The sequence below is a fragment of the Solanum lycopersicum genome, chromosome 3, assembly GCF_036512215.1.
Source record: "Solanum lycopersicum chromosome 3, SLM_r2.1".
NCBI lineage: Eukaryota > Viridiplantae > Streptophyta > Magnoliopsida > Solanales > Solanaceae > Solanum > Solanum lycopersicum.
In genome coordinates, this window is record NC_090802.1 from 60,795,998 (window position 1) to 60,866,162 (window position 70,165).

The window sequence follows — 70,165 nt, forward strand, 5'->3', positions numbered from 1 at the left end:
ACAACCTTTTTAAAACATAGATATATGCTTCTTCTTTCTTTATTTCTCCAAAAATTTCTTATCAAAAAATTAAAAACTCTTCAAAGATTCTTTAATATTAAAAAATTCTATAGCTGTCACCTACTAATTTTTTCTTGGAGGACAACTCACAAGTCACAACTGTGTCGGTGTTAATTTGAGAATGTAGGTGTTAATTTTTCCAGGTACTATAGAATTTGACTCCTTTTTTATAGTAATTTCTCGGTTCAATTTTATTTATCATATTACGTTTTTTATAGTTGAATTTTATTTATTTTTAAAATTAAATTAGATTATATCAATTCAATATTTAAATATTTAAAAGTTATACGAAAAATATTATAATATTACATTTTTATATCAATATAATAAAAAAATACATCTTCAAATGCTAGTCAATTTTTTTTATAATTTAACTTTTAAAAAAAAATATAATAATTAATAATGAACATAAATAGTATTATTTATCATATCTTGCTTCTAGAAAGTCTACTTGATAATTTTCTAATGTTGAATTAATTAGATCAATTCAATACTTTTATAAGTATAATTTATATATTTAAAAATTATTAAAAAGTATCAGAAATTATCATATGCTTATTAAAAAAGTGATGAAAAATATATTTACATTGATGATCAATAATCACCGTAATATAACGCTCGATAAACAAAATTGATAGTGACAATGAACTTGAGACTGGTACAGTAAGTCAGTAATACTCGTATGATTGCAAAATCTTTTTTATATTTATCTTTTAAAAATAATATATTAACTTATATATAGTTAAAATTTATTTAAATATAGTAATTAAAAATTGCTTAATTGGAGGTTATATATTTTTATTAATAATAAATACAAGACTAGCACTAATGTGTGATTCTATTGGGTTATTATCTTATCTAGTATACTAGAGATTGTATGTTTTCTAGTGAAATCTCAAGTGTATTTATCTATTTTTTTTTAATATTCATACAATATTAATTTAGATGTTAAAGTTGATGTATATAAGTATATTCACATATATAATTTAAATAAAATATAAATTTAAGTAATGTATTGATATCGAAAGTTGACTATTTATGCAAAAAAATATAATAAATTTACTTTTAATATTTATTTAAGCATAATATTAGCTAGCAATGTATATTATTAAAAAAATCATAGTAAATAATAATTTTATATTAAATTATTATACAAGAAAGAAAAGAATATAAATTATTGGTGGATATTTGAAAATAAAAGAAATAATTCGTTTTATGAAATAAGAAGATATAAATAGAAAAAATAAAATAATATAACATTAATGAAAGAGAAAATATAAGGAAAATACATTTTTAGTGTAAAATTTATTATAGTAAATTGAAGTTGATTAAGTATCATTTATTTTTAAAAATAACGTATAAGTAAAAATACAAAAAAGTAATAATGACATTATTTTAGTGTAAATTTCGTGTTGTGGATAGAAGATTCCCTCATCTGAGATAATTACTTTAAGCTAATCATATGATTAGTGCAAATTTTGTGCATTTTTTACGAGGTCTTTAAGCCACTCATATGATTTGTAATCCAAATAATATCTTCATTAAGACAATCATATCAAATTATTAATTCACCAACCTTGAATATGTATCATTTTTACCATATAATATTTTGTAATACAAGAAGGAATATTATAGTGATCGAGATTGATATTTTAGAAGACATTTAAAGTTAATATAATATTTTTTGAAATTTAATTATTCGATAATCTATTTAGTTTGAACTTAAATATTTAATAAAATATCTCAGAAAAATTCAAGATAATCTTACAAAGTCAATATCAAAATATAGTTAATTCAAATTGAAGTGAATTAGATAAGTTAAAGAAATAAAAAGTAATAGTAAATTTAATTATCTACATTTTAATGATAATTACATCTATAAAAAAAGTGCCAAAGAAACAATAAATACATATTCTTTTTAGAATATTTATTTTCTTCCAAGTGTTAATACAGTTCTTAACCCTGGCTGTCTCTATTGGTTGGATTTCATGTCACAGAACTACATAGTTATTTAAACGTCATGAGATTTGTGATACTTGATAAATAAATAATGACTCATGAATTATTTTAAACGTCATGAGATTTGTGATACTTGATAAATAAATAATGACTCATGAATTAAGAGAGGTATTTAATTATGGTATAATATTTGTGATAATGAATAAATAAATAATAACGTATAACATAATTTTCAACTTAACATTAAATTTTACATCAATTCGTGTTATTTTTTTTTTTTGCAAAGTAATAAGTCATAATGAAAATAATTATAATTTAAAAGTACTAAATTATGCTAAAATAAGTATTATAACTATTAGTTACGTGACTAAATATTAAAGAAAATTAAAATTAGATTATGTATTTTAATTGTCTAAACCAATATAAAATCAAAGAACAAATATTCAATATTATCGTCATTCTTAGGGTTAAATTGTTTTTTCTTTTTGTATCGATATTAATTTGATTTTGATTTAATTTTTATTATAATTACCAACGTATGTGGATTATAAGCTTTATGGAAACATTCAAAATTATAAGTTTCAACTTGAAATAATATATTAAAAGATTTAAAACTATGAAAAAGTATAAGAAAAATTTAAAAATTATATCAAAGTAAATATTATTATGTATATAATAAAATTTTAAAATTATATATATAATATCGGATTGGTTTGATCTTGGATTATTCTTTTTTTGTTAAAATCAAACCAATCCAAATATTATCGAGTTTTTTTTCCATATCAAACCAAGTCAAACCAACCACTAGTCAATTTTTTTCTCGATTTGACTTGACTTATAATTTAATTTGATTTTATACACCCATAATCGAAAGGGGAGAAATTCAAGTAATTGTAAAATCCACCTTTCTAGTCAAGTCAGGCCGCAAAGTGAAACAAGAAAATAGTGAGGGCACAAAAATTAGTTAAAAAAGAGAGTTTTTATTAGTTAAAGAGAGGTGTTCTTTTTGTGAAGCTTTAGACTCAACTGAGTTGTTGAGTTATATTCTGTGTTAAGATTTTTGTATTGCGGAGGGCACAAGACAACAAGTACTACTGCTAAACTAGTGAAAAATATTTGTTGCAGTGAGTTTTAATCTCCTTAAAGAGAGTGAGATATTCGCGTCTTAAATTTTTATTTCTTTATTATTATTTTTTTCATCTTATGTTTCTGTAATTTTTCACTAACATGTCATGTGCAAGATGATTTGACATTTTCATCCTAGAGTTGACACAATTTAAATGTTTGTCTTCCTGTACATAAATGTTAAAGGTGATAGCAACAGATTATTACGACAAAAAAACGCGTGACCCCAGCCCCAGAGTCAAAAACTATGAATTACTATATATGGGTTAGTTAGGTAATTTTTTTTTATCTTTTAGTGAATAAGTAGTTTCTAATAATGTTTTAAGTTGAAACATATCACTTCTTTAGAAATGAGGTGAGTTATATTTGAAATTTGTTAATTTTAGTACCAGTTCTTATAGTTATTTAAAAATAATAACTAGTTGTATCTGATTAATGGAGAAATTTATTCACTGCCCTTCCATTACAATGATAAAAAGATGTTGAGTTATCAAACAATCTAAACTTTTTTTAAAATTATGCTACACAACTAAATAGAGCTTAAATATATTTACTTGCAGTGCAAGCTTACCATCACTTTCAATTATTTTTTTTGTGTTTTATTTATTTTCATTTCTTATTCTTTCTCAGTTGCCAAGTCAAATACGCAGGAAATCAAGACTTTTAAGTATTCCCTTCATTTAAAAAAGAATGATTCCATTTTCTTTTTAGTTTGTTTAAAAAAGAATGATCTCTTTCTTTTTTTTAGCAATAATTTAACTTTAACTTTACGTATGACGTGTTTAAGACCATAAGATTAAAGATCATTTTGGTATATTTGACATAACTTTATATTAGAACCATAAGATTAAAAAGTTTTATTTTTTTTCTTAAACTCCATTCTAAATCAAACTAGGCTAATTTTTTTGAAACGGATGGAGTACTATTTATTGGCTTAATGACTAACAAATAATGTGTCTCAACTTTTAGGGCATCCTTAATTGTATTCTCAAAAACTAGCTTTCTTTCTAAAATAATTAATTAATTTCATAGTTGAAAAAGTTGGTTAATCTCTAACAATTATATCCATGTCTTGATACAACATTTTTGTGCTAAAAAAAGTAGTACTAGTTGTAAGAATTGAAAGTACTCATTACTCGACTAATTAAAGTAATTAGGAAGTACAGAATACTTAACCAAATTCAACCTTAATTAATCCATTCATTATAAGAGAATTCCTTTAAAATATTTCACCCTTTATAACCATAAAAGTGATTTCAAAGATCTCTGTAAATTTATCATACATTTTTTATATTTTTTTTTTCAATCATTCTAATTTCCATATTGAAACCTTCATTCTCAAACCTGTTCGTATTTATTATTGGGCTTTTGAACCCAATAGATAGTGAGACAAAATTCCATATATGATTGAATTCAATTTGTTGCCGATAATGGCATAATAACATATTTTTGAAAAAAAAAAAAAGGACCATAGATGGAAGTTCATTTAATTATTATTAAAGTTAGTATCTTTCATTTTCTTTTTAAGTACTTTATTAAATGAGACAAAATTTATATTATTATTTATTTACTTTAATTTGTTGTAGCGACAATTTTGGGGAAAGAACGATTAGATGGGACTTGGGAGTTCATTTAATTATTATTATTAGGAAGCAAAAAAGGATTTTTTTGGTAGAAAAAAAAGAAGAGAAAAACTTGATATAAAAGTCAAGCAAATAAGTGATAAAAGTTAGGTTCTCCATTTTTCATGTACCTTTGACCACCACTTAGTAATTACTCCCTCCTTTCGCAAATATTTGGCACGTAAAAAAAATCTCAAAGATTAATTGTTAAGTTAAATAATTAAAAAATAATTTTTTTTTAAATTTTATTCTTAATAATTATTTCATTTTATTTAATTAAAAATTATAGACTTTTGATGTTTTTACTATAGTAAACTTATATTAATCAAATTACGTTTTATATTAAATTTTTTCAGAAAAATATACATGACTTTACCCAAAAAAATTATGGACGGAGGGAGTAAATTTTAAAAGCTCATCCAATTGAGTGGTTTCGACAATCATATCAAATTACGTGGATTCATATATTTTGATTGATGATTCGTTTCAATCATAGTTACAGTAGTACTTAATAATGGATTGAAACTTTGACAACACAATTATGGATATATCATTATATGACTAAACGTCTTCAATTTCTACACCACAGTTTCATTAAAAAACGAGGCATCTTCCAAGAAAAAATAAATTAAAAATGAGATTAAATTTTATTGCATACTTATCTGGATAGATTTGACCCCATGTGAGATCTAAAAAAAGAGAATACCTAAATTCTAAAAATAGTAATATTGTAATTAATTATAATTTAGTAATTAGTTTTCTTTTACAATTGATAGTATAACATTTCTTGTATAACAGAACAAATACATGTAAATTATTATAGGTTATAGGGAAAATACCCAAGTACCCCCTCAATCTATGCCCGAAATTTCAGAGACACACTTATACTATAGTAAGGTCCTATTACCCTCCTGAACTTATTTTATATGTAATTTTCTACCCCTTTTAGCCTACGTGGCACTAGTTCAAAAAAAAAAGTCAACCATCGTTGGGCCCACAAGATAGTGCCACGTAAGCTAAAAAGGAGTAAAAAATTATTAATAAAATAAGTTCAGGGGGGTAATAGGACCTTAGTATAGTATAAGTGTGTCTCTGAGATTTCGGGCATAGGTTGAGGGGGTATTTGGGCATTATCCCTAGGTTATATAAAACAATACAAATGTTTATATCTCTCTTATGTTTTGAAACTTTTTTCAATATATTTATTTATTACTTCAACTATCGAAATTCAAAATTATACTAAAAGTATTTTCAAATAAAATAAAAATTTCATTTCATTGAATATGTCAGTTAGAGTATTATATTTTTACGATCCAATATTTTGTAACACTGTTAATTACAAAAAATAACATTATAGTGATTGTTACTTTAGATGACATTTAAAGTTAAGCTAATATTTTTTTAAATTTAATTATTAGATAATCTAATTAGTTTGAGCTTAAATGTTTAATAAAACATTAAATTTTAATTATCTACATTTCGATGGTAATTACATCTATGATAAAATTTCAAACATATATGCATAATAATTAGTAAGAGATTAACTCCAAATTATTAAGAAAATTTTAACTAATAGCACCAATAAATACATATTCTTAGGATATTTAATTTCCTCCGAGTGTTAATACGGTTCTTAACCCTGTTTGTCTCTATTAGGTATTTATCTGTTTCATCTTTTTGTTTGCTAAGTGCTTTTGGGATTAGATACGTATCTAAAAAACTAAAAAAATTATTGGTCGAATCCTTAATGAAACAAAATGTAATATTCTACCATATAGTATAAGAGAATATTGTTATGTGGCAAAATGAATTGACTTATTGGTACGTTTCAGTACCTGCCCCATTTTCGGTGCTGAGAAATAGAATATGTCTTGTTGGTTAGATTTCATGTCATAAATCTAAATAGGTATTTGTGATGATGAATAAATAAATAATGACTCATGAATTAAGAGAGGTATTTAAATATCGTATGATAATTATGATAATGAATAAATAAAAGATGACTTGTGAAATAAGAGTGGATTAAATAAATCACCTAAAACATAATGTTCGATGAAATAGCTCCCAGAATTGCAACAAAAGGATCGATTTATCACGAAGGCAAAAATAATGATTAGTGGCAATAAATAGACATATTAATAATAATAAAAATAACGTTTAACGGCAATAAATAGATATATTAGAAAAAAATTTTAAATTTTTTTTCTAAAATTAATTAGTATCATTAGATTTAATGTCGCTAAAAACTTTAAGAACGTATATAAAAAATGTTAACTATCAATAAATATATAATATATATTTATGACAATTGCTATTAATTGTAACTCATTTTTTATGTAGTGTACCATTCGATTAAAGTTAATGATGCTTTCGCATTAACTTCCAACCTCTCCCGTCACTTCCAGGAAATAGAATAAAAAATCGTCTTTAATTTTATTTTGTGGTAAATTTATGTGAAATTCTATATTAAAATATTAAATTAACTTAGTTACTTTTAGATAAGCTTATAAACTAGCATACAAGTGTGATAATTTATTCTCTGTGTTTAATTATATCATTTTGAAGAAGAAGAAAGAGTTGGTATAAAAGTAAAGCAAATAAGAGATAAAAAGTTAGGGTATTCATTTTTCTAAGTACTTTATTTTACTCCCTCTATATATTCATAAGGATACCACCACTTAGTAATTAAATGTTAAAAAGTAATCCAATTAATAATGGTTTCGTTAAGACAATCATATCAAATTATGTGGATTCATGTACTTTGATTGATGATTCTTTTCAATCATAACTAGATTAATGCTTTATAATGAAATTGAAATGTCATTTATTTTCTGCAACATACTTTCATATAGTATTTGTACGTAATTTTTGAGAATAATATGAATTTCAATCCATTCTACTATATTTTTCTTCTTTATTTCTTAAATAACCATCTTAATTAGATTGAAGTCGTTGAACAATATTAATTTTCTCAAAATTAGCTTATTATTATTTTTGGTAGGTTCTCAAAATCAACTTATTATATTTAAAAAGCATAATCTTGAATTGGGTCATCGTCAAAATGCAAGTAATTGAAAAAACCAGTTTTCTAGTCCAAGTCAGGCCGCAAAGTAAGACTTCCCACTTAAAGCATAAGACGTACGTTATAAAATTTTAATTTTTCATTTTATTGTATATTTGAGAGTTGATTTTTAAATATATAACTCAAATTTTTAAATTTGAAGTTAGAACTCAGGCAAACTGAAGCAATATTATGATTTTTTTATTTATTTCTATTATATTTTGTTTGAAAACACTTTTTTTAAAAAAATCTAATTACCCCCGCCAAACATCCAATATCTCTTTTCGTCTTAACGTTCTACTCCTTCCGTTTTAAAAAAAATAATCCTATTTTATTTTTGGTATATTTAAAAAATAATGATCCTTTGCTTATTTGACAATATTTTAACTTTAACTTTCCAACTCCTTTCGTTTTTTCAAAAAAAAAAGACCCTATTTTATTTTTAATCTGTCTCAATAAGAATGACCCTTTCCTTTTTTTGATAATATTTTAACTTTAACTTTCCACGTGACATATTTAAGACCACAAGATTTAAGAGTATTTTGATACACTTGACACAACTTTAATTTAAAACCACAAAATTAAAAAATCTTTTTTCTTTTTTTAAATTCCGTTTCAATTTAAACTAGACCACCCTTTTTGAAATGAAGAAAATATTATTTACGATATTTTTATTATTATGAAAAATTGGACTCTATTCATTTTTCTTTCTATATTTTTTTTAAACCCAAGAAGTATCACAAGGCAAATGTTTAAGAAGTTACATTATAATTATTTTTGGAAAAAAGTCACTGCTTCCTCCTTGAAAGCCTAAGAAAAAGCCTATTCATATGCAGTTGATTCTCGAACGAAGGGAAGAATGACAGCGGTTGTATCCCTGTTGTTAAAGAATGACAAAATTTCTATATTGATAATTAATGAGATAAGTAAACTCCTTATAAGACTTAAACAATTCTTCTCCCTTTCTATATTGCTTCATTTTTAATTTGAAAAATTAATTTACTATAATATGAGAGAATATTGTTACGTGGCTAGATTATAAAGTGGAGCCGCAAAATAACTGACCAATTGGTATCTGTAGGTAACGGTGAGAGAAAATAGAATGTGTGACCATGATTAGATTTCATGTCATAAATTTCAACAGGTAGGCATTTACATTTATGTGAGAGACTTAAGATTCATGATAAACTAAAATTAATAATGTCTCATTAAAGAAATTGCCTAAAACAATTATGAAGATAAAAGATAAAAATTTTAAATCAGACTTTAAGTTGGCTCATACTATTTTAAGTTTCGCCCTAATTTCCATTTACAATTAGTTTTGCTAACTTCGTTTTCCAATGATTAATTAGGACGTCGGTGTAAACACAATGTTCTTCATGAAAATTTGCCAACAATTTAACCATCCGACTAAACGTAATAATGCTCCTTCCCCAGCTTCCAAACCTTTAATTTTTTTTTATGTGTGTGTGTGAGCGTGCACACGTGTTAATGTTATTTTTAAAAAATTATTGAAAGAAATTTATGTGCTTGTACTGTAGAAAGCGGGTGAGTGAGGGTAATGAAAGGACATTGATTCCTTTAACTAGCTAACAAACAACTTCCATTATGTAGAAAAACAGACTATTCATAATGTTCACACTACTTATAACAACGCGTATCTATTATTTTGGATTTGTCTACCTAAGTTTTTATTCCGGTTACACCGTTAAAATTAAACTAAACACACTCCATCCTACCCAATTTTTTTTCATTTAATTTGCTCTTAAAAGAAGGATTGTAATAATTAATAAGCCTTTTATGACATGATTATTCCACTATATTCCAAAGAAAAATGTGGAATTGGCCACCCTACTCTATAGTAACGGCGTTTAAGCCGTTGATACACGAGCGTCTTCTAAGTAAATACATAGGAAAAAGAGAGGTACATACACACACAACAGTACCCGACCTCCCTTTAAAAAAACATAACTTAGTGAAGTGTATGTCTATTTTAGTTCATTTGCCCTACAGAATCATATAGCATTCTTTTTGTTGTTTTTTTTCTATTTATCCGAAGATCATAGTTGATGGCGGTAGACATGTTTGAAGAAGGAAACTCAACCTCACATACTGAAACAACAAATTCTAACACTCCTCCTTTTACCAGGTAACAAATTATTATTTTTCCACATTATAATCGGATCAAAACATTGGTTATAATTTGTTGATGTTATTCATCAAATCCCAAATACGTTGTTGTTGTTGTTGTATGATTTGGTTTTAAAATTTTCATTTTTGGTATGGTAAAATGTGTACTAAAGCAAGAGACCTTTTTTTTTTATTTTTTGGTCAGGAAAAAGAACAACTTTTTTAATTAGTGGTTATATATTTATATCATGACTGACAAGTTGTACATGTGATGCATTTGTTTGCATAGAAATATTGAACCATAGTGTTGACTAAGTCATTTTAATTTCTGGTGTTTTATTGGATCTCCATTGTTTCTTTCTGCAGACTCCTACAGATTTTGGTCGCCTTTCTGCTAGCTTTGTGGTCCGCTTCTCCGGTGAGTTATAAATATTTTCGATTCCTTATTAGTACGGATACAATTTTTTTTTTTATTAATTAGTTTGTGTTAAGAATTTTCATATCGAAAAAGGGATTTATTCTCTTTTTTTTGTCAAACTAGCTTCGGGATTGAGTTAATTCAAAGATCCATTTTTTCTTTCTTTCACCAATTGAAGTTGATGGGATTATGTTAGGTTCATATATATACATTTGCTTAATTAGCATAAATGGATAATATTCCTCGTTTGGAGTTCAAAATTTGTGGTTTAAATTGGCTACAAATATAATTAGCTCGACGTTTCTGTAAATTCTTGGCATGTTTTTCACCTAAAGTTTTCGATCTGTGCTTGCTTGACGAAAATACTTTGATATACTCTCTCCCAATTTATTTAACATATTTTAAATTTTGAGATTTAAATAAGTTTATGACGGTAAATTTTGTATAAATACATAAAAAAAAAAATTATTTCAAAAAAATTGAAAATTTTATATCCAAATTTCTACTAAAACTTAAATATTTTGACTTTTGAAAACAATAGGTGTCTAGTAAATTGAAAATGGGAGTATAATTTTTTTGACTGGAAAAAAATGAATGAACTCTTGAATAATTCCCAGATCTGGTTGGGTTTTAATTAATATAACTGCATATGGTATTTTTTGGTTGGTTTTTATTTATGTCTATTTCAAAGGCCTCTTTTGGTATATGGTTGGAAAGAAATCAATCTTTTCTGGAACACAATATCTATATTTTTGGATATCTAGTAGATTTTTCTTTTGATGGAGAAAAGGGCATCAATTTTATGTAAACTTAAAAGGGAAATTAATTAATCTAATCAATTGTAGATTAACCTCCAAAAAAAAAGAAGGTAAAAACCAAAAGGGGAAAAAAGAAAAGAAGGATGAAACACTGAATGCAAAATCTACTAAAAGCAAAAAGGTGAAATAGACTGACGCCGCTGTCGTCCCGTTGTAAACATTCTTAGGAAAATGCATAATAAGAATATTTTGTTTCCTATGTTCCTTCGTCGATTATTTTATGATAAATTACGATAAGTGAATTGTTGAAATCCCTCAAAATCTAAATTTACAAAATATTATCTTTATTAAAAACTTTATAAATAATTAATAAAATATTTCGGAAAAATTAGTCGAAGTGATTGTTATGGATGTCAATTGGAAATGGTTTTGGCTGATGTGATGGTTGTGGATAGTATAGTTGGTAACAATAATGGTCAATGGTGATGTTTGATATGGAAAACGGCCGCGGCAACAATATTAATAGATAATTGTAGTGGATGATCGCTAATAGGAATGGTTAATGTAATGGAGGTTAGCGATATATATTGATAGTACGTTGATGATGGAGATGATTGTAGATAATGATTTGATGATTGTTATAATGATGATGACTAGGTAGTGATTATGATGATTTTAAATAATGATTAGTGGTTTTTTAACAAATGAATATAATAATCATCAGCAATAACGATAGCAGAGATTAGTGACTAAGAATGACAGTTGTGCATATAAAAATAGTATATGATAATTGATAATAGTGAATCATGGTGACAAAGAATGACAGATGTGCATATAAAAATAGTATATGATAATTGATAATAGTGAATCATGGTGACAAAGAATGACAGATGTGCATATAAAAACAATACATGATAATAGATAATAGTAATCGATGGTGGCAATCATTAGTAGTATAAGTAGATAGAAATCTTATGGCGGAGATAAGAGAATTAATAGTGAAAGTGATTAGAGAAAAGTATCATTTTAATTACTAAATAATATTATCTTTAAACACACCCCTAATGTGTGGCTTGATGTTTGTGCACAAAAGTGGTGAGTGCGGTCAAGTTTCAACATTGTTTGAACTTGATCAACATTGTTGAACATTGAAGATTGGGGTTGAAGACAATCAAAATTGTTGTTGAGAGAAACTTGAAAATGAAGAATCTTGCCAAGGTGGATATTTGTTAAATTTGACAAGATTCAAAAATGGATTAATGAGAAGATATGATAGTTAGGAGGATAATTCTTCACTGGTAAAAAAGTCAAAGATAACACCTTTTATAGGTAATATTTAAGTGAACAATAAATTGGTTTCACAGGGTAAATCTTGATATTTTGACATATTGCGATGTCATTTATGACATCAATAGGAAAAACTCACTCCTATAAATAGGTAGCTCCTAATTCATTTATAATACATCTCTCACTTGTCTTCTCATCTCCTAAGGCATTTGTTCTTCTTTCTCTCTTGTACTATTTCACTTGTACTCTTTTGCAGTGAAATAAATATTGGTTTGTTGTGTCCTAGGAATAGGCAAAAGAAAGCAAAAGTTTGCCGAACCTCGTTAATTCCTGGTGTTCTTTTTGTTGTAGTCTTATTTACTATTTATTAGCTATCTTTAAATATAGTAGTTGTGATTCCATCACTTTCTATATATTCGACTTCCGCAACAATATGTTCTATTATGATATCATGTCTAAAAACGTTAAGTTATTATAAAGAATAAACCTTTGTTAATTACTTTATTATATAACAATTCAATACACAAAAGCTCATTAATTCATCAAAACAAATGCATGTATATCAATAGCTGACTATTCAATCAATATTTTATAGATTCAGGTGGAGGATGAATCTCACAGTGAATTGGAAGAAATTTTGACTGATCAGAACAGGTGAGAAACAAAGAGCTATTAGGAATGATTTTCAGAATCACTATTACCATTTACCAGTACTGCTTTTAATCATGTAGTGATTTTTTTATACAATTTAATGTGATTTACTGCCATGTTATAGCAAATTGCGTATCATTTATTTTAGGTTACTAAACCACACGTGTTATACAGTCAATGCATATAACTTAATCTCAATATAATTTTAAGTAAAACATTGATGGAAGAGAGGAAGATTATAATCACATCACTTGTACAGTAATTTAGTATTAATTGATATAACCGTTTTTCATAAACAACCTCTCTATCTTCAGAAGGCAGGGATAAAGTCTGTGTACTAAGTAACTTAGACCCTCAAAAACTTTCATTGCTTCTTGTAATTTCATGTTGTATCTGAGATTAAACTATATTCAACAAATAAAACAGGATCAATTCCCAGAAGAAACTCGATCCTTGTGAATCGAGATGTTTATGTTTAAAGTTCTCACACGAGATTGTCGCCCCATTGGTATTTACCGGAGAGTGTATTTTTCCCAATGGTACCAAATTGGAATTGGTTGATGCTGCTACAGGACAACAAGTGAGACATGGGCCCCTAGCCTCATCAGCACAAATTGAAATATGTGTACTAAATGATGAAAATTGGACAATTGAAGAACTAAATAGTCATATTATGGTGCAAACAAGAGGGTGTGACCAAAATCCATATCTTAGGTTGGAAGGAGGCGTTGTTTCTGTCAACGAAATTAAATTCAAACATACTCCAAAGCATATGAAGAAGTTGGACGTCGTAAAGCTAGGAGCAAGGGTTGTCGATGAAACTGAAGTGATAGAGGCCGTGACAGGACCCTTTACTGTCAAGGATCAACGTTTAAGTGAGTGTTATATTTCTACTTAATTACCTTTAATAAACTAAATAATGAGTTATGGTTTTCACAGAAAGCAAGAAGCGGTACCCTCCATCACCAACGGATCATGTATGGAGTCTAGAGCACATTTGCAAATACGGTGCTTTCCATAAGCGGTTGACTGAAAGCGGTATCAAAACAGTGGAGGATTTCCTAATTGAACTCCAAAACAATCCTCAGAGGCTACGCCATGTAAGTAGTTTCTAATTCTCTGTTTAAGAACATTCAAAATTGAGTGACTTTCTGGGAGAAGAGTGCATGGTTGAGTGATCATCTAAAATATTATCTCTGTGCAACTTGTGATATTTTGTGGTGGACCTACACGTACTTAATTTCCTGCATCTGGATCTGTTTATGTCAATTTACTGATAGTATTTCTCCAGGTTTCTGCCTTCAGATAGTTAATATAGTTTTTGTGACTGTAGATCCTTGGCAGAAGCATGTCCGAAAATTATTGGAAAAAAGTTACAAAGCATGCTAAGACTTGCAATCTTGATGGAAGGAAGTACTTGTACCATCATCTAGAGACGGAACAAAAATTTACGGTGGCGTTTGATGTTGCTGGTCAGGTGATGTGGTTGGACTCAGGGTGCGGTTTACTTCATTTCAACATGCTTCCTGAAAATCAAAAGGTATATATATCTATCAACTGATTTTCATGTATCTGCTCATCTGTTGGCCCATTTCTAGTTCCCTGCTTCAATTTTGGTTTGACAAACAGGCGTATGCACAAAAGTTAGTGGAAACTGCATTTGCAAACTGGGAAAATGTTGAAAAATCGGACAATGAGATTTCTACTATTGTATCACCCCCTCCGAGGATAGGGGGCATGAGCAGCTGTCACCAAGGAAATTTGGTCACGGTTGACGAATGCCAGTCTTTAGAGTTTCAAAATACTTCAGTTAGTACTATGCTTTCACCAAAATTATTTGCTTACTAACACTAGTGCTACCCTGAAAATCTAATCTGATTTTGCAATGAACTATTTCGCCACGTTTGATTCAGGGAACAACTGAAACTTACCGGAGTGCTGAATGTTCTACTTCTTATGCATTTGTTGACCGGCAATCAGTATCAGATGAGATGTCTGTTGCTATCACTTCTCCTGGCCATTCAGGTTTTGGTCCTTGGGGGTATCAAAATTCCCCCAACGATATCATATCTGCAATTTCAGAATCAGGAGATTGGGAGGAACTTATGCAATATCTCAGTTCTGATGCAATTCAATTTGATGATTTCTTATATAGAGAGCTTGGTCAAACCAACAACTCTGTTGCTGAAACAATTGCAACACAGTTTCATCAACTGCAACATGGTGTGGCGATGGATCTTTTACAAAACCAATTCATGGTTTCAGAAAATGTGCACAATGAAGACAGCACAAATACTAATCAACAATGTCCAATGAACAACGTTTCGATTGTTCCAGAGGCCTCTACGTGCAAAGACAAGTACAAGAAGATTTGGATCAAAATAACTAGCATAGTGAAATGGTTAGCACTGAACAGGTTTGTTAAACTTAAAAAGGTCCGTATGACCAAGAAGCGCAAATCAATTTCCAAATGAGCCACAGCAAAATCAACAACCACTGGCTCTGTCCCATTTAGCTATGGTGGAAACCAATCAACAGTCATCAGAGTTCTGTAACGTCTGATGCTAATTTCAGCTCATCGCTGAAATTAGTGTTTATGTGTGTGATGTTTATGAATTATCTTGTGGTCATGTTTCAACATGAACTATTTGACACGCGCTTTACATTTTCATTACGTTTAATTCATGTCACACCATTTCCTTTTTAAGTCGTTCCGAATATTATTTAATGACACCATCTACATCTACGCTTATTTTTCTAAAAAAATGTTCGACAAAAATATTTTCCTTCTTTCAAACACACTATAACAGTATTATTTTTTTTTTTTTGAAAATAGTTGCCACAACAAGTCCATTATTTTAAGGGAGAAGGGTCAGATATACCCCTTAACTTTCTCATTTAGAGCTGATATACCCCTTGTTATGAAAGTGGTTCATATATACCCCTATTTGTAAACAAATGGCTCACATATACCCTTTTTCTCTAACGGAAATGAAAAAAAATAATTTTAATCTAAATTTTTTTTTATTTTATTTCTAAAAAATATAATCCCATATGAGTAAATTTAATCATCGTCAAACATATTTTTTTGACTTTTTTTTTGTTTCAATGACTAATTTATAATTATTATTTTGATAATCAAATTTATTTATGTTTCACTAATATTCTTGTAAAACTTATTGTAGATGACAAAAAAAAATTTCGAATACGAAATTAAATTACAATACACAGTAAAAAAAATAGTTTAATTTTTTTTTTCTTTAAACTAAGGAATGAAAGAAAAAACAAAATAAGAATAAGAAACTCAAATAATTATAATAAAAGAAGTCAAAAAATAATTTATATACGAAAAAAATTAAAATATACCTTGAACTTTAATAGAAGAATCATATATATCTCTAAATAATTTTTAAAAAAATAATTAGAAGTAATAAATATAAATTTAAAATAAATTTTTTAACTTCCGTTAAATGAAGGGTATATGTGAGCCATTTTATAACGACAGGGGTATATGTGAGCCGTTTATATAACGATAAAGGCATATATGAGCGACTTTTATAACGAGGAATATATCAGCTTCAAATGACAAAGTTAAGGGATATATCAGCTTCAAATGACAAAGTTGAGGGATATATCAGATCCTTTTCCCTTATTTTAATTTGGATCATCTAGAATTTGAGCTTTCCAGCTCGTGTGGTTCTTTACATTTTTCTAATATTTGGTCGTATTGGCCGACTTAGAACACAACTAACTTTTGTCTGCTTTTTCTTTTTTCAAGAAATACTTGTTTCAACTTACCAAGAATTTGCTGAGAATCTCCTAACTATACTATACTCATGCCAGTGCTCATTGCTACGTATAATAAGGTCTCCGATCACTTTTATTTGTCACTTATTTTTAAAATATATTTTTTATTATTTATTTGTCATTTTTATCATATCAAGATTATTTTTCTATGTTTAATCTTTGATATTAGTTCTATTTTCCTTGTCATTTTTCAAGACTCAATATTGTTATATCTTTTACCAATGTGACAAGGTGAATTGCTCAATCCCAATACTGATTCAACCTAATTAGTGGTACAAAATCAAAAATAAATTGGAGTCCTAACTTTTTAATTTATTTGTATTCTTTTTGATATGCAAACTTAATCTTTCACTAAATAAAATGAAAGACACAATACAATTTTTTTTTTGTTGTTGAAAATGATTTATAATAATTCCACTATTAATAAATGATGAATCTTTCAAATTTAAGGGCAGCATGGCAATATATCAGACATAAAAAAGAGCCTAATAGAATTTACAAGTGGATTTGGAAAAAGGGAATCCCTTTTAAAATGGCTTTTACCAATGTGACAACGTATTGATTCAACCTAATTAGTATGGCTTTTACCAATGTGACAACGTATTGATTCAACCTAATCAGTGATCTAAAATCAAAAATAAATTGGAGGCTTAACTTTTAATTTATTTGTATTCTTTTTGATATGCAAACTTAATTTTTTTTCTTCATTGAATTTTTTTTATTTTTTCTATGGTCTTATATGTATATATATGTATATATATATATATATATATATATATATATATATATCAAGATATTTTTTAATTTTATAATCTTAAACATGTTATATAAAAGTTAAATTTAAAAATTGATGATAAATAAAAAAATTCCACTAGTAAATAAAATGAAAGACAATTCGTTTAATTGAAAATGACTTATAATAATTTAACTATTACTAAATGACGAAGCTTTCAAATTTAAGGGCCTAAAATGGATGCCTTATTTTTTAAAGGAATTTAATTACCTGCACAATACCTCTATCTATAATTTCTATTTGGCTTGGGAACTATGTGACATTTAGATAAGATCATAAACTTGTGGTTTATAAGTAGGCAAAAGGATTCGGTGGATGTTTATATTTGTATTATGAAAATTTGTATTTGATTTTTTATTAATTAAATTCTTAAATTCGATAAAAAAAATAATTTTTAAACCCCTTACCATGTATGTGTAGCTCACTTTCTTTTTAATTGAAAAGAAAACATGTCAAATTAAGGTTACTCAAATTAATAATACGTCATAATTATGTATTAATTATTTTAAAAAATTATTATTCCTTTTAAGTAAATTTTTTGTCTCCACTCGTCTTCTGCTCGATTCAGCCGTGAAATTACCAAAATTAGTCGGAGAAAGCTGGAATTTTTATTAAACTAAGTTATTATATAAGTCAATTTATTAAAATAATATATTTTTTTAAGATTTTACAAAATTAATATAAACGTATTTCACAATAACATTTTAGGATGTGTTTCATTTTCTAAAAACAAATAGCGTTAGGTTGATATACGTTACTGTGAGTAATGTTTTACACTTAAAACGTTATTCCTAAAACGTTACTTAATGTTTTAGGACTAAAACGTTAGTGTGAGTAACATATATTAATCTAACTCCGTCAATTTTTAAAAATTAAAATATATCCTAAAACGTTACTATAAAATACGTTTATAATAATTTTATAAAATTTTTTAAAAATATATTATTTTAATAAATTATTTTATATAATGACTTAATTTGGTAAAAACCTCCCGAAAGCAGCCACAACCACCGTTCCACTTGCCGGCAAGACCACAAACACTTTCTTCTTACACTTCTCTCTCTCCCTCTCCGTCGATCACCTTCTACATTTTCCTTCCATTCTTCTCCGACCTCCACAAATCTAAGCTGCCGCACCACAACTCCGGCGGCCAAACCTCTTCACCCGTTGTTACCAGCTCCTCGCCGCTCATCCGCCTCGTTCTTCCCTTCACTGCCTTTCTTTCTCTGCACCATCAATGATCCCCTGCAAAACACCACGGACCGCCTATCATCGCTGTCTCCGTCGAACCAGCAGGAGACACTCCTTGCCGCCTCCGTCCGTCCTATTGATCGTCTAAGGAAAATGAAAGAAAAAAAATGGTGTTCACTTGTTAGCCAATTCAATTATTTTAATGTCATATAAGCATTGTCAATAATCAGAAAAATTTAATATATTAAATATTATTGAATTTAAAGTTCCAATTAATAATAAGTCAAATAGAAGGATTCATCATACGATCATATACAAATATAATGATCAGTGAAGTATGATAGCTTATTCTACATGTTTGATAAACATCTAAACTTCTTATAAGTAAGTTTTTATAAATCCAAAACGATAAATTGGTCCGTCCTAAATTATAATGCTTTTTCCCTTATTACCACTTTTAGTTTAATTATCTATTTATTGTATTGTATTTCTAATTTTTAAAATAGCTTCTAAGAGAATATTCAAAAAGGTAAAATAGTGGAAAGTAACATCTTAATTTTTGTTTTTTAATATCATTTTAAAAAGGTTTTTGTTATTCTCATTCAACAATATGAACTAGATAAAGTAATATTTATCATTAATTGAAGTATTTCAATACAATCACATAATTATTTATCTATAAAATGAAAAATAGTAAAAAAAAATACTATAATTCAAAAACATCTTTACTAATTTGATCCGAAAAAATATTATTAATACGTGACTGAGAAAAGCCCAAAGGAGATATTGAATTGTACGGAAACAATATGTAGAAGAACAACATTGCTTAGTGTGGGATGGTGTGTGTGCTACTGCTCTCAAATTTAATTTAATTTAATTTTCCACAAAGGGTCGGCTTTTGTTTTTAAAAAAACACGGCTGTTTTTGGGACCCATTTTCCTTGGGAAACTCTTTACCCAGAAAAGTCTCACTCTCTCTCTATATATATGCACACTTTGGATTAATTCTCATTCGTAAAAAATTATCTTCTTTACAATTTATTCCTTTTTTCAGTTTTCTAAATATAGCTCAGTTTTCATGAATGACATAATAATGTCTAATTCTGAGGATTTAGGTGCCCACAAAAGTAATTCAGATGATGAGCTGCTTTTCTCTTCACCTACGTAAGTCAACTCTGAATCATTGCTTGATTTTATACTGAATATACTTGCTCCACTTAACCAAAGATTCTGTTTTTTATTTTGATCAGCTTGATGTTTGCTTTTTGACTAGTAATTTATGTTTCTTTACTTGTATTTAGTATGAAGAAAATGTTGGAAGTGATGATGATCCAGACTTTTGACCGTGTTCTAAAACCAACCTTGGGAAAATTGATTCGTAATGTTGCAAGTATACTACTTTACTCAATATTCAAATGTATTGGATCTTTTCTACTTGTTTCGGGTGAATCCCCACACACACACATATATATATATAAATCTTTTGATTAGTTACGTGTTTACTAACGGGCGTTTGAATCGACTCGCGAACATAAAAGTTTAAGTCGAAATCCAATTTTAACTTTTACTAAAAAGGTTTATTCATATTTGTGATAATCCTGACTACAGAGCCCTAACCATATAACAGCTTTGAGTTTTAATTTGATGTAAATGGATTTTGATCCAGTGGAGAATTAATATTGGGAAAACCTGGTGAATTATTCATCTTATGTTAGGCAGGGGGAACTGCTGCTAATCTGTCGTATGAGAATTTTCACGACTTAAAAGCTGAAATTCCGAATTAATAGGGTGGCATGTTGTTTTGGAAAACTTTAGTTTTTCAATTTTCAAAAAAAAAAAAGCTACCTAAAACATGAAACTAGTCTAGTGATCAATATTAACTATCAGTGGTTTAATTGCTTCAGAAAATTTATACTGCAGGGGATTTAGTAGTTAATACGTTGTTGTTCGTATTCCAAAGGTCTTTTTTTGTAATATTTATTATAGCCAGATAGAAGGATGGTTTTGTCCTGAAAAACGATTTTCTTGAGCCGAGGGTCTTGGAAAACAGTCTGTCTAACCATTCTCTCCATACTCCATTTGTGGGACTACACGGGGGTATGTTGTTGTATTCCAACAACTTCTAAGTTTACTTTCTCTGTCCAGGTAAAACATGAACTTGAATTGGCAGAGAAGAAGTTTTTGTTCACAAAGGGGTAAGGATCGTTCTCTGTGTTACTGTATTCCTATTCCCATTTAGTAAGTGATAGTGTCACAATCAATTATTATCGTGAATCTCGTACCTGAGACATCATTGTTCTCCAGAAACCCTGAAAAAGATATTCAAGCTCCTAAACTAAGAATCTTGAAGTTGATGTTCTTGTCGGAAGTATCTGTTCCTGTACTTACCGGAAAGGAAATTAAAGGAGAAGGAGGTAATGCTATTGAATTGGTCTTAGTTGATGATAACACTGGAGAAATTGTTGAATCTGGACCAGAAGCATCAGCTAAAGTGGAAATTGTTGTTCTTAGGGGAGAATTTGGAGATGATGATGGAGGTAATTGGACAGTAGAAGAGTTCGGTAGTAATGTTGTGCGAGAGAGGGAAGGAAAAAAACCTCTTCTAGCAGAAACTGTACATGTGAGACTTAATAAAGGCATTGGTTCTGTAGACAAAATCAAATTTTCACATTCTGCAATCTATATGAAGATGGGGATGTTCAGGTTAGGTGCACGATTTGTTGACACTTTCAATAGCATTCAAGTAAAAGAAGCAAGGACTGAATCTTTCACTGTCAAGGATGGGCGCCAGCAATGTAAGTAGCTTTTCTATTTACACAATAAGGGCAGATAAAGGAGGCTTGCAGGGCTAATATTTGTTTTGTGGTACTTCTTTTTCGATTTCTTAACTTACTTTTCTCTAACTATGCGTGCTGATGAGGCACAATAGGAAGATAAACCTGAGCAATTAAACCATTACATGATCTAACATTTTAGAATAGCTACTGATTACTGCTGGTTCTATCTGTGCAGATCATGAGAAGCATGATCCACCATCTCTATCCGATGGGGTACACCGGTTAAAAAACATAGGTAGAGGCAGTAAGAATCGCCTCTGTGATGTAAATGTCCGCACTGTAGAGGACTTTCTGATTTTGCTCCTAAAAGACTGTGAGCGACTCAAATGTGTAATTCACTATGCCCTTTACCTTCTTAAGTTTCACTACATAGTGCTTGCTACCAGTATAAACATGCTTATTTGAACTGCATGCTAAAACTTAACCCTAAAAACTTACTAACTCATGGATTCATGCTGTCAATTTTAACCTTGTATTGGAACTTAGCATTAAAACAAATAGTGTAAAACTGAATTAACCATCATACAGTGCATGTTTCACCTTTATTACAATCTAAAGCTAATGACATATTTTGTTGATTTTCAGGTACTTAATCTAAAGCCAAAGATGTTGGAGGAGACAATTAGCCATGCTCGGAGATGCATAACTAATGAACGGACATACTCGTATATTGATTTACAAGAAAAAGAAGGGGTGGTTTTTAACATTGTTGGAGAGGTGCAGGGACTTATTCTAGGGGGTCAATATCTACCTATGCATCTATTATCTGATAGTGAAAAGGCATGATTTTTTTTAGACCAAAACTTTTGCTGTTCTCTCTTTTCTTTCGTTGCTTGTTTCTCATATTTGTTGCTATTTTCGTCCTATTTGTGTTTGAAATTGACAGACTAATGCTCAGAGGCTGCTCGTATCTGCATGTGAAAATTGGGATCATGTAGTAACAGTTGATAATGAGACATTTTTTATGCAATATCCTTCTCAACTATTGCCAACCATGAACCCTTCGAATTCTCCTAGCCGAGAGGTTCCTAGCACCAGTAATAATGTAGAGAATCTTAGAACAAGTGATGGACACTGTTCTACCTCTTTTCAGCGCAATGTTTCATCCGTCATTCCTGCCAGAGTTGCAAGTGGAATCAGTCAGAACGATCCTGATTCTGTCAGTATCAGTAACCAGGAGTTCTCTAACTCCCCAATATATAGTCCTTTAGTCCAACATTTTTGGATTGATCAATGCAACTACCAGTTAGAAGACATATATTTTGGATTTGATACTCATCAACCACATGATGCTTCTGCCTCTACGGTAAATGTGCATAACCGGTGGAAAATGTTGCTTAAAATCTTTAGACAGTCCTCAATGAGAAGAAGAGCTGCAGCATTAACGGATATTCAGCCTCTGAAGAAGCAGAGAGTCTTTTGATTCTATTGCTTTTTACTGTCAGTAATCAGTTCAATAGCAGGTGCATAGTTCCCTAGTGATGTTGCTGCTTGCCAAAAATATTATTAACTTTGAAGGATGAGTTTTGACTACTCTGGTTATGTTATGCAGTTGAAACTTGAAAGGATAGATCTCAGAGTTCCTCATTACAAACAAAGGCAGCATAACCTTCCACTGCAGATTCTAGTTACTTGTAGTTCTGGTGCTGTAGTAGCTGGGATTCAACATTTGAGAAGGCATCTTGAAAGTCTAATATAGTTATATGTTAGAATGTCGATAATATAGGTATATGTTCTGAAGTGTTTAGATTCATTTTACATCTTGGTTAAAATATTAGAATATCATTGATCATCATCTCATGATTTCGAGTCCCAATAGTTAGGAGCATCTTTGTTTCATGAAATATTAACTCCTGAGTATATAAGTAGGTGTAGCCAATATGAAAGGGGGTTGAAATAATACTTGGTGAGGCAAGATTATATGTTCATATTACACCTCCTATATCTTCTTCGTTATCAGGTTCTAAACTCTGTGTATTTTGGAATTCATTTCATATAAGTTTCTTTCTGTCTCATCGATTCTGATATCCTCAAGTACTACCACTCTTAATACATAGTACTACTCTGCCTTCTCTAATTAATTTTTCCTTTTGTTGACTGAATTAACTGACTAAAAAAAATCATACCTGTTTGGGCGGGTCATGATTTCATGGGCTGATGTTGCCACCTCTGGCCTTGACAGGGTAGAAAGTTATTGATCGCGGTTAGTATTCTCATCAGCAATGATTTGATGAACTCACGAGCCTGATTATTTAATGAGCTTCCATTTATAACCAGTTTGACATGTCTTAAGTTTGAGCATTACCAAAAAAACACCAAGCTAAATGAAGAAGCAGCTTTTGATGATCAAATTTAGATTCTGAAACATGGAACTCCGCATTATTAGTGATAGATTTTACCCTTAATGCCATGACTAACACTGGTGAGATGAATTACATCTGGCATTCACCTGTCAGCAGAACATAGGACATGACATTACACGACAAGGTATGCAGGATTTTCAAAACAACAGAGAGAATCCTTTTGTGTTAAATCCCGTTTATTGAATCAGTTTAGAGAAACAAAATGTATCTTATTACACTGTTGATTCTGTATACTCAAGTATATGCTATATTCTTGCAATCCGAAACAACTGCTCTGTATATAATTCTATAGTAATTGCTAAAAAGACTAAAGCAACTGTAAGGTCTTCCGGATTTTTACACCATATCAGCCTCAGCAAGAGCGTAGAAGTAGATCTGACTCCATTAATGAACACCTGCTGGTTCAGGAACTCCTACATTTTGCAAGCCTTGCTGTCCTTACACATTTCCTCCTTTATGCAAAGAAACAACAAAGGTAAGATTTTAGTTGTCTGTAGACTATCCTATGTATCAAACACGAAAACAAATGCTCCACGTTATGCTTTATGCGTTGAAGGATCTATATCAGGTATGGAAAAGAACATAAACTCAGTAGGAAATGTTATATTACACATTTCCATGTGTCATGCATGAGATTCAAAAATCTACTGGAACTTTCTTCAACACTAACAGGTGAAAGAAACTGAATGTATCTAATAGGTTCAAATACTACTCACGGATCTGAAGCTAGTATAAATACGACAGCCTGCACATCAATTGAAATGCTGAGAAAGGTACTCGTGTGATAAATACATTGACTGGCAGGGACAACGACAGGTCTTTCGTGATGATTATGCATATACACTACCCTTCAAAAAGGTATGAACAATGACAGCTACAAAACTTAGCTTAAAGGGGACATTATAGAGCTCACCTTCTTCCTTCGTGCCTTCAGAACTTCTTCTAAAGATGGTCGACCTGTAACAAGAAATACAGCTTCAGGAAATTGTTTTTAAGGCTATAAGCCATTAGATATATTGGATGGCTTTCTGAAGTGCAGCATGATGACATGCTTGATAAGATGGAATGTAAACTGCTTAAAGAAACTGAAACAAAATACTACTGTACATTGTGATATACTTAAATAGATGTCTATAATTTGTGTATGCATGTGAACTAGATAGGGAATTAAGAGTTCAACATGAGCTAGATCCATCTGCTCGTTGTCTCCAACGCTTTTTTACACAGGTTATTTGGAAGATAAAATGAGATGGGATTTAACCTGTTACTTGAAGACGATATTTTGCCCAAACTCCATACACAGCATCAGCAATAGTTGCAATCTGCAAATCACAAGCTTTCATGAGAACATGTCAACTAGTGTGACACAACTATATATCATATCAAGAATTGAAGAGGACTTACAGGTTCATATTTTGTAATTGCATACACCCATCCTAAACCAACTGCTTCATACAGCCGTCTAAACGCCTAAACCAGTAACAAAAGAGAAGAAAAAAATTGTGAAATTTCAAATATGAAGGAGAAAATTACAAGTATCAAATACTATGGCACACCTCAACATCTGTAACCACAGTTCCATCTGATAGTATAGCATGTATTCTTCCCATAACCTAAAAAAAATGGTGACATACACACTAGAGTTATTGCTTCGTGAAAAGTGAGAAAATAGAAGCGAGCTCGAGCAATTCAAATTAGGTACTATTTAGATAATTAAAATGGATGTATTTAATTAATAAATGATTTAACTTACGCTAGATACAAAGCAATTAAGGATCATACCGTCTCATAATCTAGGCCTTCATTCTCGTCTGGGCGGTATTCATCTGAACTTATGTCAAGAAATTTAATTGTTCCATAACTTTTATTCCTCTCTCTTAGCATGTCAACCTGAAAAAAAAAATCGTCTTCATAATAAAGCAGCATCGACCAGTGAGGACTGTTCAAGTGGTTGAACACCTCCACCATCAACAAGTAGATTGAGGGTTCAAGTCACACTAGAGGTAAGTGGAATACTATTGATCATCCATTACAATAATTACTTGAAAGAAAAACTGTACACAAAACAAAAACAGGGAGAAAACTGACAAATTGATATGATTCTATATACTATTCGAGAGTCAATTTGACTAATGTTGAAGTTAAATGAGATTATATGTTTGCAATATTCTAAAATCAAAATTTTTGTTTACTTTGCAATTTTTCTCAACCTTTACATAGTTAGAATCTCGAAAAACAAAAGTGTCACAGGAGGGAGAGAGAGAGGGAATCTATATACCTCACGCATGCAGAGGGGACACTCTCCATCGTAAAGCATCTTAATTTTCCAGTTTTCAGGAGATTTCTCTTCATTAATATCCTTGTTGGGTGCCACAGTTGTTCCACTAATTGCCCTAATTGAATACCTTGGTCCTGAAATTAACCAAAGTTTCACCATAATGATCATGTAAAGAATTAAGCAAAGAGAAATCGACTAATGAAAACTTTTTTACCATGTTGATTGAGCAGATTAGGGTTTGGATTGGGAAGAAATTTAGAATAGGGGGATTTTGTAGTGATATAAGGAGGAAGTGAGAAGAGAGATATATTGGCTCGTCTAAAAACAGGAGACGATGCTGCTCTGAATGCCATTTGCATATTTTGGCAATGAAGAAAAAAGTGACGGAGGAGAATGGAACAGAGTCTGTCGTCTGTTTTTGTTCATGTTAACGGCCACACCTACGTGGCACTTCCATCTTCACTAAAATCATTTTTGTTTTTCATCAACATTTTTAATTAATGTATTTTTGTATAATGTAATTTCTTAATTAATAATATTATACAGGATCAATGATGTTTGATTGGTCATCTTCTGTTAATATAAGTGATTACGCTCACTCTCTGCCCATCGATTAATCAAATTCAAAAGAAAAAATGTTTGGGCTCAGATCCATTAAGGGCTTCAATCCGGTACGATGAAAAAGGCCAATACATACATATGGCTCCTCACTTTACTTGGTTTCCAATTAAGGCCAATGATGTTGAAAAAAAAAAATGGCCTTGAATTTTTTATTCTGATTCATCACTTGAGCAAAACTTATAAGGTCAAAACTAAAAACTATTGTTCACGTGGCAAAATATGTTAGAACTTGAAGGTGTTTTTACTGATGTTATGACCCATCACTTGTATAAAAATTAGTGGAAATGATCTAGAGTCTTGGAGAAAGTTTTAAAATAACTTTATAACATTTCCTGGAAAGCTTTAGAGTTATAGAAAATTCTAGAAGAGAGACTAATTTGTAAAAATATGTAGAGACTTGTACATTGAAAAATTATTTACACTGTACCAACTGAGTGTGTAGTATAAATAGAGGGATATTTATTTTGTAAATAAACTAAGCAAAGTGCAAACAATCGTCAAGCTATACAAACGTTTATTGTTAAAACTGTGACTAAGTTGTTGAGTGTAAACAAAACAAAAAATTCATACAAAATTGTAAAAGAATCATAAGTAGGTTATCGACTGTAAACAAAACAAAAAATTTAGAATTAGTCACATATAATGTCACTTATATAATGCACATATGAAGGCTTAGTCTATGGGGGCGATCCAATTCAATCCATTATTGGAATAGGATTTGGATAAAAAAATTTAAATCCATTTAAAATCGGGGTTATAAGCCTAACCCATATAGGCTCTTAGCCCTTGAGGCCTGATCGTGGTCGAATTGGAGTCGTCCCATAGACCAAATTATTTAATTTTAATTAAAATAAACATTAAAAAAATAAAAATGAAAAACTAGAAAACCTAAATGTAGCCTCTCACTATACAACTGTAGAAGTAGAATACGTTTTATTGTTATCTCCTTTCTACTAAGAGAACAATTTTTACATGTAACAATTATCTCTTTTAATATTTATCTATGTATAACTAGTTATTTGCTCAATATAAATTAATATTTAAATATGAGTTTTCTGTAATGTTTTTAGCTTTTATTAATTAATACTAGTTCTGAAAATGTGCCTTGTACGTTTAACCTCTGTTTCTGTTATAATTTATATAAGTCCAAGATATAAAATTGCTTGACATTGTCTGACGTACTTTTATATTTTTTTGTGCATATAAAATAAACTTTTTTTGGTGTTTACTTTTTGCCTAGAACTTAAATATCAACAATTTTTTTGGTGAGTGATGAGTAATTTGTAAGGCTAGAACTAAGCCCCAAACTGAAATTTCTTGGGATATAATTAAATACTCCAACAATCATTAAAAATAAAAAAAAAATGAATGAAGGACACAAACTAATAAGAAAAATAGTGACCAATAAAAGAATATTATAAGAACTATTAGATTATGTGTTTCTCCAATAACCATGAAGATAAAAAATGAACGAAGGCACAAATCAATAAGAACAATAGTGACCAATAAAAAATACTCGTGACAGAAGAACTAAAGATGATGAAAACAAAGTTTGGTGGATTAATATTTTTTGTCCAATTTATAAAAGGAGAAATTAAGTACATGAAAGGTTTGTACATGAATGTGTTTAATGGTAGAAGCTAAAAAGTTTTAACAATCAAATTCATTAGGAAATGGAAAATGATAAGTTGGAACATCTAATCATGTATTTGGTCTAGTTTAATTGTCATTATTTATTTAATTTTAAAAATTAGTAAATAACTTTTTAATTTAAAAAATTGGTGAAGGGTATTTTCGTAATCTAACTTTAAACTTAAAATATTCCCCCTTATAATAACATATATGATTATTATAGATATTGTTTTAATAAGTGTTTGTGGAGTTTTTCTAAGGAGCTTACTTAATGAATTTTTTTATTATTTAATTTTGAATATAAGACTTAGTAGTAAACACTTTTTATGTGATATGTGAGAGATTCTTTTATGGCTAGAACAGCTAATTAGTTTCTTGATTCATTCAACAAAATACTTTAGTGAGAAATGTCCTTTAGTTTACTAGTTTGTTTTTCAGATATTATTTAATATTTACTTACGAGATTACTATTATTATTTTTTTAAATATTCATTGATAGATTTTATTTAGAATTATTAAAATAATATTGTTGTTTGATTTGACTAAAAGAAAGGGTTGGTCTGCTCCAGTTCTTGACCCTTCTAGGTTTAGATCGAGTTAATCATTTGATAGCCCTTTGAAATAGAGGCTCAGTTCGCCTCAGCCCATTAAATACTTCGGGCTGCAAGGCTTGGGCAGGAAAGGATTGAACTGATTCGTTTTGACAGCTCTAAATGCAGATGATGCGATAATCTTTTCATAAAAGAATAATTGAAAATGAAATGTTTTTTTTTTTCATTTATGATTGGCTTTAACTTTTCCAAAAATCTCACTTATAAAGTAGCATTCACATCTGTGCCTTTTGAATTATTCCCCATTATCAAAACTGATATGAATTATTGCATAGATAAATTGTTTATTGAAACTACCCTCTAGTATACATAGAATGATTTTAGTATATTATTATGTACAATTTCGAGTTCTTATGCTTACTTATTTCGGTTAATTTTTGTTTATAAAAAATGACTTTTGAATTTTATTGATATACTTCCATAAGTTCATTTTCTATATAGGGAAAGTACACTACAAGCTAATATAGAGTAGTTAATTATGTTATAGCTTAACATAATTATAAAAAATGGTTATAGTTAAAGAAAATAGTTATATAGGGGGTTCATATTTTGTATCAAAATATGTAAATCTAGCTAAAGAGGTCTATTAGATTTTACATCTTCACTATTTATGAAATTTTCTCGATATAATGTTCTTTTAATTATATTTTATTTATTAAGATGAAAATTTAAAATAGTACAAGAATGCACCCTTGTGTTGTGTCCCACGTTTAAACACATAAGTATTTAAATGGATTAATCCACATTACCTAACCTCGATGGATACTTTAATTAGGTATATTACATTATTGAAATGATGAAAGCATAATCGTACGTACTCCCACTTGGTGTATATATGCCCTATATTAACTTTAATTAATTTTAAATTTATGAGTTTATATTAAATACAAACAATTATAACAATTTTTTTTGGCTTATGGTTCTAGATTCCTTTCCGTGAATCACTATATAATTTTCATTTTACCTTATTTATTTATTTATTTATTTGATTTATCAATATCTGATTCTATTAATTAGATAGTTGTTTTAATTGTCCGTCTACAATTTGAAGATTCCTTTTTATATATTTTTAACTTAAACATAAATTATGTACTAAAAGTTACATATTGGGTTGAGTTAAATTGATCATTTGACAAACTTTAAGATTATGTTATCATGGCTCCATTCTTCTTAGGATAATTATTCTATATTTCATATAGTTATTTTAAAGGTGGAATCAATTCAAAATAGATACTCCTTCCGTCAAAAAATGTTTGTCATGTTACGTTTATCGAAAATCAATTTGACTAATTTTTAAAGGTAAATTAAATTACATTAATTTGATACTTTTAACCAAAAAAATAGATATTTTAAAACTATATGAAAAGTACTATAAATTACAATTTTTTCATATTAATATGATGAATATTCTATATTTCATATAGTTATTTTAAAGGTGGAATCAATTCAAAATAGTATTCCCTCCGTCCAGAAATGTTTGTCATGTTGTGCTTATCAAAAGTCAATTTGACTGATTTTTAAAGATAAATTAAATTACATTAATTCGATACTTTTAAATAAAAAAATTAGATATTCTAAAATTATATGAAAAGTACTATAAAATACAATTTTTCATATTAATATGATGAAAAAATGCACCTTAAAATGTTAGTCAAAGTTTTATAATTTGACTTTAAAAATAGAAACCATGACAAACATTACCGAACTGAGGGAAGGGAGTATTAGATCAGAGAATAATTAGTTGTCCCAATGTGGTGTCTTCTTGTTATTTCTTTAATTGACAAGGAAGAAAATATATATAATTAAACATAAGTAATGAGAAAAATGTAGAAAGGAGAAAAAGAAAAATAAATAAAGAGAAAGTCTCATTCATTGGCCGGGATATCCCATAAAACAATCATTAATTCAACGACTCCTCGCTTTATGTGATGAATGAAACAAAAATATGAATATCAAAAAACAAAAAAGTAAAGTCTATGCAATAAAAAGAAAGTAAAAGTGGGATTATTTTTTTTTGCAGAATATGATTGAGAATGAGCTGTATTTCTCTACTTGCATTTCTGTCTTGTCCAATTTAATAAAATTAACAGGAAAAAAAATATTAAAGAGATATAAAACTAGTATGAAAACTTCCATTTTCTCTTTGAATTATTTCTAAATATTTGCAGTAACGTAATTAAGATGATCTATGAATCGAATTTAAATCATAAATAGAAAGTAATTAAACAATTTTGATTTTCACATGATGTGTCAAATAGTTGGACGGTTTGACCCGCTGCAATATATCATACGTTAACAGAAAGGCTTGTCCTTCAAAGAGAGACAAACTTTAAGGTACAACGGTTCCATTGGCAGCTGGCAAAATGTCTACTTCCAAATTCATGTATACACTTTTTAATCTAAACAAAAGGAGGAGAAAAATTTTCATGTAAGGCGTTAGGCTAGTGCCAATGGGTACGTAAACGAGGACAGATCACATGGTTTTGTACTGGTCAGTTTTGAGCGGATCCTCTTTACGATGAAAAGGATGAACTTCAAGAGACTGATTCGGAATTCTTGCAGAGTGGAACCATGCAGTACCAGACACGAGATAAGCTTATTTGTATTATATAAGATTAAAACATCCGTATGCATAATATTTATAATGGCTGAGTCATATATATATATCGAGCTATACTAGGTTAAGTGTGTTCAATTTAATATCAAAGACGATGAAATCAGTTTTAAATTTTGCAATGAAATCAATTTTAAATTAAAAAAAAAAAACGTGTGATTACACAAACACTAATAAATCAATAAAGTATGACGTGGTATGTCTCACTCACTATAAAAATTTTGACAGCGAGTAGTAAATGCAGCGATACAGTTAACTGTAAACTTTAGTTAGGGGTGAGAAAGGCAGAATCCCCCTATAAACGATAGACGCGTGTTTGGTCAAATTCCCTACAAATTAGCAAACATGAATTTTAATTAGCATTAATTAGAGCCCACAATGTGGACAGCCAATATTTGAAAAGGCTTGTCCGCTGCTACTACTTCAACACGCCCGCACTTCTTCTCTGACCTCTAAATTACCCAAATTTTCAACTTCAAAGACTTAATTAGAGACTGTTTGCATCTGTTTATTCTTTATTGAATCGATCGATCGATCTATCTGCAGAAAAAGAAAAAGGAATGGCAACTTTTGGAGGGACAACACAGAAGTGTAAGGCCTGTGAGAAAACTGTCTACTTGGTGGATCAACTTAAGGCTGACAGCAGAGTCTATCACAAGGCTTGTTTCAGATGCAATCATTGCAAGGGTACTCTTAAGGTCATAATACTTCATTTCTAAATCCTCTTTTATATGGACTAATTCACATCATCTGTGATCAACTTTAATTTTATTTTGGTTTTGTTAAAAAGTGAATGTTTATGCTTGTTTATAATCGTTCATATACTATGGTTCATTTTACATAGTTTTAACTTATATATATGCACCCACGGGCAGAGTGACGTGGTTACTGGGTACAACGATTCATATGGAAACCTACATGAGGTTAAGATTATAATTTTTTAGGTATAAATAGTAGATGTTGAATACGCTCGACTTCTTTATTTATGGATTTATTTTGAAGTGCTCTGGTGAAAAATTTGATTCGGCCACCAATGATAGCGTAATGATACTGATTCTTCTATTAGTTAAAACTTGAATAGGAAGATCTATTTTATTTTTGAAAAGATAGTATAAAGGGTGAACCAAGATTTCTTCAATTCTGAATTTTGATTAGTTCTTCGATTGCCCAAGTACTTGCATTTTTCTGGATCTATTGAAACGAAAACTCAGACACTTAATGTACAAACTTTGGCCTTCACTCTCTGGTTGAGCAGTTAAAACAGCCTGTTCAGCTTGTTATCTTCTAATTTAGAAATCATGCACTCAAATCAACAGCTAATTTGCAAGCTGTTGCAGAATCACCCTTGGTTTTTGTTGAAATTTGTAGCTGTGCCTATCCGTAATGGTCCATTCTACCCGAAGAATGGTATTGGTAGGCTCATCTTCGTCCAGTTTGGCTGGACCATAACCTATTTATATCACTTACAACGTCATGTAGTTTAGGTTGACTAATTGTACGATGTCAGCTACATTTTCATGTATCTTTATCATCATTTCCGTGCCTTTTTTTGTCCATCCATAAAACAGATAGGTTGATTTTAAAATCCTCGTCATTTTTCAACTTCTGCAGCTAGGTAACTACAATTCCTATGAAGGAGTCTTATACTGCAGACCTCACTTTGATCAACTATTTAAAATGACTGGAAGCCTGAACAAGAGTTTTGAAGGTTACTAGAGCTACCAAGCTGGATATTTCTTATAAGTCATTTTTGCTTCACTTATTCCTTTGAAGCTTGTTTTCACTTGTTCGATATATTGTTTGCAGGGGGTCCAAGAACAGTCAAGGAAAGATCTCTTGATAAGGTACTCCATATTTGATTGATTTCTAATGTCAAGATCATCGATGATCCCTTGAGCATATACCATTCTGTTCTTTTTACCTGTTGATCTCACTTGTATTGTATTATCAATTTCCCCAGGCACAAGCAAACAACAAAGTTTCAGCTTTGTTTGGTGGAACTCAAGATAAATGTGTTGCGTGCAAGAAAACCGTCTACCCCCTGGAAAAGGTAGTGACATATTCTTTTCTATGTAGTAGTAATTAGTGGAAAACAATGAAGGTCTACGTAGATACTTAAATGGTTTACTGCTATTTCACAGGTAGCTGTTGATGGCACTTCGTACCACAGGCCTTGTTTCAAATGTAGCCACGGGGGTTGTGTAATCAGTCCATCGAATTATGTGGCACATGATCATAAACTCTATTGTAGGCACCATCATACGCAACTCTTCAAGCAACGAGGTAACTTCAGCCACATGGAAGATCATGAGAAGATTAAAGGGGTGATTGAAAATGGAAAAGCATGAGTTCCTTCCATAAAAGCTTTCATTTTCGTGTGAGTTTGCAATACAACATCGAGAGTCGGCTTTCTGGCCTGAATCAGGTGCAGAGGTCAAACATATATATATATATACAAGAGGGGTTATTTTCAATGCCTGTATGTGATGTTTTCATGAGAGAGTCAACAAAGTTTTACTTCATTTTTCTTTTTATCTTGGTGTGTGTTTTACTTGATAAATCAAATAGTTTTGCCTAAAGTTTGTGCAATGTGATTGCTCTTGTGGTTGTCTGGAAGTTGGAGTGATTTTTTTATCACTTCCCTTGGCTCATAAAATAAGAAAATTCAATTTTTTCAGTTCCCTTTATTGCATTTTCTTTCAACTACTTGTGCTCAGTTGCTAATCCACGTTATGCTCATTAAAAGGTAACAGAGAAAAAAGGCATAGCCATTGAACTCTGTTTTACACTTCTCTGTATTAGCCATGATACTATAAGTGTTGAGCCATGGATGGGGGACTCGTAAAGTTTAAATTTAAAAAGAGTAATGTATACCTACAGCAAAATCAATCTATATTTTAGTAACTCGCTCAACCTGTTCGATTTTTAAAGATACATTATAACTTATTTGTCGACCTGACCAAAAATTGAAATCTGAAATATCCTATCAAACTATCTGGTAATAATATTTCATCCCCATTTAGGTCAAAATGTAACTCAAACCTATACATAACTCAATTTTGGAGATTTTGTAAATTTGAAGAAAAAAAGAAAACACTTGGTGCAGAGATCTGAATATATAGAGCGGAGACTCCCAATTGATCACCAGTTTCTTTTGTGAAACTTCAAATGCGTTTTCTTTCATGGCGTAAAGCCAAACACTTGACTGTTATTAAGCCCAAATGTCGAATCTGTTATTCTTCAACAGCCACTTTTGCCGCCGTCTTTCAAGACAAAATTCACATTACTCGAAAAGAATTGTGTAAATTGCTACATCAACGCCCACCTAAATCTCAACTGAAGCAAATACATGCCCAAATACTCACACAAGAACTCTCATCAACTGCTTCTATAGTTAATTCTCTGATTCACTGTTATCTGCATATCAAGGAAGTTACCTCAGCAAGATTTCTGTTTCTTCACCATCCTCTGTCTTCACCCCCGATTCTAATATGGAATCTGATGATAAGAGTATACTGCAAACTCCAAAATTCTTCAGAAAGTTTCAGTCTTTTTCGCCAACTCTTGAATTTAGACCACCCCATTCGGGTTTTACCGGACGAGTACACGTTCACTTTTATTGTTACGTCATGTGCCCATCAAAAATCATTTGTACATGGAAAAATTGTTCATGGGTTGGTGGTGAGAAATGGGCTTGAATCAAACTTATATGTGGGCAATTCGTTGATTAATATGTATTCGGTTTTCAAGATTACAGATGATGCATACAAAGTGTTTGATAGAATAGCCGATAGAGATGTGTTCTCTTGGACTAGTTTGATATGTGGGTATGCAAATAATGGTGAGATGTATCAGGCTTGTGAAATCTTTTATAAGATGCCAGTGCGAAATGATGTTTCTTGGGCTGTTATCATATCGGGTTTTGCTGGAAACGGAAGGTATATGGAGGTACTTCTCTATTTGAATGAAATGTTAGGCTCCGTTGAGGATAAGGTAAGGCCTAATGAGGCTGTTCTTGTTTGTGCTCTGTCTGCTTGTGCTAATCTTGGGGCCTTAGAACAGGGAAATTGGATTCACGCTTATATTAAGAGGAATGAAATTCGTGACAGTTCAAATATGTCTACTGCTCTCATTGACATGTATGCAAAATGTGGTAGAATAGACATTGCAAGATTGATTTTCAATAGAATTCCAAGACCTGATGTACACAATTTCACAAGTATGATATCAGGGTTATCATATCACGGGCTTGGTGATCATGCCTTAACCGTGTTTAACAGGATGTTAGATGCAAATGTTAATCCAAATGAAGTGACTATTATAGGGATGCTTAATGCCTGTAGCCATTCAGGTCTGGTGGAAGAGGGTTCTTCAATCTTCTATAACATGGAGAACTTATGGGGCATTAAACCTCAGATTGAGCACTATGGTTGTTATGTTGATTTACTTGGCCGTGCTGGATACATGGAAAAGGCACTTGGAGTTGTAAAGAACATGCACATAAAACCTGATATAGTCATATGGAGGGCTTTGCTCAGTGCCTGTAGAATCCATCGTAATATTTTCCTTGGTAACAGCATTATAAATTTTATACAAAAGCTTAACTCTGATGGACCCAGTGGAAGTGAGGTACTTCTTTCTAATATGTATGCATCTCTAGGCAACTGGGAGAAAGTTTCTGAGGTGAGGAATGCAATGGGTCAGAGAAAGACCCAATCAGACATTGGATGTAGTTGGATTGAGGTGAGTGGTGTTGTTCATGAGTTTCGCGTTGCTGATAAGCTACGCCCACAGATTTTGGAAGTCTTAATTAAATTAAAGAATTTTGGATAATGCTTTCCTAGAATGCATTATTGCTAACAGTTAACACCATGCATACATTCGAGAGAATGAGGAAGCAGCAGTTTTTCTTGGTGAAAAGCTAGAGTTTAGCGTTTGGTTCCATGAATCTGTTTCTGAGACTTAAATTGGCATACCTTGTTGCAACTGTCAATCATAATTGAAGTCCATTTCTAAAATTTATGACTGAGAGGTCCATCTTTTATTGGCTGCTTCTGATTTTTATACTTTTAGAAGAAGAATTTTTATGATGACTACTCATAGTAGTCAGTTCCGGGAAATAGCACTCAAACCTGTAAATAATGTTGAGCATTGTTTGTAGCAGATTGTGATCTGTAAGGCTGTTCTGCTTTTAGGTTTTAACTTTACAGAATAGATTTAAAGTCTGAGGTTCCTAATCTTGTTAATCTCAAGTGTCAGCTTCCTTTCGTTTTTCTGTTAATGATTTGGAATCTACTATACCAGCCAACGGAAGAATTTGCTTTTGATATGAGGTCTCATGCTTAAGGTGCAGCAGAAAGTTAACCTCTATAGAGATGATGGATTTTTCAATTGTATGAGTTTACCGGTATATCAGATTGAACGAGGGATGGAAGGATGTTCTGGTATTCAAATTATACACAGAACTACACAACAGTGGAAGTAGAGAGGGCTGGAGCTCCTACAAATCAATTATAGTGGGAAGCCTAACGAGTGACAATGGTTCACAGTCCGACTGTTTTATGAGTCCCCTGAACAGTTGAACTTAATCTCATGTCTTCTGTGTCATTTTCTGCATTCCTCTTCAGATATGCTTTTGCTTCTTTCCAGGAATCCATGGATGTATCGAGTTCATTCTCCTTGTAAGTAATCAATGAAAATGTGTGCACTTTATTTGTTTTATGCTCTCTCTCTCTCTCTCTGTCTTGATGTTTCTTGCAGACTCATTTCATCTTTTGTATCACACTTTAATCATTTGTGGCATAAGTTCTTGATATATTTTTGTTGATTTTCTGCATCCATCTCAAATAACCTTATTTAATCTGCAGTACTTGTCCCATTCTAGACCATCTCAAAAGCCAACTATAAATTTTCTGGTCTGTCATGACGTTGATCAGATGTTCTCAAGGTGTATTCATCACAAATTTTCAGGCATGATATAAGAAATTTCTGAGTGATGTTTTAAATTAGAATGTCTTGTTTATATCGAGACCACAACGTTGAAGCTCTTTCTTTTGTGGTCTCTGGTCTCTAAATTCCAGTAAATGATTTCCTATAAAGTATCTAGGGGTCAAGGGCATGTGGCTGCCTAGTCGCAACATTTGCTACCTTACATATTGAGATATTGCTCCCTTTGTTTTAAAGTAAATGTCTTAATTGGATTTCAAGAGGACAATTGGACAAAAATTACAGATAATTGTTAGGGACTTGCATTGGTTTACCAAAATTAATGGACCTTCACCTTTCATAACATTACCATCATTCTCTGGTACCACTGAAATGATAGGTGGAAAAGTTACATACGTAGAAGATGCAAAATAGTCGTACTTGCTGCTTAGTAATTACTATGAGTTCTCTTCATATCTTAGATTAGAAAATTGCAAATGAAATGAAGGTCCTACTAATAGATATGATCTCCACATTTTTTTTTTGTTAGGACCACAGGTACATCAATGCCGCTATCTGGATTCGATTTGCCCAAGTTCCTGTGGTCTAGAACCAGTGGCAGAGCTGGCTAAATTTCTCTCCAAATGGTACCACTCTTACCTTTTTACTTTATCACAACAGCTGAAAGTAAAGACGTTGAAGAAAAAGCGGAAAAGAGAAGTGTTTGAACCAATATTGAATCAAAACGATGATATATTTGGACTACCATTTCACAAGAGCCAATTTTGAAAAGCTATCTTTTGTTTTCTCCAATAAGTAGTGTAGGGAATAGGGTGATAGCTGGGAAATGTTAAAGAAATTAAAGAAGGATCTAAAATGGCTTTGTGGGGAAACTAGAAGAAAGGGATTACATTATGCACATGTAGGCTTATTCCAGTGCAACAAAAGAAGACTGAAATGATTGCTTTAAGTCAAAAATGAACAAAGCATTATTACTAGAATATATTTTTTAAAAATTTGCTCATCAGTTGCTGTCCCATTTCATTATACCTGTCACAAAGAATGCTAGCTACTTTAGTATACTATTATACACTTTATAGATACCCCGCAGGCCGTAAGCCATATAATGATTAAGCAAATTACTTTCCCCACTTGAATTAGCATCTGAGAATAGTTTTTTCTTTGCACAGTGGGGTTTATAGAATGTAGCTTATTCAATAAAAACAGGACCATTATATCATGTTAGTTGGGCGTGCGAACAAAAGTTTCATACGACAAAAAGACAAGTTACATATAATGAGATGTTGATATATTTTTGATGATGCAAAACAGATAATATCACATTATGTTAAAGAGTATTTTTTAACTTGTTTAAACCATATTAAAGGTGGCAAATTTGATTATGGTTTTATGCTACCTAATGGGGTTTCTTTTCTTAGTGGAACCTAAAATAATCTTAGTGATGCCTGCCTGTGGAATATTAAGTAAAAGAATTGTTGTTTTTTTGAAATTATTGCTGCTATTATTTGTTAAGATAGTGATTAGTATATTAAGTTTGTGGAACAGGGCGTCATCATGGGAAAATAGGTTGCCCTTATCGTTTTGTATAATGTGCCAAATAATACGTGAAAGTATCATAACAACTAAAGGAATTTTTGAAATTTCTTCCTAGATCTCTGCGAGATGAAATAATTCTTTTGTATTTTTTAAATAATTTTTTCATATGAGATCATACTGAATATACCATATATTATTATTATTGTCGTCTTGTAGGCCATTCTGAAACCATTTAAGTAGTAATTGAGGAACTTGATATGATAGAGAATTGAAAAATTTTCTACAATTACAAAATAAAAAGTCCCAAATTTGGCAATAACCTTCCATTTTTTAGAATTTTTTTTTAACTTATATCCACTGATAATTAATATGATGAAAAATTTAAACCATCGGTGCAATTTTAACTTTCTTAGAATGTCGTTTGTCTTACTTAATTTTAAAGTTACTAGTAATTTCATTTATCATAGATATAATAATTACGAGCAATTACCTATCAAGTGATCTGAAAGTATAAAAAAGTTGCACAATTTGAAAGAAGATAGTTGATTTAATTAAAGTTCTACTCCCTACTAGTAGTGTAAATATTTGAAAGCTTACACGAAGTTATTGATATTATTAACCCAACTTTGTTATAGGTAAATTTTTAAAATATTACAAGCATGATATTATCGGGTGACTGAGAGATCTGATTCAATCTAGCAATTGAAGGCCACCCATAGGATAATTGCGAAGATATTTCATATCGGTCAGCTTTTGAGATTGAATTAGACCTAAGATAAAAGTATAGGACTCATCCCGATTTTCATTTTAATGTTGGACTTCCATATTAAATTATTAACGCATCAAATGTTGAAGAGTCGGTGAAAGGATAAATAATATGATTTAAACCATCCGTACCTTTTTAACGAGTTTTATTTCTTTAACAATAATTCAACTCCTAGGTTCGTTATCAATCTACTACATGATTTATCCCATGAAGACTTATAAGAAGCATTCTTAGTAGGGAACCCACCCACCAAGGTCTATAAATTTGATTAGCCTACGTAGGAATGATTAGATAGGTATAGCATTTTATGGGGTAATGTGTTTGTTTTTTGATGAATAATTCATAGTAATAATATACTATGACGTTTGACTAGAACAAGGCCCCATTCATTTGGCAAATGAAAAAGCATTCATAAGGATATATGATTTATATAGATGAAGCTCAGCATATCCTACCAAATAATAATGCACGCATGCATATATCATATAGTATACTTTTTGCTTGCTGTCTTTTTTGTTTCCTTTTGTGTGTTTTCTTCATACCTTCACTCTCAATTACTTAATATCTTTACTCTTTACCTTTTTCCATTTGCTCTATTCTTTCTCTCTCATTTGTGTGTTCACTTTTTGCTACAAAAGTTGGATTTTATTAAAAGCATTGCGCACTCATGAATTATATCACTAGTATACCCCCTCCCTCTCCTCATGATTTTTAATTCCTAGGAGCAACTATTTATACTTCTATGATTGTTGGGTAAAATTTTGGATTACCCTTTTTTTTATGTTTTATTTGGGGCAAGGAGGAGAAAATGTACTCAACTTGAGTTGAAAGTAGTTCACCCAACCAAAAAAAAAAAGAAGAGAGGCAAAATGAAAAGATAGCCCTTATAATGCTCCTAGCAAGTGTAGTATGAAATAGAATGGGTAAAACTTGTCATTTATACTATTAACAACAAACAACAACGTACTCTTGTGTAAATTGTAATTCATACATACGATATAAAAATGAATAGAAAATACACACAATTTATTATTTGTACTGTACAAATAGAAGGATTGTTTTTGATAAATCAAATAAAACGGAATGAAAACGCTAACATGATATGGGTGTCCAAATTCTTGAAGATAACTCCAACTGTACCTTTGGAACTTTTGACTATGATGAGTGAAAAAATTACATTACTATGTGAGATCAAAAGCTTAACTTATAAGATTGCTCAAATTTCAACTAGTACAAAAAATCAATTAAATAATATCCACAATCATAAGTACTCATGTATAGTCTATAAAGGTTGAAACTTCCATAAAAATCAAAAACTTCAAAATTGAGAGGACAACAAAAATAGCTATTCAAAAGGAACAGTACAACTAGTTACCTATTGAATTCACTTTCAAACGTCTTAAATTACTAGTTCCATCTTTTTAGTATTATTATTCACACAGCTAAAATTTTAAAAATAAAGAAGCGAATTTGATTAAATTGTATGACTGATTTAGTCGAACGCAGATAATATGGAGTAATTCATTTAACGTTGGAAGTCCATTAGACTCCAAATTATTTAATTGAAACAAAATTTGTTGCTCCGATCCTTGCAAAGCCCACAATGATTTTCAATTAAAGAAGGCCTTCCCAAATGATTACAAAAGTTGAGGGATGATGTGAGTTTTTTTGTCTTTTTTTTTTGTTTTACTTCCTCATATTTGCTGTACATGTCATTAATTAACTCTAATTTGATGAGGAAAAACTACCCAATCTGTTGTTTGTTTTCCTGGTGGAGGTGATTTTGTCCTTCAATTACTCCACAATCTCAAAACACAAATCAAAATAGTAGAATCAAATTTATTTATCTCAGCTTGTAGCTTCAGATATGCTGTGAAGTTTGGGATGCCATGTTCTTGGTTTTGCACCAGTTGAACTCCTATGCTTTTCTTGTTTCACCTGGAAAAAAAGAAATTACATTCACATAATTAAATAATGAACAAATTTGTATCAACACTCTCTATGCAACAATAGTATAATTCCTCGAATTTTTTTTGTTCTCTGTATTTTTGAAAGTCAGAAAAAAAAAAAACAAAGCCGAACTTTTCATTATTATTTTATCTTCTTCTTTCATCATTTCTTCTCATCTTCAGAATCAGGTGAAATTGAAAGTTTGGTTTGAAAAAAAAATAATCACCTGTTTGGAGTTATCAAAATCAGATCTTCTAATAACTCCATTATTAGAGTGTGAATTCGTTGATTTCTCCCTACTCCTGTCACCGGATTCTAATTGCTGCTGCTTCATCTTCGAATATTTCTTAGCCCATAATCCTTTCATCACCTCTGCATAATTATAAAACTCAGTAATTAACTACACTAAATTAGTTCGTTCCTCCTCAATTAACCAGAAATTCGAAGATATAGCACTAACCTTGAGTAGTAATTAATCTGTAAACATGACCCAGAACAAGCGTATCCGTCGGTTTGAGAAGCTTAATACGCGTTATACGAACTGGCATAGTATTAGTTCCACTAGTATTACTCGTCGCGCTGTCCGTTTTTTTGGCGGTGGAAGCGGTGGCGGAAGAAGGATTAGTGGGCGGACACAAGGTGGTGGTGGTAAGAAGAAGAGCAACATAATGACCTGGATTCATCTTCATGATTTCATTAGCAGTAACAGGCCAATAGAGTTTATCAACTCTACCGCTTGGGTGTTGTATAAGCAAAGTGGCATTATCAATGGCTTGGCAGTTGCCCATTCTCTCTCAATTTACTGAAAGCCCTTTTTTTTTCCTCTAAAAAAGTATTTTTGTGGAGAAGAAGAAGTAGCAGTGAAGGGAGATAACGAAGCACAACAGGGGTCTCTTTATAGCCACACTCACCCACTAACTGACCCCACCCACCACTCCCATATATGTAATGTAACGTATATTCTTGTAAATAAAATTAAAGTAATTTCAAGTTTATTTGAAAATTAAATTAATTTTAACTAATAATCAATAAATTAGAATTTATCCCGTAACTGATTCAAACGTATTTAATAAGTGAAGTAATGAAAATCATGTTTACTAAAGAGTAGTGACGGTGAATGTATTGTGTGTGGCCGACTTTTTAGACGGTGAGTCAAAGTTAAGCTAAGTAGATAGTTCAAAAATAAATTTGATAATTCGTTTAATTTAATTTTAATAAGAATTTAATTAATTAATTTCGAACTGCTTAATTTAATAATGAAAGATACGTTTTACGAAGATTTTAAGGACCAGCTGTTTTGCACCCAGTAGAGTTGTGATTAAAGGAAGTGATGTGAATAATGAGAAAGTGTTGCTCTTTTGCTGTCTCTTAATAATATTCGATAGTTGATTTAAATTTAACGAATATTTTCTGTGTTTATCACAATTTTAATTAGTCACGATAGAGAGATGAAAATAAACAAAAAAGGATAGGATATGAAGGTTTTGCTATTTTATCACGTAAACACAATGCTTTACGTCATTCTACTGCTAAAGTTTTTTACCACTATGCTTCGATTTACTGCTTTATTTTATCAACTCAGCTGACGCGCCAACTTCCACCTGCTTCCTTCAAATTGAACACCAAATATATTCTTATCCAAAATAGCCGGTAACAACAGGATACTACTATTCCTCCCCTACACTTCTCTTCACGTGACACTGTTTTTTATATTTTAAATTTTTATTCTATTTGAAACAACTAATAAAATCAATAATTTATTATATATTATATAAATAGCATAATTTAATTTATAAATATAAAGTGAATTTAAAAGTTAAAGATTATGAATATCGTATTGCTTTTAAAATAAGCATATTCATTAAATTAATAAAATATTTAAATTTTATTTCTTACTTCATAAATATTAGCTTGAGACTTCGATTTAATTATACGTCTTATTAATGTATATTTGGCGTTTAGAAAAAGATTTCAACAATATCACTCGAGGTATATTTATATTTTAAAATACACTTATCAATGATATAATTATTTATATTTATTAATTCTTCACACTCTTTTTAAAATAATATTCTTTCTTAATGTATAAAAATGAATCAAGTGAAAATATAATTTGTTTTATAAATTAAAGCGATTAAAATATACTTAAGAAGAAAAAATGGAATATATATATTTGACCTTGGGGATTGAAGTGCACGCAATAAGTACAAAGGTGGGTAAATAAAGAAAGAGAAATGAGAAAATTGATGGAGACGATAGGGGATGTTTGGCATGACTCACCAAACAAAACAAAAACTAAAAACGTGAAATTTCAAGTGAAAATAATAGGAAGAGTTATCTCATGATAACAACAATCCACACAAGAAGCATGCACCACATCCAAACAACCCTCATAAGTGCTTGTCGCGTGTGAATCCTATACATAACATATTTTTTTATTAAAAAATAATAATAATTTTTTCTTGTAGTAAGGGTAAAGTGAATTAAAAAATAATTTCGTCTAATCTCTCTTTTTTTTTATATATATCTTTGCTCGTGCAAATATGAACACTGTTTTTGGTCGTAATCAACTTTTTTTTTTTTCACTCAGCAACCTTTGTTATCTTTTCTGACCCAATTCCATTTTTGCTTCCCTTAAAAGAAGCATACAATAATATAAAACTCTTTTTTTCCTTTTGCCCATCTTATTTATATCGAGGATATATTGAAAATAATATCTCTATTTTTACGAGATAAAAGTAAGACACTAAATATTAATGAAAGCTATATATAATTGATGAGTACTGTTAGACACTAAATATTAATGAAAGCTATATATAATTGATGAATACTGTTAATTAATTGATATTTATCGTATTTTTCTTTTTTATATTTCGATAATTTTTTAATAAAGATTCTAACTCCTCCGCGTTGAATATATATTTGTTGGTTGCTCATGTCTTTCTTTAATAAAAGGTTTCTCAAATAAGTTTAATTCAGCTTCTATCATTTTCTCTATCTAAGAATGTATGAAATTGATATCATACCAACAAACCAAGACTTCATATCTAACAATCAATTTTGAGTCAACAATCAAAATTTTGTTCTTCTAAAAAAAATAATATTTTATGGATTAGGCTAACGTGCATTCTTATTTCACCAAGAAGTAGAATTTTACATGTAAACTGTATATACCGTAACAGAAAACATAAACCTTAAATTATAGAGATAATTATCATGTCGCTTCAACTTGGTTCCATATCATATAATATAAATTTCATCAATTGATGTCGATGGAGACAAATTCTGAAAACCATTTTATCATCTAAGATATAATATTTATTTTATTTTCTTAGCTGTCATCCTAAAAACTCGTCAGAATTCAACAAAAAATGAACCTTAAGACTTGTGGAAATGTGAGAATGAAGAAAGCATGCTGAAATTGGAATTCATTGGCCTGATCCACCTAGATTAAAGGTTACGTTTTGACCAAAATAGTTACTCATTTTGTCTCAATTTATGTGACACTTTTCGAGTCAGATGATATATAATTTAAGTTTGATCGAGAATTTATCTTTGGAATTTTCAAATTTTTAATATCTATAAAAGATAGAGTTATTTAAATCTCAAAATTCAAAAAATATGAAATATAAATTGAGACGAAGGAAATAGTGACACTGTGGTCAACCAGTTCTATCATGTTTTAGTCAATGACATTCAACGAAAGACAGATTGGAGCTTATCTCAAATATGAAGTGGCGCTTGTGAAAGTTATAAACAATCAATTGTTTAAATGATAGTGGAGCAACTTTCTTTTTTTTTACAAAAATGAATTATATCTAAGTACTTGAAATAGTAATACATGGGCTTCTTTAATTTGTAATCATCACTCATGCGCTAGTTTTCTTCATGCTTGTGATTCAACGAGTTTATTAATTCATTGCTTGTTGCAAATTATTAATGATAAAATAGACTTTCTTTTGACTATTGACAAGGAGGATGATAACAAGTTTTGAGTATTCATGCATGCATGGCTGCAATCGATCCACATATATCTATCGTCCTTGTGAATGTCCCATTCGAAACAAAAGATCAATCAATTAGTCGACCATATAGTTATTATATACGTGTGTAGTGAATTCAGAATTTTTAGTCGATAAATTTAGCTTTTTATATATCCATTTTTTATAAAATATGGAGTAAATATTTGAGAGGCCCCACGCTGAAAAGCAGTGATAGGTTGGCTATGGATGGTTGGTTCGAGGTTGGTTTAATTAAGAAGTATTAATTAGGGAGAGGTGATAAGATAATACGATACAGTTCACCAAGGAGATCATATTGAAGGATTTGGATATAGAGGTAGTTATCTAGATAGTTAAGTGTTATCTTACTTTTCGTCAGGTTAGGCTTGGTGACAACACTCCGTATATATTTTTTCCTTCGTAAAACAGGTTAGGCTCGGTAATAGTTTGACACTCCATACTTTTTTTTCCCATCACATAGGACAAATAATATTAGCAATTTTGCATACTTTTTTTACCGTATGCTATGTGATAGCTTTTTATGTTCTTTTATATGTGTTTGAGATGTTTCTAAAACAATCGCTCTACCTACACGAGGTAGGAATAAGATTTGTGTACACTTTATACTATCTAGTGGATATATGTCGCTGTATTTCTCGAATGATTGTAAAAAGTGATGGAGTCTATTATGGTATTTTACCAAGCTAACAACAAACAAGTAACAACCCCTCCATTTGTGATGATGAAAAAAAATTAAAGTAAAATAGTTTTTTCTCCGTTTCAAAAAGATTGAACCTATTTTTGTTTTTAGTCTGTTTAAAAAAGAATGACCCTTTTTTTTTTGCAACACTTTAACTTTAACTTTCCACGTGACATGTTTAAAACCACAAGATTAAAAGGACATATTGGTACATGTGACATAACTTCAGTTTAGAAACACAAGATTAAAAAGTGTTCTTTTTTCTTGAACTTTATTCCAAGTCAAACTAGATCTTTTTTTTTAAAAAACGGACAGAGTATATGATTGGTGGTTGGAAAATGGAAAGAAACAAGAAGGTACATATGAAGTGTCAATAACCCAAGAAAGGGAGAACAAAGAATATCAAATCCTCTCTATGTCTTCACATCAGACGAATGACAATTCATGGTGCTCCTTTTATTTGTTTCTTACTCTCCAATATATATATCATGATTTGATCACACTATCTCTTATTATATATTTAATCTCCTAATTAGTAAATATATATATATATATATATATATATGTTCTTCCACTTTTAGAGCCTGTTTGGCTCAGCTTAAAAGCTGGTCAAACTGACTTAAAAACTGGTTTTTGACTTATTTAGCTGTTTGGCAATACTAAAAATAACTTATTTTAAGTTTTAAAAAAAAATTATTTTAAGCCAAAAGTTATAAACTGAGGTAGAGGTATTTTTTTGTTTCCAGCTTATAAGCTGTTTTAAGTTGACCACATTTTTACCTTTTTGCCCTTAATATATTTATACAATCTTCAAATTACCCACATAATCCTGACATCTCTTTCTTTTATTTTTCTCTTTTCACGTATGCATGATAGACAATTACTATTACTAATGAATGAAAATAAAATAAATCTTAAATCTTTCAAGTGATCTATTCAAATTATATATTATTAAAATGTAAAATAAGTTGCACATATAACTTAAATAAAAATTTATATTCCTCTTATAAATAATTTGTGATAATAAAGAAATATGTGAATGATAGACAATTATTATTACCTATGGATGAAACTAAAATAAAATCTTAAATCGTTCTTTAATCTATTCAAATTATATATCTTTAAAATCTATAATAAGTTTATATTCCTCTTATAAATAATTTGTGATGAGAAAGAAATATGTGAATGATAGCAAAATATAATTATTTATGGCTGTAAAATATAAATTAATTAACTTTTATTATGTTAACAGCTTCTAAGGGTATTTCAGACATTTTGATTTAAAAAACTGTTTATCAACACTTATTTGCCGAACACATCAATAACTTTTTTTTAACTTCAACATTTTTATCCAAACGTATAACTGTTTATTTTAAAAATAAGTTTCAGCACTTTCAAAAGTACTTTTTTAAAGCTGATTTTATTAAGCTCATCTAAACGGCCCCTAACGTATCCAGTGGAAAAAAATATAATAAAGTGATCTTTTCTGATGTATTTTTTATTTATTTATTGAAATGGTACAATAGAAAGTAACAAAGCTTTTTAACAAGGTAGCATTTGTCTGCATATTGACCTTGTAGAATAAAGCTCATCTCTATGTAAAAAGTCTGCCTGTAATACAAGGATGGCAGTTCTAATGTACATTCAAGCATCGATCAAGATTTTGCACCAGACTTGTAATATTTGGTGATTGGCAAGCATTTTTTGGTTGGCGTTATTACCGGGGGCGGAGCCACGTAGGTTTTAGGGTGTCCGATTAGACATCTTTCGTCGAAAAAAAATGTTATATATACACGTATAATTTTAATTTAATATTGATATATATAAAAGTTGGACCCCCAGAAATGACTAAGTGAGACGTAGTGGAGTTGGCAATAGCTGTCACATCCCTATACTTAGCCCGGGTTAGATTTCCTGCAGAGTGTTTCATTTTTCTTTAATTATTTTTGACTTTTTGAATTTAATTAATTAAAAAAATATGTATAATTTTGGTATAAACATTTAGTAGTGTGTTGGTTGATTGTTTCATGAACCCTTCTAGAGACCCAAGGTCTGTGGATTTTTTTCAATTAAAATTAAATTATTTTCTTAAATTTTAATACCTTTTCTTTGTAGAATAAGATTTCCTTAAAAAAAATTTAAAAAATTCTTATGGAATAAAGTTCTTATGGAATACCAGACGCAATAATCCAAATTATATCACCATATTATTAAAAATAGAATCTCAATAATTTTCTTTTTTTTCTTCTTTTTGTTCTTTTATTTTATAAGAAAATATCAACATAATATTTTAGTTTCAAGTTTCAATGGACATGAGAAATTATTATAATAGAGTACGAAAAAAAATTGACTTTTCTAAATATTGCTTAACTTTGATTATTTATTTTGGTAGTTTAAATTATCGTTTTATTTTTTAAAAATACTATTACAAACTTGGACATCCTTAATGAAATTGCTGGCTACGCCACTGATTATTACGTGGAGATGACACTTGTTCTATTCCCTAAACCATTGGTTCTTCATCCTTGATACCATCGTGTATATATATATACACACACGAGTAACTAAGTAATGCCACCATAGTATATACATACATACATACTTAGAGTTGTTTCTTTTTCCGTTTTTATATTGTAAAAAGCCCACCAAAATAATACTCGTACTAGAAAACAAACATATATTTTTTTGTATATTAGTATATCATACATATAACATATACAGTAATGTACTATATCTATCTAGCTACCAACTTCAAACATTTTTGGCCGGGTCACCAAACATAGTAAAAGCCACAATTATTATACCGTAGGTTTTATGAAAATAATAAAGTTACTGTATATTTATACTCATATAGCAACTTTATTAAAATCTCTAAAAATAAAAGCGTCCGTATGAAAATCAGGTTTGACTTGACTTGGACCAAACCATGATTAGGGCTGATACAAGTGGGCTTGGCCTACTGTATATTCAACCATCAAATATAAAATACTATTATTTATTTATTTATTCACCGACTCAACTAATACAAATTGAGACAAAAACTTTATTTTGATACATAAGATTCGTGAAATTTAAAATGATCGAATTTATTTGTGGACAAGTTCAAAAGAAACAAAGACTATTATTTGATGTGTGACACTCCAATTGAAGCACAGAGAATGTCCTTACAAACTTTAATTGTGACGGCAACACATATCTTCCAAGATGCAGAAAATATTCAATATTTGACTCTTGAAAGGTTTTATTTTCTCTGCTACAATAAATGCATAATTTATTAAAATTTTGAAAATTCAGACCTGAAAATAGGCATAAATCACATAAAATTGGTTCTGACCCAATTAACATCTTGTGGGCCGAAGATTATATGATTTTTATATATACTAAAAAAAAATCACATCGAATAGTATAAGATTTGATACAATGACATCTTTATTACAACAAAGTTATTAAATTACATTTTTTTTCCAACGAAATTATTGTTACTAAAATATTTTGTAATTACAAAATTAGTCTAGTTTGCCAAATTAAGTATCATAGAAAGTCATTAACCAAAAGGTCGATCGACTTTGTCTAAGTATCACATAAAATGTGTCTTTATTTCCTCAATGAAGTTCTATGATATTTAGGCAAACTTGAGTCTTTTTATTTACATTTTTAGTAATTTTTGTGAATTAAGTCGAGTGATTTTTTTGCTATAAAATTAAAACTCCTTTTGGTGATATTCTACTCTTTCAATTCCTATTTATATATTGTTCTTACTACAAATAAATGTTTCTTAATATTTGTCATTTCATAAAACTAATGCATAAATGACATTATTCTACCTGTTTTACCTTTAAGATTTATTAGCTATGAATATATGCATTTGACCACATAGAAAACTAAATAAATTATTCATGTTTATTGATTAAATGAATTAATCAAAATAAATTAATTCATGTACATTGATCGAAAACTTGTCTTTAAAAGAACACTTAACAGGGTTCAAATTACAATAATAACCTTATCTAATTTCTTAAGAGAAGCAGAATCTATAACAACAACAACTAAATAGGATGATACAAAGGTATATTTTTATTGTAAGAGAAGCCCCTTTTAACAACAAAAAATGAACTGTTTTTTCTTTTATTTGATACACTTTTTTTTTTCAGTCATCCGAAAGAAAATGTCACCTTTCTATATTTTACAAAGAGTTTATCTTACAAAAATTTCATTAACCCTTGATTAATGAGATAATTTATAGTCATACATGGAGGAAGGTATGTTCTTATTGTTGTACATATATTTATACTTCGTTTAAGACAAGAAATTTGAAAAGTCCACCTTTCGCTCTTAAATTTAATATCTAATCAAATATCGTTACAAAGAAAAAACTAGTGGATGACAAATAATTTGATATGTTTTTCAAGTACTAGTAGTGGGTAAGAAGAGCACTAATATTTATGGGCCCAGTATTAGTACCTTTGCATTTTTGACATTCTAGGCAGGACCAATTCTGCGTTCCCATCAAAACAGCTTGAAGCACTACAATAGCTCCAGCAAATTTAATTAAATTGTTCTTTCATCTTTCTTAATTGATTCTGATTGTCATTAGTAATTCATTAGTAAGTGTATAAGTTTCTTAAGATGCAGTTAGCCATTGTCAACAACGTTGTTTTTTCAAAACATGATCAATCTCTAATTCTGATTCAAATTAGTTCTGACTAAAAATCTTACGTGGTTTCAAACACAAAATTCGAAACCAATTCTCTCTAGTCTTTGTTGTGTTCCATACCAACTTAACAAAATGGGCTAGTATTTTTTATATACTTGGCAGCATTAGTGAATATCATAACCTTAAGTTGGTGGTAAGTGGTCAACGTTCAACATCACTACGTTGGCTGAATCTATGGCATCCCTAAACTTAAGGGATTTGCTAAAAATAATTAATTAGTTTGGTCAAGTGGTTGGCGGAGCCGGGATTTTTAGGGTTTCAAAACTTCAAATAGGAAAGAAGTAAACACACGAGGATATTTAGTGTTAGTCATATATACATAAAATAAAAAAATTCTATCATTATATATATTGTTTGATTTTCCTTCGAATTCCCTTTACTCCCACGTGACTCTGGACCGTGGTATATTTTTCTATAAGAAAATGGGGTATATATTTTTGACTATGAAAATTGTAATGCTTGGACTTTTATCCTATGTTCAGTCATGAGCAATGGCCTATCTTTGACATTTTGTCCATAAAATTACGAACTCCCATTATTTCGAGTAGGTTTGAGCTTGAACTCCAAAAATCACATCAATATGAATTACAGAACCTATCTTCCAGTTTGCGCGTAAGAATATGCTAAATGTATTGTCTAATGATATCAACTAACCAAAATCAATGAATGGCGAAGCCAAAAATTCGACGACGAGTGTGTAAATTTTCTGTATTTGCTTTGTGTTGTGTGAGATTATCTGCTAGTTTAGCCACAATCTTCCGCATCAGTAATACTATCACAAAATCAGCTCGATACTACTCATATCGAACAGGCTTATTGCTACTGAAATCACCATACAATTTGAAAGAAGCAAAGCTTATTCTATTACTATTCATAGTACATATAACCTTGGATTTACAAGAAAGACAACAATTAACAAATGTCAAGACTAATTAATTATACCTTTGGGAAGTAGCCAGTAAATATAAAAGCAAATTGGTGGCACTGCATTAATGCGCACCAATACACAGCTCTTGAAGGGCTAGTGATGATATGGCATGTGAGTATATGACCCTTCTATCTCCATGATAAAGGACGGGGCGATCACACGGATGGGAAATACTTGTTGAGATTGAATGGGAGGGAATAGAATTCCTCACTTCTCGTGTCCGTCTTGAAAGACTTGAACTTGTCCCACCATGGCTTGCCTCTGTCTTTCCTTACCTGACCATCCCTTTTGTGCATTGTGTTGTCCAAGAAATAAGCCAGGATACCCGCAACAAAAGCTTCCGATGAGAATGGCACGTTAACCATATCGTTGAACTGAAGAATGACAAAGCATGTAACTTTTCTCAGCAAGCTCTTTTACATGACTAGAACTGAAAAAAAAAGAAAATAATTGGAGATGATAATCATATTCAGGAGCTAATGTCAATTTGCCATACCCATCGTCCACTCGTGTGAACAGGTCCATAACCCTCAATAACTGTGTGTTCATTGAAGTACTGCGGAATTGACAAACCCAGAAAGATGGAGAAGCCTAGTATGAACTTGCTACGGAAACTGTTCAGATTGCAAAACTGAAGGAAGCTTAAGCCACCTACGCCTGCAAAGGACAAAGGACATAAGAACTTACAAATTCACCAATAACATGGATCAGAGATTGTTGGATGCCTTGGTTCAATAAACTTACCCACATAAGCGAATAAAATGCAATACAAAGCACCTACAATCGATGTTGGTATTGACGCAAAGACTGCTCCAAATTTTCCTGAACACAATCGTGTAGTCAAGACAACCACAGGGTAACAATAAGGGGAGAGGGTAGTGGATTATCAACTCTATCAATGGGTCCGTCGTTCTCAAGGGAATGTTTAAGCAGGTGATTTACCAAGAATTGAAAAGAAAATCATAAATCCAGCAGCTATCTGAACTACTCTTCTGCTACCAACACGCGTCAGTGCTAAAAGCCCCACATTTTCACTGCATGTTGGTAAAGAAAGTTCATTTCAGTCAACATTCTAACAAGAGTTTATCACTCAACAGAAGAATTTGTCTGGACATACACAGATACAGAAGATCCATTCCCAGTGCCAAACAAGCCAGACAGCAAAATGCCAATTCCCTGAGATTCAAACGAAAGAAGACTTGTAACTTGATGAGATGGGTTGGGCAATCCTCCCATAATGTTAAATGCCAATTGCAAGTACAGGCCCATGTTAACTAGATGAGATTATTCATGATTCCTGTCTGTGTTATGCTAAAGAATGGGGAGGGAAGGGTATGATCTAGGAGAATGCCTTTTTACCTGCCAGCCTACACCTCTGCTGAGTACAGATGGTGGCAATGGAGTAGCACTTGCATATCTCGTAGTTGCAATAAAGGCACCAGTGGACTGAAAAACAAAAGCAACTATCAGAAGGGTGTTGCTTTCAGGCTTGTCTAACCCAAGTATCTGTTTCTTTATAAGAATTATCAATCAAAAGAAGTGCTCAAAGAAACAACAGAACTAAAAAAGAAGCAAAACGGGCAAAAACATAGCAGGGAAGCCATAAAAGAAAAGAACAGACAAAGGTTGAGATGCAACTCTTAGATATCTGCCCCGAAAATAAGGGGCTCATATATAGTATTTATTGAGCCTATACTATGCAGTCAGCAACATTGTCTAACAAGCAAAACATCCGATAAGATAGCGTAAAGCATTCACAATTTCAACAAATTTCTACGTCAAGCAGGTAAAAAAATAGAACCTCAACAAGAGCAACAAATGCAGCCATCATCATAGCAAATGCTTCACCAGCATCAAATGAAGGTGCACCCCATTGAAAGGGGTATGGAACTCTAATCCTGCGAACAAAACCCAGCAAAACGAGAAGATGATATCATCAATATTTACACATTATAAGTTGCTTATAGTTGAGCGACACTTGAATGCACCAATCAAGTACTCTCTGAACTACAGAAGCACTTGGAATAAAATGTAAATAAGTTAATTGAAAGCTTGAAGCAGAAAAATAGCACCTCATGTATTACAAGAACAATACCACCGTTGAAGAAGTGCAGGTAGAGAAAACAGTAAACTATTTATGCTTTAAGTAGTACAACAATGAAAACTAACAGCTGATTTCAAAAGACGATGTATGCACTCCTAAGCATGAAAATCAGGTAGGTGAGTTTCAAACACCCACCTTATTTACACACAAATTAAAAATTAACTAGGGCTTAATCACAAGCTAACCAGGGTACTTATTAACTGCATAGTTTCCTAAATTGCAATTTCAATGTTGTATCTTCCAATTATGCTCAAAGTAAAAATAAATAGCAATAAATGGGGCACAAGCACTTTCCAGTTGTGACTACCATGGTGAAGAGTGACATAAGGGTGTCACTTTGCACATCATGTAATGATGTACCAGTCACATTTTATCTTCTCAAGTGTTACTGCTGATGGAATCTAATATGTGTGATTAACGTTGAATCAACACAACAAGAATGCAGAACATCAGTATGTAGGCCAATTAAAACCTAGGAGTTAGAAGCTGATTATGAATTTATCTCATGTATTCAATATTGAAGTGTTATTATTCCGAAGTTTCTGGTCGCCACATACGTTACAAAACTACTTACAAAACTACCCTCTTCTCCCAACATGGAATGCCTATTTCAATTCATGAATAAAAGCTCATAGAACTCGTTTATGCATTAAATGAGCGAAGTGTGAGATCCGTCTCAAGCTTTACAAACCTATGCTCACATCAGCATAATGTCTTGCGCAAGCACACTCGGATACATGTGGTGTTCTTCCCATCACTACCCAATCTGTTGTTCACCATCCTAGATGCCAGCCATTAATCATATCTTCCAATTTTTATCTACATACAGTGGCCATAATCACCACGAACCCAAACACTCAGAACTACAATAGGAATATGATGATTTCAACTTCTTCGTATATCTAAGTTTTGATATTTTCATTCATTATTTTAAGATTCAGCTTCGATATAGACAGAGATTGACAAAATCTTTATTGATCTCGTCGACAGAACCCATATATGATTCCTGCCTTTGTTATGCAAGAAGAATCCAATACACCATGGGGCCCTAATGCAGAAGCAAGTGATGAGGGATGAGGAAGAGAAAAGCACTCACCATGGGGCACCATCAATGAGCCCAGCACGATCAGTTCTGCAGCTTGCTTGGGTAATTGGTGCAGCTCCATTGTAAGCCCCACCCACAGTAAGTAAGTGGGCGTAAATCCATACAATTGCAACGGTGAAAAGAACAGCAAAACGATCAAATATATGCTTCCCCGGGCGTATCAGATGAGCCAAATACTGTAATGACAACCAAAAATCACATTAATATATGCTACAATTCAAAGCAACATAAAGTAATAGGGATATATTTCTTGATAAAGAATCTCACTTGAGAGAAAATGACCAAAAGGACCAGCTCTGGCAACCCAATTTCAACACATTTGGCAACCTAAAAATATATAAGATATAATCAGCATTTTGGCATTATATAGCAACAAACAAGTAGACGTTCAAGAGGAAAAAAGGTGCATCTACATCATTACTTACCCCTGGAAAACCAAACTCATAGAGCCCAAAGCCGACAAGAGCAACTAAAGGAACAGCTGAAAGTGGGCTCAGAAACCTAAAAAATCAAAAGAATAAAATGCCAATTAGAAATAGTTTCACTGCAAGTACACAAAATGATGACACAATCGACATGATGCAGTGAACCACCAAAAGTAACCTTTTGAGCAACTACTTGCTCTCCAATCCCAAAAAAGAAATATAACAGGATTGGAAAAGAGTGCTTGATTAAATTGTAGGAACTAGATCGGAAGTCTAGCATAGGGAATAACATCTCCCAGACAGATATTGACATAATAGGAAGTAGATGAGATGTCTGTCTAGACATAGGGAATAACATTAACCAGTCATACATTGATAGTAGCAACAACATACCCAGTGTAATCCCGCAAGTGGGGTCAGGGAAAACATTGACACTAAATGGCAGAATATAAATCTTATCATACTAACAAACCTCACAACATTGCGCCAGAGACCACTGAAACCTAAGACAATCTGAATCGTCGAAGCAACAATAAGTGCACCCTGGGTGGCCCTCATTATCTTCTTAAATCGCTGACAAAAAAAATAGAAAATGTAACATAGTATTAGGACAGACAGAATATCATCAAGATGAAGTGGATGAGTCCAAGTTATGCCTAAAGATCTACTACAGAAATTAAAAGAGTGCTCTAATATGAATTATTTCAAGGAAAAATTGACTACTAGTTTCCAGAGCTACTGCGGGTTTTTGTGCATTAGTGATTTTGGCACTCAAGTTGTTAGCTTAAAGAGAATAAAACAGCTAAACTTTTGTTCCATGAATTGACTGTGATACTTACGAGAGAACTGCATCACAAAACCAAAATGCCAATTATTTATACTAATCATTCAATTGATTAAAATACATTATTTAAACAACAAAGTGCAAAATAGGCATCTGAATACACTAACCGACTCAGGGTCTGGGTCACTCCATCGCCCCGAAAGGATAATCGAAATTGTAGGTGCAACAAAGGTATAAGACGCTCCGATCACAGCTGGTAGTCTAGTTCCGAAGTAAGATTGCAACAAGGTGTTCAGCCCAGCAACAAATAGCACTGTCTGAATAACTTTCGCTTTCTCCTCCTGCATAGGGGAAGACAATCTTCTGTTTAATATTGTCGCATCACTTTTAAACAAAAAAAAATAGATCATAATACGCAGTATAACAGCTTCCAGTGTCAGTAGAGCTCACATTTCCTCCTCCCATCTGGGGAACGAGAGCTGTAGTAATGATAACTGCGGTACCGAGCATAACCAGATAATGCTGAAATCCAAGAAGGATTGCCTCAGCTGCATTCAAAAATTAGACAAATTCAGCATAGTCCACAGGTCCACATTACGGAAAATAATCAACATCATATGAAAAAGATATAAAGAAGTATTAGATGAATTTGTTCAAGATCAGCAGCACAAAAAAAGAGAATTATTTTACTAAGTAGATATTGCTACTAACTGAGTCACCTAGACAATAGTTTGTGCTTAATATTTCAAGTGTGACCAAAAAAGGATAGCATAAAAAAATACAAATGACACACAAAAAATGGAAGAACTTTCAAACATAAGGAATATAAAAGAAATGCCATAATTATATATAAATGTAGTATGAGGCTAAATGGGAAAAATAATCATATACTTTTAACAACTAGAATTAAAAAAGGTGTGCACAGAAGCTGCTGCTTATGTAACCAGCTACTAGATCCCAATTTGCTAGCATAACATCTCAACTTCACGAATTCGACACGGTAAAACAATTGGGCCGTGAATTTGTCAGCAAGGAAAAAAACAGAATATTCAAAAGAGAAAATTCAAAACTTGAAACAAAAGCAACTAATGTAATTTATGCTCAATACAGCAACACATATTTTACATAAAGAAGCAATTCACTGAGAAATAGTAAAGCCTGTGGGACAACACCACACATCACATTATGAATCAATTCAATGAGAAATAGTAAAACCCGTGGTACAAAAGAACAGAGTTCATAAAAACCAGGCCCCATATGCTCCAAGTAAGAGAAGAGATACGATTATTCTACAATGCCAAAAAAAGGGATGGAACGAAGCAATCTAACAAAATTTAGAACAAATCTTAGTAGCTCAGCTGATTGGCTACCTGAAACTTTCACCTGAGTGTTCTATTTCCTACCTTGTAATCCCCTCCCCTATCCCGAATTTTGAAAGCAAAAAAACAAAAAAAGAAAAACAGAATTGAGACTTACGCCATGGAGGAGGACTAGTAATGCAGTAAGAAACATTAGGAAGCTGATCTTTTGGTGGATGTGGCACTGGTTCATCAGACTTTGCTGCCATAACTTTCTCTCTCCACTACTTTTCTTTCTCTCTCTAAGTTGAACACCTCGCTAAATTAGCGGTGCAAACTGCAAAACCCCAAATCTGCACAATGACACATAAATCTCTCAAAAACCAATAAATAAAGTTAAACAAAAAAAGAAAAGTACTGAAGCTTTTTGATTACCTAGAAAGCAAGATTACAGAAAAGACTAAATTTTTCGAGTACCCAAGAAGCTCAATCACTCATACATGAACCCACACACAAAAGTGACAAGATTGGAACAACACAACACCCACCCACATGTATGTACCACACACCCAACACCCCTTCACTCTTATTTTTTAAAAAAAAAAATGCAAAGCAAATGAAACTGTAACAGAATGTTTTGACAGTATAAGAAAACAAGAAAGTATAAAAAAGAACTACCTTTGTTGTATATAACAAGTTCTTGAAGCAAACCTGAAGTAGGTATCGTGCATTAAGGTTCTTGATTAATCACAGACCCCACTTCAATTAATCATTTTCAACGAAGAAAAAAGGGACCAACTTTAAGAAGATTTTGTATTTGTTGCTTTTGTGATTGTCCAAAACAGGAAGAAGAGAAAGTCAGTATATAGGAATGTGTGAGAAAAAAGGTAAAAGATATAATAAAAAGACAGAAAAATAGACCCCAACTTCTGTTTTTCTCCTTTATCTCTCTGTTTCAAAAATTAGAAAAAAATGAATAAATTCGAAGAATCTCTCAATCAGAAGTCAGAACACATTTATTAATATTTGCCACAATCAAATTTGGCATATACTTTTTAAAAGAAACTGAAGTATTTATCGTCTCTATTAATTTGGTATTTAATATTTAAGGCAAGTAAAAATAAATTCAAGGAGTATTTGTTTATTTTTTTCTTGTTGATTGGTCAACAAACATGCGCTCCAAGGGATTGACACCTCAAATAAAGAATTACAGGAGTAAAAATATTAAAATTATATTTTTTATATAATACAGAGTAAAGAATTTTATGACAGAGGAATTTTTGTTTACTAATTTTAATATTTTTTTAATTAAACAAGCATTATCATTTTACCACTGTCCCCCTTCTTTGTCGGTTGATTTTCTGTCAGCAAAAATTATATACTATATAGTAAATACAACATAACTCTTAATTTATCTTATCCTTGTTTTATCTTTTCAGTTTTTTTACGATTATACATATGTAATAGTAAATTATCTTCTTCTTTTTTTCCCTTCAACATCTAATGTGAAAGGTTTGTTAGAATGTCCATATTCATTTCTTTTTCATTGATCGTAAATTTATTTTTAAAGTTTTAGATAAATATCAACGATATCTAAAAGAAAGAATAATTAAGTGAGTTTCATTATTTTGAAAAAAACTAAATATTATTAAATTAGAGTAGAAATAAATAGATATTTTTGCTTTTATAAAAATAATTTTACTGAAGTAAGAACTAGACGTATAAAATGTAATTTGGTTCAATTTTTAACTCATTCGAATATAATAAGAGAGAGAAATAATAATGAAATTGTCCTTAAATATACTGCTGGCTTAAGCTCAACAAACTGAATTATTGAAAAATAAATAAGTTTTGATTAATATATGATTGATGAACTTGTATTTTTTTTTATATATATATAAAAAAGAAAAGTTGGAAGAATATTAGGTTTGCACAAAAAGAAGAGACAAAATAGAAAGGCAAACAAATGACACCGACACATTCTCCCTATTTTCTTTCTAACTTGCATCATCTATCCGAATTTTATTCATATTTTAATGAATTATCTACCATAATACCTCATTTTATGTATTCAATTTTAATTTCTCTTCCATAAAGTATAAAATAGTGCTACAATTATTTCTTGTTTTATAACTAGAAATAGTAACTAACAACCCTCCAAAAATAGTCCAACAAATTACCAAATTTCCATTCTGGTTTTGACAGTCAATATATTTCTGCCAGTTCAAGTACTACTTTTTTTTTCCCTTTGAAAATATGGTACTTGAAATTCATTTATCTTACTATTTTAAATTTGAGGCTGTGCAGCTAACGGAATACTAGATACTAGACATTTTAATAAAATTAATAATGCGCAGTATTTATTCTTCTGGATTTGGTAGGATAATTTATTATTAGCGACTTAGGTGTAGTTATTATTCATTATTATGAGTAAAAGAAAGAAGCACTTTAACATAAAAAATAAATTTAAAAAAAAGGTAGTGTGCTTCTCAAAAGTCAGAATAAGAAGGTGCAAGGACAAATATGTGCATAGGTTATGTAAATTATAATCAAGTGACATGGACTCTTTAAAGCATCAGAAAATTCTAATTTAGTTAGATATATTGTTATTTATTAGCATACAGAACTTGTAATTAATATTTATCCAACAGAAATATTTGGTGAGAGATTTTATAAATACATTTCCCTGAGTAGGTATATATGGCATTATTTTTTTGGCTTCCTAGTAACATAGATATTGATAATATATAATAACGTGTGTATAATGTCTAATTATTTATTAGAAATATATATATTTCATTTATCTATATTATTATTACGATCTAACATTTGTTTTACTCTTGATTAGTTCAAATCTTTCGTAAATACTCTCAAATTTAGATATAAGTTTCATTTTGGTATTTTAGTTCTTTTGATAAAAATCAATTATTTAAAATAATCTGTATTTGCGGCAAATTTAAAATTAAAAATTTCTTAATGTTCCATTGAACGAAACAGAACCTTTACTTTGAATATTACTCTCAACTAACCATACTCCTACTATATTATATTCGATTTCACAATGGTTATGGTATTTTAAGATTCTGACAAGTGCCTACGACAAAATATAAACATCAAAATATAATTAATTAATTTCTATTAAATAGCTGTCATGTTATAATAATTGCTTTATTACTCACTTGTTTCATGTGCACTGAAATACGTTGTGGGTGGTTTTGAATTGTAGAAAAAAAGCAGTGCACAAAATGTTCGTTTTAAAATATTATACAAAATATTATCTTTTTAAAATATTGAACAAGTATGTGCGTGGTATACTTTTTGAAGTATACAATTCACATATATAATGAAAGAAAATTAACTATTTTTAATGTTACATACCATTAAGTTATTATATATGTAAATTGTATAACTCAGAAGTACGTAATTGTTGTAGTCTAATTTTTTATAAGAAAGAAACTTGTAGATGAATACGAGCGAAAATATTTTTATTTTGCCTGAATAATTATGAAAAAAGTCTTTTGCTTGTGTGTGTTTGGTTAAATGAGATTTTCAATCTTTTTGATTTTCTATTACTGCTGTTTTATGATATTTCTATATGTGTATCTTTGACTTTTTTTAAAAATCCTAGTTTATGTGAAAAAATTTCTCATGATGAAAGTTAAATCACCTACTTAATTTCTTTGTTTGAAAGTGGATTTGTGAAAAAGGTAAAAAAAAAAAAAAAGAAGGTGAATCTTTCGGCGGAATTGAGAATAATTAGTTAGGAAACAGTAAAATTTAAAGGAGCTTTATTTAATTGATTTTTTCGAATAAGTTATTTTTAGGTAGTAATTCCAAGATGTCAATTTCTAAAGTTAATGAATGATAGTACTGCTTTTCTCACATCCACTTGCTTCTTTTACAAAAAAAAATCAAAAAAAAATATATATAAATGGGGGTTTTGTTAATTTCATTTGCTAAACTATTCATTTTAACAAAATCACTTCTTAGTATAACTTCATGAAATTTCCTAAATATTCACCTATTAGATAAACCAGGTCAATTGGTGACTTGTTGTTTTCTCGTTTGGACGACGATGTAATTTAATACCATATAGCTTGTGTAAGATAATATATAATTGAACCTAATAGAAGAATAAATCCCTTTGTACTAAAGGGTAATCCCAACCTCCAAACTCCTACCTATAACCTTAATTTAGTGTTGAGATTATACAAACAACAAGGTGATAATTACCCAACAACTATTAGTACTTGAATAAGATCAAGCAATTGATCAATCATCGATGAACTAAAATATTGTACAAGATTTTTTTCAATCTTTATTAGTTTTTTTCACTATAGTTAATTGATAATCTTTTCCGGAAAGAAAAAAAAAGGGGGGTAGGGGGGAGGGGAGGGAGAGTGGAGATGAAAAAATAACGAAGGTAATTATAAGGTAGAGAATCAAATTCTCACAAATTAATCGTGGTATAACTTATTACATAATCAATAACCAAATACGAAATAAGATTGTACATGATTCTTATTCCACGACTAAGTCATATGTTTATCCATATACCAAATAGTCCCTGATTGTTCTATGCTTGTTTGAGCACTATTTTTTTGGTAATTTACTCACCTAAACATTATTGAGACGCATGTGATGTCCTAATTAAAAGGTCAAGGGTCACCATCAATGTATTTGCTGACTATATAACACTCTTATTATTAATCAAAAACATAGCAAAAGCATGACAGCCAGTTTTCCACTGAAAATCGATTAGGACTTCTTCAGAAAGCTCCAAAATCTCTTGAAAGATAGTACTATACCAAATAATTCTCCCTTATAGCTCCTTTTTTTTCAATAGCTAAGAAGTACTGTTTCAATGGTCCCTAACATGAGTAATTAGTTAGAAATTGTATATTCTAGATTGGCTATTAGAACCTTTATGAATCTTCAACCAAACTCATAATGGGGCTATTTATATTTTGTCCTCCTAATAAAGGTTTCTTTTTGAAACTTTTTTCCCACCTTTTATGATATGTCAAGATCACATATCATTTTGGGAGCGCAAAAAGTTGCTACCTAAAAGAAACAAATCCAATTAGTCATGATAATATATGGCACCCTACAGCAATATTTAATTCATGAACTTTATATATATAATATAACAATAAGTATAATACTAATGAAGTATTGACACCTAGCAAATAGTTTTTAGTTTCACAAAAATTATGTGTTTATAATTTATAATCATATCACGTGTAGATCATATCATTTAATGGGGTCAAGGATCCACTTTCTAGTAATGAAATTGATATATATTACACTAAAGAAGGAAAAGATATGGACCGTATGTTTTAGTATTAAGTTCATCCATATATCCCCAGAAGCACAAGTTGCAGCATATACAAAACAAGAAAGAACTTGGGAGAATCTTGATCAAGCATCAGGCTCTTTATTAAATATCGTGATATAGTTAATAAAACAATGTATAAAGGAATAAAAGAATTGATTCATCCCAAAAAGACCCTGAAATCATGAGCTTATTAATTAATACATATATAAGGTAATGATTTATCAGTAGTTCTGACTGCTGTATAGATAAGCTAAATCTATTTGTTCAGTAAGGGGCAGGATGAGAATAAAAGGACTAAAGGGGACACAGGGACGTGGGTGTTGCTTTTCATGATTTAACAAGATAACCTCCCTCTCACAGGGACCACATCCCTCTTGCAAATCCTCTGCCTTTTTATCATGTTTCTCATCTCATGCATGATTTATGAAGGAGGAAACTTCATTTGTTGTGTTCTTTTTTGTTTTATGAATGTAGATTGTCATTGTACTCATAATTGTTCATTTGTATATAACAAATAATTCTAAGTAGAAGACAATGTCCATCCACTTCTACGGCACCCTGATAAATTCGTTATACAATAAGTACTGGAAGGGTCCCCAAGTTTGAGGTCGAGTGAGTGGGGGTCCTCCATCCCATATCTCTTTGATCATTTTCTTTAGCCTTCGTAAATGTACAAGTTAGGACAACAAGTATATATAGTAAAAGGTGTATTAAATTATTGGATGGTGGGCTATCTTTTTCATGCAAGGGAGTTTTATAATGCTGAGATGGGAGGAACTATTACGTCTGTGGGAGAAACTAGAAAGTAATATGTCCCATCAATTATTTAGCGATTCCTATGTACACTTCAAGAAAAACCAACAACATGTATCAAGGAATTATTTTGTTTGCTTAATGCTAGGGCCTAGCCCCTAGGATCTCAGGCTTGCTTTGCCACAACGATGGGCCTGCCCAGTCCAGCCCAAATGTTTCTCAAGGAAGAAAGGACCTCTTCTACCAATCAATTTGGGGAGCTCAACTGCTTTTTTCCCATTTTCTTTGTCCCTCTTTTGGAATAACAAAACAAAGAGTAAAGAAAATATGTAGAACTTGGTGATGCACAAAAAGTAGAATTACTAAGGCAGTGCTTTGTATGTGGCCAATGAAACGGAAGACTTTTTTAATTTTATTTTGGTGACAGATATAGGATTATACTAGCAGATGCCACTGCTCTTTTTAGTTTATGAGTGACAAAACAGGAAAATATCTGAATTGTTCTTCGAAAAGAACGTATATGATACTCTGCAAAACCTAACTTTAGTGGTGCATGCTCAATCTTCCCTCATTAAACATTTTGAAAATAAGTCTATTTCTTCCAGCAATTCCCTTTTCTCACTTTGAAATCTTGAAGACTCCATACCACTAGATGGCTGAGTCGTTACGAGGCTAATGAGAAACTGACAAACTTTACCTACATAATCTGAAGCAGCTGCTACGTTCCATGTCTTCTCCTCTGCCCCAGCATGTTGAAGTTTGTCTGTGTAGATACATTTTCTGCATTCCTGCAGGCAAACACAATAATAACGGAATTCCATTATTTCATTTTGGCAGTGTTCTCTTCTTCTTTTTTTCTAAAAGCAAGCTTCATGACACCAGATCACAATAGGAACCAATGATCTTTCAAAGATAAAGTATCTATTACCTGGAATACTTGATTTAGAGCAGCAATTTGTTCATCATTCAGAAAACCATAATTAAGTAACTTCCTTAAGAGGAACACCAATTCAGCGCTCAAATTAGAATTTGTAATGTTTCTAGTAATGGCAAATATGCAAGATTCATCGAAGATTGAAGTCATCCATTGGAGAACTTTCTTTCTTCTCAGCAGTTCAACTGCAATATGAATTGCAGGCTTGTGATGGATCATGAAAGATTTTGAAGCCAAAGATGGAGCTGCCAAGGATATCACTAATTCTTCTACTATAAACCGACACCAGTTGTTCCTTTGTATAGCTGATACTTCTGTTTCCACATCTTGCCACCCAATGAGCATAGACAAACAGAGGGAACAGTTCATTGCTACAGACATGTCACTTGAAAATAGTTGGCCTTCTAAAACAGCCATTATAGACGTCAAATAATTAGTTCTGAATTCTAATGTGTCTGATTTTCTACTTTTCTCGTCTTCTATTCCACTGAATAACTCCAGAAGGTATTGCGAGCTAAGTAACTTAATAGGAATAGATCCAAAATGCAATAACTTGCACAAATCGTGGCACTGTATACTAATATAAGACCAGGGTTGCGGTATGTTGGTAGGATCCAGCAGATATTGGAAGTCCATAATCCCCGGTAAAATGGCATGCGCACTAGCAAAATAAGCTATTAGATTCAAAATAAAAAACAAAATAAAAGAAAGCATAGAACCTATGTTAAAGGAACTGATACCTTCTCAAAGAGAAGAAAAGAAGTGAAAGCACAAAAACAAGAGCTTCTACAGATCTTGCTCCTTCGTTTTGTTCAAGAAGTGAAGGTCCTTTGGAACAGGCATTGGCGATAGTGGTATTAACCAATGATAGCATATGAGTACTAAGGATTATGGTTTTCGAAGCTTCAACCATCACTTGATTCACTGAGTGATGCAAAACCATAGAAAGAATGCCAATTGATATAAGAGTTCCCGGTGTCCATCCATCTGCAGCTACTGAGGGGATCAGGTAGTCGATAATCTGCAATCAAGGAAAAGTCTATTTACTACAGAGGAACTGTGAGCAAACAGTATTTAGAAGAGTCAGTACTATACTTTCACCACAATTGCAACCCAGGATTCATCATCAGAGAGGGATTCAGAGTGTACTGCTTGAAGAATGTAGGATACTAGTTCGGAGATTGACATGAAAGTATCTGGGGATAAAGAATGACCAAACTTATAGTAAAGGTTCTTAATTGCAGTAGCTATCCCGTGCAAGCAGAATTGATCTGAAGTACTTGGTGAGATTTCTATTATACGTTTTATGGTATTCACCAGTGAAACAACGTCATACTCGGAATATTGTTCTCCAGCCTCTCCCAATAGAAACACCATGAGCGTACCTACAAAGTTATCCCCCAAAGCTACAAGTTCTGTCATAACATACACATCTATCTTCTGATTGGCTTCACCATGGATATTTATCTGGTTTATGTTGGAGCAATGGCATCTGCAAAATTTCAAAATCTGGGCAGACAGCACGTTGCAGATTTTCTCTTGTTGGAACAACCATTTCAAAGATGTTACGTGGATTCTCGTAGATAGCAAATCCCAGCCCTTTTCCGCAAGTAGGTGGAACACAATCCTTTCAGCCTCTGGGCTGTAGGGGATTTGGTAGCTCACCTTGGCTAAACCTCTGTATAGTGCATAAAGATTTATAAATATTCCCAAAACAGAAGCTCCATGCATGTTTTCGCTGCTGTTTAGTAGAATATATTGCTCCAATGAAGCTAACACAAGCTTATCATCTGCAATTCTGGAAAAGGGGTGAGATGATCAACTGAGGACTGATAACATAAGCAGGGAAAATGCAGAAAGAGTAAGATTAAGATCCCAGAAACTATTTACCGATCGTCATACAGTGAGCTGATGTACAGTAACAACAGAACTGCCAGTTGCCGAGAAGACAATTCAACATTTTGGGAGCTTTTATGGCCCAAAAGGAAAAGCAAATCTATAGGATCAGATGGAAGATGTGGAGCAGCATCGCTAATGCATCGCGCAGAATCAACCCCAAGAATGATATCTGTCATCACACTAAAGATAAGATAAACATTCCTTTTCATCTTTTCAGAAGGGAAAAGGCCTAAACATCCATATGCAAAACTGAACCAGGAAGATGTGAGCAGAACATTTGCAAATATTTTGGTTTCGGTGTCTGAATCTTGTAGCAATATGGAATAGAAATTTTCAAGTATTGCAGCTGGAATATCCTCATCTTCCATCTCATGAAGGGATTTCATAAACCACGGTAATATATGTGTTTTGCATACATCTATAATGCTTCTTCTAAGATCTGTGTTCATTGAGCTTGAGGAATTCATCCCAACACTATATGAATATGCCTCTTTCAGTAGGTAAAGAGAGTTCAAAAGTTGACCCGGGTATTTGCCATAATTAATTAAACAAGTTAAGATGCAATTTCTTGATGCATCCTGAATTGATAGTGAGAAACTTGAAATCCCACAGGTAGATGAACATTTCATAAGTGCAACAAATATTGAACAGACCAGAGCTAATGTTTCTGGAAGCATGCCTATTTCTCCGTCAAGATTTTTCTTGAGCATTCCTGTCAATGAAAGGCTTATTTCTTCTACCTGAGACTTGGATACCACCCCTGGGCAGTTCTCCACAGAGTTCCAAATAAGCCTGAGTGTCTTAGTCTGTACAGGGTGGAAGGGAATTTCAGCAACATGATGCAGAACTGGAATCAGGGCCATGAACCCAATTGCAAGTCTCTGCCTAAATGCTTGCTCAGCAGTTGCTAAAATATCAAGAAGCTGAATACAAGATTTAATTGTTGGGTCTTTGCATCCTGCAAACTAATGAGTTACTTCATTAGTCATTATAGACAACATTAATTGCATAATCTGACCTAATATAATTAGAATGTTCTCTAGCTGATTGTCGTTAGAGAACTTAGATCTTGTCGAACCATATGGACAACAAACATTGTACCCATGGTAATTTGTTTATTGTAGAAACTGTAATCGCCAGAGAAGTGGTCGTTTCAAGATAGTTTAATTGTAAACGGAAAAACAAATAGAATAGAGTGCGACTGAAACGCCCTCTTTCATCTTTCATTTCTTCAACCAAAACTAATACGTATAAATCTAACTGCTCAGACACTGTGTATAGCTGATATTCTTACCTGACAACCTCAGCACTTCAAACGCATAGTCTGCAATGTTCTCTTCAACAAATACTTGGATTTCATTTTCTAAGACATCTTTCCTCGACAGATAAAGATAAAGTAAATCTAGCGCTGCTATTTGAACTTGATTATCAGAAGAAAGCAGGGGGCCTTTGACTGCCTCTGCAAACAAGATAGCTAGAGGCCCATCTGATATCTGCTCATTTGTTTCCATCAAGTGGTCAACATCATAACAACTCCTGCTCCTTGTGCCAATTATAGAAGTAGTTTGAAAGAATCCTCTTTGCATCATTACTGTTAAGAATGCTGCATAAACAAAGAGTATCACTGATTTGACAAATGCGAGAGATGAGATTATCTTGCAGAAACTCCAACATCAGCAGCATCTTATCTCCTTTTCCTTATGGGAATGGTGGGGGAAGGGAGGGGAGAAGAGAGAGATAATCAGAGCTCTGGTGAAGAGTGCATAGAACTTTGCTAGTCAAGTCAGCAGCAAATATACACGCAAAACTTTTTATCAGTCAGAGTATATCCGAGGTGTGAACAGATTTATGGAGCCTGTTTACCACAACATTAGGCTCAAGAGCCACAAAATCTCTACATTCAAATGATTTCTCAAGGAGATATATGGCTATTCCTATAATGCATTCTCGCTTTTTAGCAACCATACTTCCCTGGTATACTTGTCAAATATATCATAAATTAGTCAATTATCACCATATACTCCTCTTATTTTGCAATAATCCAAGTATAAAATGGTTAACTGTCAAGATATTCGCTGGAAAATCAAATTCAGAGATGCAAATGCTCAAGAAGCAGAAACCGGTAATGTGAAAGAAGCTTACCTATACAGTTTAAGCGAACATCATCACTTTGAGCTTTCATCAGAACTGCCAGTGCTAAGTGTAGGAGCTTCGAGAAATGACCAAATAAACTAGGAGGATCTTCACCATCTTGAGACCCATTGAGTAGGAATAATTTGTATAGAACAAACAGGATTTCCCCCTGAATATCTTCACTGTACTCAAGAAGGAATTGACCTTCAGGGCTTTGTTTAAGGCAAAATGAGATAGCCACTGTCTCAGTTTCAAGAGTCACCTGGACAATTGAAGGCCACTGACGAGATTGAAAATGAGGGCATCCGTTTCTTCGAGACAATAGGAATGGTTTTTTTGGTAATCCAAGAGAAGACCTAAGCAGTGAAGCTTTTTTTTTTAAAAAAAAGGGTCAGATTACATGTATTAGAGGAAAACATATGTCACTGCAAATACAGAAATAAATATAGAAACTACAAATTCTCTGTGCAAATTGAAGGCTGAGTTATCTCATTAAAATCCAATGTGTATTTGACAGATATCAGGCCAATGATACCAAGACAGAACCACTAAGTATAACTTCTTCCTATTTCTTGTTCATTATAGCTTCTCAATGAGAAAATCAATTACATACAGTGTACCATCTCCAAAATGAGCAATTTGTTCATAGACGTCAGCAGCAAACATGAACCGAATAGAATGTGAAGCTACTCTAAAAAGGTTGTGAATCATCATGAGGAAACATATAATTGGTGTCATTACAATGCAACTCAAATTTTTCCCAAATTCAAAATCATTTACAGTTCCTCCCATCTTTTATTTGCTTATTTTGTAACATCGTATAAGTGTTTTCCTCCACAAGTCTTCTTATGGACTTGAACACTGGCATTGAAACTTGAAATAACTACCTAAGCAGGTTTAAGCTTTACTCACTGCTCTGGATAAAACTAATATTTTCTCAGGAATCATTCTGACTGTGATTTTCCAATCAAATCTGCAACAGTGTCGGTGACTAAACTTAAGCTGTTAGTCAATGTCATTGACTCACTGAAATT

General features: G+C 31.3%; 8 protein-coding genes and 1 long non-coding RNA gene across 18 annotated transcripts in view; 4 read left to right on the top strand and 5 right to left on the bottom strand.

Moving 5' to 3' along the window:
- The first annotated feature begins 9,753 nt into the window (after window positions 1–9,753).
- LOC101248289 (calmodulin-binding protein 60 A-like) lies at window positions 9,754–15,778 on the top strand. 3 transcript variants are annotated; one of them, XM_010320629.4, is made up of 8 exons: window positions 9,754–9,976; window positions 10,324–10,375; window positions 13,016–13,074; window positions 13,498–13,946; window positions 14,011–14,171; window positions 14,405–14,611; window positions 14,701–14,880; window positions 14,985–15,778. In XM_010320629.4, exons 1-8 carry the CDS (start codon window positions 9,897–9,899, stop codon window positions 15,543–15,545), a joined length of 1,749 nt encoding a protein of 582 aa, XP_010318931.1. In that variant the 5' UTR covers window positions 9,754–9,896; the 3' UTR covers window positions 15,546–15,778. The 3 variants fall into 3 exon arrangements, with proteins under 3 accessions (XP_010318931.1, XP_010318932.1, XP_069151375.1); XM_010320630.4 differs by having other exon boundaries at window positions 14,062–14,171; XM_069295274.1 differs by lacking the exon at window positions 14,701–14,880.
- Window positions 15,779–18,884: 3,106 nt separating this feature from the next.
- LOC138347299 (uncharacterized) lies at window positions 18,885–23,910 on the bottom strand. The gene is made up of 2 exons (XR_011220089.1): window positions 23,825–23,910; window positions 18,885–19,006 (listed from the first exon to the last, which is right to left on the bottom strand). It is a non-coding gene; the product is annotated as an uncharacterized lncRNA (long non-coding RNA).
- Window positions 19,869–23,713, top strand: LOC101255079 (calmodulin-binding protein 60 A-like). Of its 5 annotated transcripts, none has more exons than XM_069295277.1 (8): window positions 19,869–20,025; window positions 20,163–20,247; window positions 21,007–21,056; window positions 21,166–21,656; window positions 21,874–22,028; window positions 22,284–22,478; window positions 22,585–23,161; window positions 23,251–23,713. In XM_069295277.1, exons 1-7 carry the CDS (start codon window positions 19,940–19,942, stop codon window positions 23,119–23,121), a joined length of 1,599 nt encoding a protein of 532 aa, XP_069151378.1. In that variant the 5' UTR covers window positions 19,869–19,939; the 3' UTR covers window positions 23,122–23,161; window positions 23,251–23,713. The 5 variants fall into 5 exon arrangements, with proteins under 5 accessions (XP_069151378.1, XP_069151377.1, XP_069151379.1 ...); XM_069295278.1 differs by having other exon boundaries at window positions 19,872–20,025; window positions 20,163–20,251; XM_069295276.1 differs by having other exon boundaries at window positions 22,585–23,713.
- Window positions 23,911–24,219: 309 nt separating the features above from the next.
- LOC101254776 (uncharacterized protein At5g50100, chloroplastic) lies at window positions 24,220–26,814 on the bottom strand. Its single transcript, XM_004236088.4, has 8 exons — window positions 26,554–26,814; window positions 26,340–26,473; window positions 25,844–25,951; window positions 25,618–25,674; window positions 25,466–25,531; window positions 25,323–25,383; window positions 24,975–25,018; window positions 24,220–24,513 (listed from the first exon to the last, which is right to left on the bottom strand). Exons 1-8 carry the CDS (start codon window positions 26,696–26,698, stop codon window positions 24,475–24,477), a joined length of 654 nt encoding a protein of 217 aa, XP_004236136.1. The 5' UTR covers window positions 26,699–26,814; the 3' UTR covers window positions 24,220–24,474.
- Window positions 26,815–32,144: 5,330 nt separating this feature from the next.
- LOC101254468 (LIM domain-containing protein WLIM1) lies at window positions 32,145–34,494 on the top strand. The gene is made up of 5 exons (XM_004236087.5): window positions 32,145–32,515; window positions 33,429–33,525; window positions 33,624–33,661; window positions 33,778–33,867; window positions 33,959–34,494. The coding sequence occupies exons 1-5, from the start codon at window positions 32,378–32,380 to the stop codon at window positions 34,163–34,165; spliced, it is 570 nt and encodes a 189-aa protein (XP_004236135.1). The 5' UTR covers window positions 32,145–32,377; the 3' UTR covers window positions 34,166–34,494.
- Window positions 34,495–34,581: 87 nt separating this feature from the next.
- On the top strand, window positions 34,582–38,769 carry LOC101248005 (pentatricopeptide repeat-containing protein At2g20540-like). Of its 2 annotated transcripts, none has more exons than XM_010320623.4 (2): window positions 34,582–37,498; window positions 38,293–38,769. In XM_010320623.4, exon 1 carries the CDS (start codon window positions 34,986–34,988, stop codon window positions 36,648–36,650), a length of 1,665 nt encoding a protein of 554 aa, XP_010318925.1. In that variant the 5' UTR covers window positions 34,582–34,985; the 3' UTR covers window positions 36,651–37,498; window positions 38,293–38,769. The 2 variants fall into 2 exon arrangements, with proteins under 2 accessions (XP_010318925.1, XP_025885864.1); XM_026030079.2 differs by having other exon boundaries at window positions 38,301–38,769.
- A 2,816-nt stretch (window positions 38,770–41,585) lies between these two features.
- LOC101254182 (uncharacterized) lies at window positions 41,586–43,105 on the bottom strand. The gene is made up of 3 exons (XM_004236086.5): window positions 42,476–43,105; window positions 42,242–42,387; window positions 41,586–42,003 (listed from the first exon to the last, which is right to left on the bottom strand). The coding sequence occupies exons 1-3, from the start codon at window positions 42,801–42,803 to the stop codon at window positions 41,914–41,916; spliced, it is 564 nt and encodes a 187-aa protein (XP_004236134.1). The 5' UTR covers window positions 42,804–43,105; the 3' UTR covers window positions 41,586–41,913.
- Window positions 43,106–52,203: 9,098 nt separating this feature from the next.
- Per1 (permease I-like protein) lies at window positions 52,204–58,975 on the bottom strand. 3 transcript variants are annotated; one of them, NM_001347985.1, is made up of 15 exons: window positions 58,786–58,975; window positions 58,253–58,427; window positions 57,227–57,324; window positions 56,944–57,117; window positions 56,465–56,565; window positions 55,993–56,068; window positions 55,835–55,894; window positions 55,559–55,743; window positions 54,160–54,256; window positions 53,718–53,804; window positions 53,476–53,534; window positions 53,301–53,392; window positions 53,103–53,180; window positions 52,855–53,015; window positions 52,204–52,732 (listed from the first exon to the last, which is right to left on the bottom strand). In NM_001347985.1, exons 2-15 carry the CDS (start codon window positions 58,341–58,343, stop codon window positions 52,514–52,516), a joined length of 1,578 nt encoding a protein of 525 aa, NP_001334914.1. In that variant the 5' UTR covers window positions 58,344–58,427; window positions 58,786–58,975; the 3' UTR covers window positions 52,204–52,513. The 3 variants fall into 3 exon arrangements, with proteins under 3 accessions (NP_001334914.1, NP_001334915.1, NP_001334913.1); NM_001347986.1 differs by lacking the exon at window positions 58,786–58,975 and adding an exon at window positions 58,510–58,627; NM_001347984.1 differs by having other exon boundaries at window positions 52,247–52,732; window positions 58,753–58,975.
- Window positions 58,976–64,539: 5,564 nt separating this feature from the next.
- LOC101247714 (protein PUTATIVE RECOMBINATION INITIATION DEFECT 1) overlaps window positions 64,540–70,165 on the bottom strand; it is a 6,920-nt gene continuing 1,294 nt past the window's right edge. Inside the window, exons 2-9 of the mRNA XM_010320622.4 lie at window positions 69,394–69,500; window positions 69,141–69,313; window positions 68,293–68,601; window positions 66,990–67,956; window positions 66,195–66,897; window positions 65,840–66,120; window positions 65,094–65,760; window positions 64,540–64,953 (exon numbers count right to left, since the gene is read on the bottom strand). Coding sequence (XP_010318924.1) covers window positions 64,723–64,953; window positions 65,094–65,760; window positions 65,840–66,120; window positions 66,195–66,897; window positions 66,990–67,956; window positions 68,293–68,601; window positions 69,141–69,313; window positions 69,394–69,500 — 3,438 coding nt within the window. The 3' untranslated portion in view covers window positions 64,540–64,722. The remainder of the gene's footprint in view (window positions 64,954–65,093; window positions 65,761–65,839; window positions 66,121–66,194; window positions 66,898–66,989; window positions 67,957–68,292; window positions 68,602–69,140; window positions 69,314–69,393; window positions 69,501–70,165) is intronic.

What these genes read in the sequence shown, in the direction of transcription:
- LOC101248289 (XM_010320629.4), top strand. Translation starts at nt 9,897, where the DNA reads ATGGCGGTAGACATGTTTGAAGAAGGAAACTCAACCTCACATACTGAA. An exon ending in TGTCAAGGATCAACGTTTAA is followed by an intron (nt 13,947 to 14,010) that starts GTGAGTGTTATA and finishes TGGTTTTCACAG; the next exon opens with AAAGCAAGAAGCGGTACCCT. An exon ending in TAGAGTTTCAAAATACTTCA is followed by an intron (nt 14,881 to 14,984) that starts GTTAGTACTATG and finishes CGTTTGATTCAG; the next exon opens with GGAACAACTGAAACTTACCG.
- LOC101255079 (XM_069295276.1), top strand. Translation starts at nt 19,940, where the DNA reads ATGAATGACATAATAATGTCTAATTCTGAGGATTTAGGTGCCCACAAA. An exon ending in AAGTTTTTGTTCACAAAGGG is followed by an intron (nt 21,057 to 21,165) that starts GTAAGGATCGTT and finishes ATTGTTCTCCAG; the next exon opens with AAACCCTGAAAAAGATATTC. An exon ending in TATTATCTGATAGTGAAAAG is followed by an intron (nt 22,479 to 22,584) that starts GCATGATTTTTT and finishes TGAAATTGACAG; the next exon opens with ACTAATGCTCAGAGGCTGCT.
- LOC101254776 (XM_004236088.4), bottom strand. Translation starts at nt 26,698, where the DNA reads ATGCAAATGGCATTCAGAGCAGCATCGTCTCCTGTTTTTAGACGAGCC. An exon ending in TAATCTGCTCAATCAACATG is followed by an intron (nt 26,474 to 26,553) that starts GTAAAAAAGTTT and finishes GGTTAATTTCAG; the next exon opens with GACCAAGGTATTCAATTAGG. An exon ending in ATATCGTCTTCAAGTAACAG is followed by an intron (nt 25,019 to 25,322) that starts GTTAAATCCCAT and finishes TTCTTGTTACAG; the next exon opens with GTCGACCATCTTTAGAAGAA.
- LOC101254468 (XM_004236087.5), top strand. Translation starts at nt 32,378, where the DNA reads ATGGCAACTTTTGGAGGGACAACACAGAAGTGTAAGGCCTGTGAGAAA. An exon ending in ATTGCAAGGGTACTCTTAAG is followed by an intron (nt 32,516 to 33,428) that starts GTCATAATACTT and finishes CAACTTCTGCAG; the next exon opens with CTAGGTAACTACAATTCCTA. An exon ending in CCTGAACAAGAGTTTTGAAG is followed by an intron (nt 33,526 to 33,623) that starts GTTACTAGAGCT and finishes TATTGTTTGCAG; the next exon opens with GGGGTCCAAGAACAGTCAAG.
- LOC101248005 (XM_010320623.4), top strand. Translation starts at nt 34,986, where the DNA reads ATGCGTTTTCTTTCATGGCGTAAAGCCAAACACTTGACTGTTATTAAG.
- LOC101254182 (XM_004236086.5), bottom strand. Translation starts at nt 42,803, where the DNA reads ATGGGCAACTGCCAAGCCATTGATAATGCCACTTTGCTTATACAACAC. An exon ending in CAGATTAATTACTACTCAAG is followed by an intron (nt 42,388 to 42,475) that starts GTTAGTGCTATA and finishes ATAATTATGCAG; the next exon opens with AGGTGATGAAAGGATTATGG. An exon ending in ATTTTGATAACTCCAAACAG is followed by an intron (nt 42,004 to 42,241) that starts GTGATTATTTTT and finishes CTTTTTTTCCAG; the next exon opens with GTGAAACAAGAAAAGCATAG.
- Per1 (NM_001347985.1), bottom strand. Translation starts at nt 58,343, where the DNA reads ATGGCAGCAAAGTCTGATGAACCAGTGCCACATCCACCAAAAGATCAG. An exon ending in CTCTGGCGCAATGTTGTGAG is followed by an intron (nt 56,069 to 56,464) that starts GTTTGTTAGTAT and finishes TTGATTTTTTAG; the next exon opens with GTTTCTGAGCCCACTTTCAG. An exon ending in CATTTTATTCGCTTATGTGG is followed by an intron (nt 53,016 to 53,102) that starts GTAAGTTTATTG and finishes TGTCCTTTGCAG; the next exon opens with GCGTAGGTGGCTTAAGCTTC.